Raw genomic sequence first — 72,089 nt, forward strand, 5'->3', positions numbered from 1 at the left:
GATTTACAAATGGTTGCAAAACACCACATGGTTACTGGTACCAAACCTGGGTCCTCTACAAGAGCAGTGGGTGCTCTTAACTTCTGAAGCACGTTAGCCCCCTAAGAATGCTTTTTAACAAGCTATCTCTAAGCGATTGTGATATATGTCATAGTCTGAGAACCTCTGCCCCATCCTACTCACATAGTAGTATAAAAAGCAACACTTCACTGTGTCATTTTCACATCTCTACATTTTATTTTTATCCACATTTCCATATGCATGCTTTGATTGTCTATCTACCTATTTAAAGAAAGCTTTCAAATATTCCTTCAAAATTCCATCCTAAACACTAAAGATGAGAACAGGTCATATCATGATTCACAACAGGCACAGAACAGACCATTTGGTCTTTTCATTTTCCTACATATTAATGGGAAAGAGAGTCTGGAATATCTACATGAAAAAGATTTATTCTATGCATTAATAAAGCTTCTAAAATTACTCTCATAAAGTTCTTTTGAGTCTACGTAACATAAAACATGCTACTTAAAAACATGTTATGTTCAACTTAATAAAAACTAATTATTTCTCAACTGGAAAAAATAAACCTAGATAGAGGAAAATGATGCTAGAAGATATTTCTATCTCTTTTTTTCTTACATTATTTCTTATTTTTTTCTGAGTCAATATCTTTTTACGTAACCTAAAGGCTTACATCATCACACCGAACACTGGAAGACATTTTATAGCATGAAGAACAGGAACAATGAGCTAAGTCTATGGGGTTTATGCATTCCCTAAGCATGTGCCTATGCTATGTGTTCTGTCATCATATCAGTGAAAACCAAAAACGTTAGAGGCTACAGCAATTCTAATTAATGTTTTATGGTCCATGACACTTGGGGTTACGGAATATATAAATAAAATAGTAACCGCTGCTGGACCTCAAAATTGTTAGTTTCATAAATCTTACTTTCCATCCAGATTTTATTCATTCATTCTCTAGTTGCTTCGTAGACTACTTTTAATCTTTTAACATTTCATTTATTCAGTGTGTCTCTCTGTGTATATGCTTATATATGTGAGCACATGTGTAAAGATCACAGGACAACCTGTAGAAAACAGTCTTCACATTCCACCATATAGTTTTTGGAAATCAACCTTTGCTTGTCTGGCCTGGTGGTGAGGGCTTTTACCACTGAGCCATCTCACCAGCACTGGAGATTTTCAATCCAGATCAGGCCTGGATTAGGCCCGGATTACTGATCTACCTTCTCCAACTGCAGTCAGTCCATGCACTATAGATAAATTAATTTTTAAACACTGAATTGACATATTTATCTTGTTCAGTGGATTCTTGTGTTTTTCTTTTTTTAATGTAAAATTCAGATATCATAGATATCAGACATTTAAAGTCTTCCCTGGAACTTGAGGCTAAAATCTGGCTCCATTCTTTAATAAACTTTATTTTATACTTTTCCCTAATAAGCAAATTATACTCTATTAGAATAAGTGAAACTTATTCTTAGTGCAAAGTTAAGATATAAGAAAAAGAAACACAGACACTGAAATCCCTAACAGCACAAGTTTATTTAAAATTGAAGTTTAGGAATATATATATATATATATATGTATATCTGGATATACATATATATATATTTTTTTTTTTTTGAGACAAGATCTTAACATATATCTCTGGCTGGCCTGGACCTCCCTATGCAGACAGGCTGACCTCAAACTTGCAGTAATCCTCTTGCCTCTGCTTCCCAAATGCTAGGACTACAGGCATGAGCCATCTTGTCTGGTTGAGTTACGGAATATTTTTAATTCATGCTGAGAAAACAGTAATACTTCAAACTTACATGTATATATTTGATAATGAATACAAGAGAGTGCTGGGAAGGACTTTGACATACACAACTATTAGAAGCAGGTTATCAGAGCACTTAAAACATCATTAGAGTAATGTTATCAGAACAGTTAACATATATCACCTACGTATACATTACACCAAATTCATGAACACCTCATTTCCTAACTTCTCAAGCTATTTCAATAAATAGCATTCAAAGTTAAACATTAGGACTGGGGAGCAGAGAAGAAAGACAGAAGTGGTAAGATCACATTATTTCAGAGCCTACATATATGACTACAACAATAAAATTAAGAAACAGTGTTTCAATTTTTTGTGTGAAACAATATTCTGCAATGTTTAGCGCATGAGAAGACACTGTTTTGGTCCATCCACTCTCTCCAGCTTTTCAAAGTGTTTTCTGGCATTGCGGATGTTGATCAGAGTAGCTGCAGAAGCTGAGGGTGGGGTAGAGAGACACCCAACAGAGTAAGAAGGGCAGTCAAAGGAATGTCTGTCTAGTAAAAGCAAATAAATTAAAAGATCCAAATCCTTCAATGTATGCCAGAATACAGAAGCAGGAAGCCTCACACTATCAAGGTTTAATATTTCTAAAGCAGATTTGCACATATCCTAAACATAAAATTTCACAATCTTTTGGTTTGAAACTAATAAAATAAACCTCAATATTTGATGTTACCTTCAAATATTAACCTAAAATAGATAAAACCAGAAGAGAGATACGTTAAACACATGGGAATATTCTGGAAATACTATGAGAACCTTTAGTATAAAGGTTGTAGCAGATATGGCTTCCATGATATGGCAATACAAACATTGCCCCTTAATGCCCACAACAGAAATATGCGGCTGTGGAACATGTAGTAATCTACAACATGGTTAAGCTTTTAATAACTTACAGGTTACATGGCTAGTCTTTTAAAAGTTCAGGGTTCTGGGTTCTCATTTCTTTAAAACTCAACAATTTAGTAATCTGCTTTCTTAAATTTTCCTGAAGAAAAATATTTTTCAGCCCCAAAATGTATGCCTATTAAATAAAATTCAACATCAATACTACAACCACTACTAATTTCTTTAACTGTAGCTTTATATGTATGTATGTATGTATGTATGTGTGTATGTTTATATATTATACATAAGTAATGTACTTATGTATAATATATGCTTTAACATGCCTACCATTTTTAAGTGTACAGTTCAGTAAGATTAAGTAACTTCGTGTTATTGTGCAAATAGCCCCACTATAAAATAATTTTAAAATATCTAATAAAGTACTACCTCTATGGCATTTAAAAAATATATATGAATTTGAAACTATGTCAGCCAAGTTCAAACTTACGAATGGATGGATCAGACATCACAACCATGACATAAGTGTTAGATGTAAATATGTCAATGAAGGCAGCAAAGTTAGAGTTTCTCACTTCCATGCTCTGCAAAGAGGCAGCCAGCTTGCTATGGGAGAAAGGAAATGATGGTTGAAGAAAAGACTAAAATAAGTTGTTCTTTATTATATTAGACATTTTTATAGTACTGTATTTCAATTCATCACATTTTAAATTTCCAAAGAAACCGTACTGATAACTTAACTTATTTAAAGAGTTACTAGGAAATAAGATATGGACTGATGTAGACTCAGAAGTGAAAATGGGCTTGAATCTAGACATATATTAAAAAATGTTACCAAAGATTTTCTAATAGTTCTTATAATTAACATATAAAGTAATAGGTTTTATTATGACATTTTACTCTCTGTGTCTCTCATTTTGTTCTCATTTATCCACACTCTCCCAGAATCTTCTTCCCTCACTACTGCTAGTACCCTTACGCCTGAAATAGTGCACCTATCTGTTTTCATGTCACGTGCATCACATTTCCCTGTCTTTTCCCTAATTAAACTTAAGATATCTTCCTACTCTCTCATGGTTCCATTTCTTAGTTATATAATCTGCACAGAAAGACACAAATTTTCCTGATGAGAACTGATAAGCTAGAGGCAGATGGAAGGGGAGGAGGTCCTCCCCTATTAGTGGACTGGGGTAGGGGCATAGGAGGAGAAGAGAGAGGGAGGGTGGGCTTGGGAGGGGACAAGGGAGAGGGCTACAGCTGGGATACAAAGTGAATAAACTGCAATTAATAAAAATAAATAAATAAGTTTGAAAAAAGAAAAAAACGACACAAATAAGAGAAAATATGGTATTTGTTTTAAGTAGCTTATTTAACTCAACATAGTATTTCCAGTTCCATTTATTTTCCTGCAAACTTTATAATTTTCCTTTTCCTAATGATAAATAATATTCTATACTGCATATGCATAAAGTCTTCATTATCCTTGAATCTGTTGATGGGCACCAAGAATGGATCTTTTATGAAGATACTATTAATAGATCAGCAATAACATGAATGTGTAAGTATGCCTGTAGATTAGTAGTTCTTAACCTTCCTACTTCTGTAACCCTTATGTGTAGTTACCACCAAATATAAAACTATTTCATTGTTACTTCATAACTAATTTTGCTACTGTTATAAATTGTAATGTAAATATCTGATAAGCAGATTACCTGACATGCAACCACCAAGTAGGTCATGACCCACAGGTTGAGAACCACTAGTCTATACTATTCAATTAATCAACATATCTGCTTGATGTTGGTATCACATAATTTTTGTCATTATGTCTCTGAGGTACCATTTGAGATTAGGAATTGTGATACCTGAAGCACTGATCATTTTGCTTGGGACTGCTTTGGATATTCAGGATTATGAGATTAGATATGAATTCTAGACTTGGTTTATAGTTCTGTGAAGACTGTAATTTGAATTTTGATGGAAACTGCAATAAATCTTTGTGTTGCTTACAATATTAATATTACCAATTTATGAGCATGAGAGGTCCTTACATCTACTAGAGTTTTCTTCAGTCTTCTATTTTTTTTTAATTTAAAAAACTAAAGTCCAAGTGGATCAAAGACCTCAACATAAAACCAGACACATTAAATCGGTTAGAAGAAAAAGTGGGGAAGAGCCTTGAACTCATTGGCACAGGAGACAACTTCCTGAACAGAACACCAACAGCACAGGCTCTAAGAGCAACAATCAATAAATGGGTCTTCATGAAACTGAAAAGCTTCTGTAAAGCAAAGGACACCATCATCAAAACAAAATGAATGCCTACAGATAGGGAAAGAATCTTCATCAACCCTCTTTCTGACAGAGGGCTAATATCCAGTATATATAAAGAACTAAAGAAACTGAAAAGCAACAAATCAAGTAATCCAATTTAAAAATGGGAACAGAGCTAAACAGAGAATTCTCTGCAGAGGAATATCGAATGGCAGAGAAACAGTTAAAGAAATGCTCACAATAATTAGCCATCAGGGAAATGCAAATCAAAACGAGTATGAGATTTCACCTTACACCCATGAGAATGGCCAACATGAAAAACTCAAGTAATAACACATGCTGGAGAGGTTGTGGAGAAAGGGAAACCCTCCTCCACTGCTGGTGGGAATGTAAACTTGTACAACCTCTCTGGAAATCAATCTGGTGTTTTCTCAGACAACTAGGAATAGCGCTTCCCCAAGATCTAGCCATACCACTCCTAGGCATATATTCAAAAGAGACTCAAGTACACAATAAGGACATTTGCTCAACCATGTTTGCAGCAGCCTTATTTGTAATAGCCAGAAGCTGGAAACAGCCCAGATGCCCCTCAACTGAAGAATGGATACAGAAATTGTGGTACATCTACACAGTGGAATATTACTCAGCAATGAAAAACAAGGAAATCATGAAATTTGCAGGTAAATGGTGGGACTTGGAAAGGATCATCCCGAGTGAGCTGTCCCAGAAGCTGAAAGACACACACGGTATATACTCACTCATGTAGACATATAATATAGGATAAACCTACTAAAATCTGTATACCTAGAAAAAGAAACTAATCAAGAGGGAGGACTCTGACTAAAATGCTCAATCTCCATCCTGAAAGGCAAAGAGGCTGGACATCAGAATAAGAAGAAAACAGGAAACAAGTTAGGAGCCTCCCACAGAGGGCCTCTGAAAGGCTCTGCCCTGCAGACTAGCAAAGCAGATGCTGAGACTTATGGCCAACTGTTGGGCAGAGTGCATGCAATCTTATGAAAGAAGTAGGAAATAGTATGATCTGTAGAGGACAGGAGCTCCACAAGGAGAGCAACAGAACCAAAAAATCTGAGCACAGGGGTCTTTCCTGAGACTCAGACTCCAACCAAGTATACATGCATGGAGATAACCTAGAACCCCTGCACAGAAGTAGTCCATGGCAGTTTAGTGTTCAAGTGGAATCCATAGTAATGGGAACAGGGACTGCCTCTGACATGAACTGATTGGCCTGCTCTTTGATCACCTCCCCCTGAGATGGGAGCAGCCTTACCAGGCCACAGAGGAAGACAATGCAGCCACTCCTAATGAGATCTGATAGACTAGGTTTAGAAGGAAGGAGAGGAAGTCCTCTCCTATCAGCGGACTTGGGGAGGAGTGTGGGTGGAGAAGGGGGCATTGGAGGGGAGGAGGGAGATGTTTTATGGGGGAATGCAAAGTGAGTAAAGTGGAATTAATAATGGCTTCAGCGCAGAATTCCACAAGACCTTCAAAGAAGTGCTAACTCCAATTCTCCTCAAGCTATTCCACAAAATAGAAACAGAAGGAACACTACCAAACTCATTCTATGAAGCCACAGTCACCTTAATACCTAAACCACACAAAGACCCAACAAAAAAAAGAGAACTTCAGGCCTATCTCTCTTATGAACATTGACGCAAAAATACTCAATAAAATACTTGCAAACTGAATCCAAGAACACATCAAAGATATCATCCACCATGACCAAGTAGGCTTCATCCCAGGCATGCAAGGGTGGTTCAACATACGGAAATCCATCAATGTAATCCACCATATAAACAAACTGAAGGAGAAAAACCACATGATCATCTCCTTAGATGCCAAAAAAGCATTTGACAAAGTCCAACACCCATTCATGTTTAAAGTCTTGGAGAGATCAGGGATACAAGGCACATACCTAAACATAGTAAAGGCAATATATAGCAAGCCTATAGCTAACATCAAACTCAATGGAGAGAAACTTAAATCAATCCCACTGAAATCAGGGACAAGACAAGGCTGTCCATTGTCCCCATATCTCTTCAACATAGTACTTGAAGTCCTAGCCAGAGCAATAAGACAACTAAAGGAGATCAAGGGGATACAAATCGGAAAGGAAGAGGTCAAAGTGTCACTATTTGCAGATGATATGATAGTATACATGAGCGACCCCAAAAATTCAACCAGAGAACTCCTTCAGCTGATAAACACCTTCAGCAAAGTGGCAGGATACAAAATCAACTCAAAAAAATCAGAAGCCCTCCTATATACCAAAGACAAAAAGGCTGAGAAAGAAATTAGGGAAACAACACCCTTCACAATAGCCACTAATAACATAAAGTACCTTGGGATGACTCTAACCAAGCAAGTGAAAGACCTGTTTGAGAAAAACTTCAAGTCTCTGAAGAAAGAAATCGAAGAAGATATCAGAAGATGGAAAGATCTCCCGTGCTCATGGATTGGTAGGATTAACATTGTGAAAATGGCCATACTGCCAAAAGCAATCTACAGATTCAATGCAATTCCCATCAAAATACCAACTCAATTCTTTACAGACCTTGAAAAAAAGATTCTCAGCTTCATATGGAGAAACAAAAAACCCAGAATCTCCAAAACGATCCTGTACAACAACAGATCATCTGGAGGTATCTCCATTCCTGATCTCAAGCTGTACTACAGGGCAACAGTAATAAAAACTGCATGGAAACAGAAAGGAGGATCAATGGAACCACATAGAAGACCCAGAAATAAATCCACACACCTATGAATACTCGATATTCGACAAAGAAGCCAATTCCATTCAATGGAAAAAAGACAGCATCTTCAACAAATGGTGCTGGACCAACTGGATGTCTACATGCAGAAAAATGAAAATAGATCCATATTTATCACCCTGCACAAAACTAAAGTCAAAGTGGATCAAGGACCTCAACATAAAACCAGATACCCTAAATCAATTGGAAAAAAAGTGGGGAACAGCCTAGAACTCAGGAGACAACTTCCTGAACAGAACACCAACAGCACAGGCTCTAAGAGCAACAATCAATAAATGGGACCTCATGAAACTGAAAAGTTTCTGTAAAGCAAAGGATACCGTCATCAAAACAAAACGACTGCCTACAGATTGGGAAAGAATCTTCACTAACCCTTTATCTGACAGAGGACTAATATCCAGTATATACAAAGAACTAAAGAAGCTGAAAAGCAGCAATCCATGTAATCCAATTAAAAAATGGGGAACAGAGCTAAACAGAGAATTCTCGACAGAGGAATATCGAATGGCAGAAAAACATTTAAAGAAATGCTCATCCTCATTAGCCATCAGGGAAATGCAAATCAAAACGACCCTGAGATATCACCTTACACCCATCAGAATGGCCAAGATGAAAAACTCAAGCGATAACACATGCTGGAGAGGTTGTGGAGAAAGGGGAACCCTCCTCCACTGCTGGTGGGAATGTAAACTGGTACAACCACTCTGGAAAGCTATCTGGCGCTTTCTAAGACAACTAGGAATAGTGCTTCCTCCAGACCCACTGCTAGGTATATACCCAAAGTTTGTTCAAGTACACAAAAAGGACACTTGCTCAACCATGTTTATAGCAGCTCTATTTGTAATAGCCAGAACCTGGAAACAACCCAGATGTCCATCAACGGTGGAATGGGTACAGAAATTGTGGTATTTTTATACAATGGATACTACTCAGCAATCAAAAAGGAGGAAATCATGAAATTTGCAGGCAAATGGTGGGATCTAGAAAAGATCATTCTGAGTGAAATATCCCAGAAGGAGAAAGACAAACATGGGATATACTCACTTATATAGACCTATAAGATATGATAAACATAATGAAATCTATACACCTAAAAAAGATAATCAATTGAGCGGACATGGGGTAAGATGATCAATCCTCGTTTAGAAAGACAGATGGGATGTGCATTGAACGTATGACAGGAGTCTACTGAGCGCATCTGAAAGACTCTAACTAGCAGTGTTTTCAAAGCAAAGACTCATGACCAAACCTTTGGCAGAGTACAGGCAATCATAAGAAAGAAGGGGAGTTAGTCTGATGGGGAAAGGATAGGAGCTTCACAAGGACCAAATATATCTGGGCACAGGGTCTTTTCTGAGACTGACATTCAACCAAGGACCATGTATGGATATAACCTAGAACCTCCACTCAGATGTAGCCTGTGGTAGCTCAGTAACCAATTGGTTTCCCAAAGTGAGGGGAACAGGGACTATTTCTAACAAGAACTCAATGACTGGCTCTTTGGTCTCCCCACCCCCGAAGGTAGGAGCAGTCCTGTTAGGCCACAGAGGAGGGCTTTGCAGCCAGTCCTGAAGATACCTGATAAAACAGGATCAGATGAATGGGGAGGAGGTCCCCCCCTATCAGTGGACTTGGAAAGGGGCACGGTGGAGATGAGGGAGGGAGGGAGGGACTGGGAGGGAATGAGGAATCGGGACACGGCTGGGATACAGAGTTAATAAAATGTAACTTATAAAAAAAAAAGACATGTCAATAGCAAAAATAAATGACTAAGAATTATAAAAAAAATTAAAAAAGGATCTCATTTATTTATTTATTTATTTATTTATTTATTTATTTATTTATTTATTTATTTATTATGTCTACAGTGTTGTCTGCATGTACACTTGCATGCCAGAAGAGGGCACCAGATCTCATTTTATATGGTTGTCAGAGACTATGTGGTTGTTGGGAATTGAACTCAGGACCTCTGGAAGAGCAGTCAGTGCTCTTAACCTCTGAGACATCTCTCCAGCCCCCTCTTCTATGATTTCAAAGTTTTTTATTTTAAATGTCTTCCACTTTCTTTATCTGGTGTAATTTTTGGTTACTTTATTTATTTTGAAGTAATTGTGAATGTAATGTTTTCCTGATTTCCTTCTCAGTAACTTCAATATTGTTGTATGGAGGTGACTACTTTTTAAAAGAAATATCTTTAAGATTATAATATAATTACACCGTTTTCTTCTTCTCTTTCCTTCCTCCAAACTCTACAATGTACCTCCTCCTTGATTGTGTGTGTGTCTGTGTGCATTCCTAAATATAAAAATACAGCCTGCTCAATTTATATAATGACTACTAATTTTTAATGTTCGTTTAGTATCCTGCTTCTTTGTTGAAGGTGTTGATTAAACAGTTATCCAGTTACATAAGTCATTTGTAAATACAGATAATTCTTTCCTATATCCTTTTTCTTTCTTTTTGATCAGTGTTCTGTCTCTGATTTTGATCATTATACTGAATAAAATAGAAGGAGTGGGCACGCTTTTCTAATTCTTGATTTTAGAGGAAATGCTTTCAGTTTTCCCCATTTGGTGTAATGCTGGCTGTAGCTTTGACATGCATGGCTTTTATTATTTTGAGATACATTATTTTTATTCTGAATTTTTTTCAGGTTTTTATCATTAGAGTTTGCTAAACTTTATCAAATGCCTTTCCTGCATCTACTATATAATTATGTGAACTCTATCCCTATGTTCATTTATGTACTATATTACACTTATTGATTATGTTGAACCAACTCTTGAATGTGTGTGATGAAATTAACTTGGTCATATAATTTTAGTGAGTTCTATAATTTAGTTTTCAATTATTTTTTTCTTGACAATTTTTGCATCTATGTTCATTAGGAAAACCGGTCTAGGTTATTTTTGGTGTGTTCTTACCTGGTTTTCATAACGGAATAATTCTTCTTTGATAGAATTATTTTGGTAGTATTCCTTCCTTCCCTTTATATCTTATGGGACAGGTTGAAAGATGTTAGATTTAGCACTTTCTTAATGTTTAGTAAAACCCATCAGTGAATCCACCTCGTTCTAGGCTTCTTTGTGGGAAGATGTTTAATTAGTGCTTCAGTCTAGCTACATGATATTATCTAAGATATTTTTATCCTTTTGATTTAATTTAGGTAGGTTAAAAATGTTTATTAGCCTATTTATGCCTTCCATAGTTTTCAGGGCTTTATTTTTAAATAGAATTAGTCAATGAATTCCCTAATAATCCTCTGGACTTTATTAGAATCTGCAGCAGGATCCCCATTTACATCTGGTTCTACTGATTTAATGCTTTATTTTTCTTTTGTTTAGTTAGCTATTGGTTTATCAATAGTGTTTAGCCTTATAAGGGAGCATTTTTTTGCCCTTACTCTCCATTTTATTAACTTCTGCCCTGATTTTTATTATTTCTTACACACTACTTCTTTTATGTCTGGCGAGTTCTTGTTTTTCTCAGACCTCAATGGTATATCATTATTATTTGAGATATCTCTGAGTTTTGATGTAAACATTCATAGCTTACAAACTTTTCTCTTGGAACTGCTTTGGCTATATAACAGAGACTGCAGTAAGTTGCACATCATTTTCATTTGATTTTGAGAACTTTTAAACTTCATCTTTGATTTAGTCTATTACCCATTGTTTATTTAAACATGTTATGTTCGGTACCATTTCTTTGTGTTTCCATTGTGCTCTGGTCCACTATAATCTGACAAAATACAAAAATTATTTTAATTATTTTGTTAAAGCTTATTTGGTAGCCTATAGTGTGATCAAATTCCGAGAGTGCTCCATGGACTGCTGAAAAGGATGTGCATTCCACAGACACCAGACGTTTGCAGGTATTTGCAAAGGCCATTTAATTTGTGGTATAGTATGTTTCTGACATTTCTTTGGTAATTTTCACTTTGGGCAACCTATCTGAAGATGAGTATTAATTATCACCAGTATCAGGACCCATCTGAGTTTTACTATCCCTGTGTATTTGTTTTATGAAATTAGGTGTCATAACACTTGGTGCATACAAATTTATAACTGTGGTAAATTCCTGATACTTCATTGCTTTTATTACTATGTAGTGTCCTAATTTATCTCCTCTGACTAATTTTCATTTGAAGCATACTCCGTCAAACATCAGAATAGCTGTGCCAGCTTGTTTTCTGCTTCCATTTGCTTGAGGATTTGACTTCCATTCTTTGGCTAAATGTCTATAGATTTCTTTGCCATTGAGGTGAGTTTATTGTAAGCAGCAGTTAAATGAGCAACTGCAGATATTGTGTTTAATGCTTACTATTTTCTATGGCACTAATTTATTGTTAGTTACAATGGGGTCCTTCCCAGCTCTCCTTTCTGCACAGTTTCCTCAATTTGTCTTTCCTGTGACCTTGTGATTGAGTGCATCTTCCTGTTATATAGTTTTCTTTCTTATAATTTTTAAAATGCTGGTTTGGTTGTCACGAATCCCATAGTTTTTGCTTATCTTGAAGTGGTCTTATTTTTCCATTAACTTTAAGAGATAGCTTTCCTGGATATGGCAATTTTAGTTGTCAGTTGTTTGGATTCAGGGCTTGAATATATCGTGACATGTTTTTCCAGCTTTTAAGCTTGGTAAAAAAAAGATAACGCATTTACTCTGATGCTTGCCTTCTTGGTGAGTTAGCATATTCTCCTTACAGCTTTTAGTATTGTTTCTTTGCTTTGTATTTTTGGCTGATTTGTCACAGAAAGGCTCTTTTTTGGTCATGGCTACTTGGGGTTGTAAATGCCTGCTGCTTGGAGTTGTAAATGCCTCTTGTTTCTGGTTGTCCATTTTTTTCCTTGGATTTTGGAATTTTTCTGTTATAATTTCATTGAATATTCTGCTTATACCTTTATGATTTTAAAAATTAGATTTATTTATTTTATGTGCATGTGTGTTTTGCTTAAATGTATGTCTGCACAATGTGAACCCATGTTCAGAGGAGGACGTCACATCTCCTGGAACTGAAGTTACAGATGGTTGTGCGACACCATGTGGATATTAGGAACTGAACTCAGTACTCCTAACCACAGAGCCTTCTATCTAATCTGAGGCCGTAACATTTTATCTTAGCTTTTCTCTCAGATTCTAAAGTTTGGGTTCTTGAATATATCCTAAGAATTCTTTTTTTAATTTATTTTTATTAATTACAGTTTATTCACTTTGTAGCTCCCCTATAGCTCCCTCCCTCCTCCTCTCCCAATCCCACCTTCCCTCCCTCTTCTCCACCCATGCACCTCCCCCAGTCCACTGATAGGGGAGGTCTTCCTCTCCTTCCTTCTGATCCTAGTCTATCAGGTCTCATTAGGACTTGGTCTTGGTTATGCTAATTTTTTCCATTATATATACTTGAGTGCATTTTGTCCTGTAATTTTAATATTTTTTCTGCTTCATTTTTTATGACAATGATTCTTCCCATTGTGCTTTTTGATAGATTCTTTTATTTCCTGGAGTCTAGTTTGGGTCTTTTTCAAAATCTCAATTTCCTTAATGAATATTTTCTATACATTTGTTTTTGTTTTATTTGTTTGGGTTTTTTTTGCACCTTGCATCCACAATGCTGACTTTTCCTCTTCTTTGATAGCTTTAGTGTCTATCTTTGATAGCTTTAGTGTCTAGGTCCTGAATTAATTGATTTCCTCACTTCAGCCACTTGGTTATTTGAGTCCTCTATTTGAACACTGTTATTTTTTTAAAGTAGGACTTTGAGATCTTTTTCTGGAATTTCAGGTATTTCACTATCTTTTGTTTCCAGTATGGAGGAATTGTGAACATATGTACACATGAGCTCAGTGTCACAGTGGCTCATTCTCTCTTTCTGGTGATACTTTGTTGTGTTTTGTGTATCTGCTGGGTTGCGGATTCTAGTTTTTCTGTTTCTTTTCTTTACTGATTTATTTTATGTGAGCCATTGTGGTGATCTTCTTTCACTTGTCTGTATTTCTCACAATTACTTAGTAAGTGAAGCCAACCCAGTAACAGATAGAAAGTTTTGACAGAAATTCTGGTGTTATCATGCTGTAAAATCCCCTTCTGCCTTTCACTTGTGTCTTTAAGGTTCAAGACAAAGGGACTAGGGTCCTATGGGGAAATGTATTTTAGGTGTTTACAGGTAAGGTTATTAGTAATTAAAAGTAAAAAAAGAGGAATGGGTGTAAAAAGGGGAAAGGAAGGAATCAAGTATAAGAAAAGGAAAAGTACAGAGTTACAGGTATGAGAAACAGAGAAAACAAAGAATAGATGCAAAAAAGGAAGGATAGTTATAAAGGTTTTTTCCTTGCAAGATATAAGTTGAAAACATATAAATTAATAAGTATATAACTAAAATGAGACAACAATTATTATAATGTTAGTATTTCTTCTTAAGGCATATATATAGTTCCTTCCCAGTTTGGTTATCTGTTATTTTCTTCTGTAGATAGACAGCTGCTAGTCTCTGCAGTTTAAACAAGTCATACAGCTATGTCTTCCCTGTTGTAAGAATTTGCTTTCTGAAGGAATTTCCCAGTCTGAAACAATACACATCAGCTACAGCCTTCCCTCTGGGTTATTCTTGATTGCAGTTTCCATCACGAGCTTTGTGAGTCTGAGACTCTGAGAGAATGTGGAAAGAGGGTCTATACTTGTATTTACTTCTGTCATAGCATGTCAGAACCTAGATCCCTGCTGTTTATTTGCTAATGTCCTATACATCTTGCCCAAAAAACCTTGTGTGCATCTATAACAGCACTAAAGGTTCAGCATAATTTTGCATTACCATGTTGTTGCTTATGCCAGCAATGCTAGCAGTAGTGCTTTCCATTTATCCTTCAGGTTAGTCACTCTGAGGCTCTTGAATTATACTCCCTTGTTGTATTTCTAACCTGGTATCCCTGGGAGTCTTGCTCATGGTGTATCCAGTTTTTAGTTGTGTCTTCAAAGCCTGTGTATCTCCAGATCACTGACACTCATGCTCAGGAGGGGACAGTTTCTCCCTGGTATTATTAGTGCCCTAGGCTCGAGTGGAGGCAGTTTGGTATATTCCTGTCTAGTTGCTCACTCTTTCTACTGATAATTTTTTTTCTCTCACCTAACCTTATTTCTATACCTTTCTCTTATCCCCCCATACTAACACTTTCAGCTCTTCTACTTGTATATTGTTGATAGTCTTGCACTCTTTCCCTCTTAGCAACAGTGCTTCCTTTTTTAAAATGCAGGGTTGTCTACTTTACCAAGTCATATATTCCCCCTTCCTTTTCCAAACTTTCTTGGATATTCTATTTTTATTTCCCAAACGGTATCAAACATTTTCAAAAAGATACTTGACTTGCTTATTTTTTATATACTTCTGTACCAGTTTAGTTCACATAGTCTGTGCATTTGGGTTCTTTTTTCTTTAAAACTCCTGAATTTAGTAACTTATTCCCTGAAGTCCTCATAAAGAACATAATATCCTTGCTCAATTACTTTTCATGTTCAAAATATGAGCCTATTATGCTTATACTAAAAGGACAACGGACTACACTTCAGTAGGCTCCCTAAGAACTCAATTTCTTATTTGATTAAACTAGTATAAACATAAATGTAGTCAACTACAGTTTCTTTAAGTTTCAAAAATGATAGATATTACCCAGAAATGAACAGTTCTCATGTAGAAAAGTCTCTTACCTACAGCTCAACTTGAACTGTTTAATAATGTTGCTGATTTTCTCAAATCTGTGGGCATCACGTTGTTCTTTACACTGATAATGAGAAATCACCTGTGAAAAGAGATATATTTTTTTAAATTCATGCAAATACTCATATCACTATTACTAATTAAAACAGACATGTAGAACAGGGTGGTCGTGGCATAGGCCTTTAATACCAGTACTAGGGAGGAAGAGGCAAGCAAATCTCTGAGTTCAAGACCAACCTGCTCTACAGAGTGACTTCCAGAACAGCTAGGGCTACACATCTATCTCGAAAACCAATAAACAAACAAATATATAAATCAGTCCTTTACTCATCCTACTTTTTTAATTAATAATTCACTTTACATCCCAATCGTAGGCATCTCCTCTCCTGGTTAAGAACTGAGTTGTTATCCTGTTTCTTGCCATTTATGCCATATCCTTGCCAAAAATTTCCATATTTATTTAGATAACCTACCCAGAGTCATTTACTCATAACTTTATTAGATCACTGTGTATTCTCTAGAGACGATTTTTGACTCATCATGACATGACTTTTAACTTACCGTGGTAAGTAAGCAGTACACATTCAGTACATGCCATATTTTGAATTTTTCCAGGCTTGGAATATATTGCACAATACTTTCTTGTGATGCTGAATAGCAACAAGGAGCCATAAGTCCCAGATTACAAAGGTCAGTTCCGAGATTACAAAAGTGAAGGTCTGATCATTCAGGGGATTTGCATTGCTAAGCTACATGCTTATCAGAACAGAAACCTAGGCTAAGTTAAGGGGCATTTGGTGTCTTCTCAATTATCTCAATCATTAAATCTTACCTTATTATCTTCTCATAAGATGACTTTAAAAAACAGTATACATAAAGTAGAAATAAATAAAAATATCCAGCTGCTCTTAAGCAGTACCTAACATTTAATTTTAAAGCAGTACCACTAGCTGTTGAAGTCATATTTAAAAACCTTTCCTAAATGACCCAAGTATTGACTTTCATTAAAGAATTGTACTCAGGACAGACATTTACACCAGCTAAAAATACTTGCCTAACACCTCCCAATTTTAACAAAGTACCCTAAAGGCTGATTATAATTTGTGCATTCCTAGCATAAGAAAATCTATATTACTTGCCAGCAGAGAGCTGGCTTGGAAATCCTGACATACTGTCAAGTATTTGAGACATCATTCTTCTCCCAATGATAGAACAGGTAGATGCACCTTGAGTTTATCTCCCTCAGTACATCACACATAAGCTTTTTTTTTTAAAGAGAGAAACAAAAGCTGTCTGTTAGGTACAGAGTCTGCATTGGATTATCATTATATGACCATGTGTGGTAGGTAATGGCAAGGGAATACTACTAAAGCAAGGTTTTGTGCCATATACATCCAAACAAACAGAACAGCTTACTTCCTTATTGATACAAACATTAGCCTGAAAACAATTAGGGTGAGTAGTAAGAGAGTAAGCCATACCAGTGGGAGGACACAGAGAAGTACTCTAGTTAGGATCTTTAGCCTGGCTCCACCAGGTAGCAAGAAGAGTATATTTTCATGAAAGAAGAGGGGAAACTACATGAATAGATTCTCTATCCTCTGTTGTTAATTACATAACAAGGTTTGTGCTGGCTGCTTACCATTACCCCGTTCCATTGTAATGCATACAATAAACCTATGATATAAACAGTATTACTGTTATTTTGCAGAAAAGGAAACAAGCACAGAATGATGAAGCCATTTGACTTCACCTCACACTGGTAAGGTTCAGAAACTTAGTTCTTCACTGGGAGCTGCTTTTAGCCTTATATTAAATGAGCTTATTAATTATTTATGCAGTGTGTTCTGACAAATTAGCTTTGTTACTATTTTGTTGTTGTTGGTTTCTTAAGACAGTGTTTTTCTGTTGTTATCCTGGAACTTGCTCTGTAGACCAGCTGCCCTAGAACTCAGACATTCACTACCTCTGCCTCCCAAAGGCCTACACCACCACCCAGAGGCTATTACTTCTATTTTTAAATGTATACACTGGGCTAGAGAGATGGCTCAGTGATTAGAGTACTTCTTGTGTTCCAGAGGACACAAGTTTGGTTACCAGCACTCATGCCAGGCAGATCATGAAACTGCCTGTATCTCCAGCTCCAAGAAATCTGAATACCTTCTTTTGGCCTTCATGGACACTCAGCACATAAGTGGCAACTTCCCTCACAAACAGACACACAAAATCAAAATAAATCTTTAAAATATATATATTTATAATACAAGGTTTTGCACCACCCACTCACAGCTCTACAGCAGACTCTGACATTGTGGCTACACTCAATTTAATAAAAGTGTAACTACCAATATGCCTCTTACCTGCTTGACTTCTCATCTGAACTCTTAAGTAAGTTACTGAGTATTTTACATGCTAGAAGTTTTCATAGTGTATCAATCTTTTTGAGAAATGGGTGGGAGGAAGACTTTTTTAAAAAAAGTCAGAAGGTAATAGGAACTCTTTATCTTAATTATATAGTTATTACTAGAACTAATCTGAAGTCTCTGAGAAGGCATACTGCAAAAATCTAAATTTTACAAATTACTACAAGGTTATTTACCAAAGCAGCTTTTCTATACCACTTGAGAAAAATATGGCTTTATATCTAAAAACATACCTGCTGATGTGAAGGGGGAATGATTATTCCTAAAAGTAGTAACATGTTGGTTTCTGACTGCAAGAAGACAGTTTGAAATATATCTGTAGAACAGAAAGTCCTTACCAAAAAAGTAGCTCTCTCAAACAGAAGTACTTCATCAGCCTCAATAATTTCAGCAAAATTCCGCAGGTTCATTTCCAGTTGCTGAACATTGGGAATCAGCTGATAAACAATGCTGGACCAAGCCTAACAGGACAGAAGCACAATCGGCTATTACTAACAGGTAGCCAGTTCGACACCTTTGAAATGAGTAAGTACCCTACAAGACACAGACAGCAAAATACATTGATAGTTGAATAAAAAATATAGACGTTAAATGTAACAAAAATGAAACAACGAAATTAACCTAAATACTTGATTTGTATCTTCGAGTTGAATTTCTAGAGTTCAAACACCTGAGAAATGCTGAAGAAATTTCTTTCCATGAGTAAACAGGTAATTTAATGTCATCATGTAGCCATAGGAAAAAAGTTGCAAAGTATGATCTAACACCCTTCTAATCCAGACATCTAACAAATATTTAAGTCCAACATTGTACACAGCTTTAAAAAGAAGAAATAATGGTATATTTAACATACATCCAGGAGTAAATTTTCTGAAAATATTGGAGTCACAATGATGAGTAGCCCCTCCCTTCAAAGATATAATATGCCATTATAAAAGGAACAACTGGGGTTATGATTTTCAAATGTTTGGTGACATCTGTAGTAATTCCTGGTTCAATTGAATTTTAAAAGCTCATGTGACTACCTGAAAGTAACTTCATCCAGGAGTATGACTAATGAATGCATGCAGATGGAATCAGTTTTACCCTCCTAGTATTTTCTTAAGGTGCTTGTATTCATATTTCCATTATATAAAATCTCCTTTTCGCTCACTCCCCATGTGTCTGGTTGGGTGTACTTTGTTCTTCTGTCTCTTACAAGATGTCAGGAACCTTACTTAGCCATTTGTGTATGTGACAGCATCCAGTAGATAGACAATGAATGCTTCTTGAATAAAACTTAATATAAAAATTTAAGTCAGTTCTATGCGACATTAATGTAAGAGATAGTAGTAGTGCCATGTTTCTGTTCCAATTGTTTTTATTACTTAGGCGTAGTGTTCCAAGTTCCCATGTTGGTGTTAATGTCACTGCTGAATTTACCTTGGAGAAGGCACCAAAGCTAACCACAGCAGAGACATTGTCACTCACAGCAGTGTTGTGATTAGCCAATTGTCTTTGGTCGTGTTATGTATTGCCATCCTTCACACCGCAGCTGGTTCTTATCAGTGCGTCATGTCCATCCTTATTCACGGTTACCTGTTCTATGGGAATAAGGCTTTGAGAGAAATTCGGCCCATATTAATCTAGAACAGTACTTCCTAGACAGGTATCTCAAAATGTTGTTATTATAGTGAGCCTGGGGCAACACAATACTGGGGGAAAAATGAATCAGTTGAAAAAATCAATTGCTATTTTGAAAAGCCCAATGGTTTTCCTCCTTGCAAGCCAGGTTTTTGTGCTTCTGGTCGTAGATACTGTCAGATGAGTTGATACTGAAGCTCTAGCTACCAGTGAGAAAGAAGGATCATTTGCTACCCAGAGTCACACTTGTCAATGAATACCAGAAGCAGTCTGAAGAAAAGGTCTGACCACATGAGGACACAAAAGTAATCTTTAAACCACTAGTAAGCAAGAAAAACAGAAGAAGCAGGAGCCTATGTGGTAACTTCAACGTCATCCACAGAACTACTGAGATAATAACCTCTAGACTGCAACCAGTATGATAATCATTCCAGCAATGCTAACAACAAGAGTTGAATGCTCCAATTTGGCATGAGAGCTGAAGTTACAATATAGAGTATACGTATCATATCTCATTCTAAGATTCACTGCTCTCATTTCTCCACTAATTCTTTTTTTCTATGGTTATCTAAATTTAGGCAGATTAGTTTATACCATTAGCCCCTGCACATTAGACACAACTACAATAATCACTGAGACCACCTGGGTCAAAATGGATGGTGGATGTTAAGCAACATTTTCTCTATGACAAAGAAGAGTAGCAGATTAATCATATCCAAACTGGCAAATCCAGTGTGACTTGGTGAAAATGTCGACCCAATCTAAAATTAAACCCAAAATCTTTTGATGTTGAGTTTGATTTTCTTCAATCGATTTGTTAGAGATTATTTTCTTTTTAGTACAACAAATCTAGATGGCTATGAAATAGTTTAAAATATTTTAGTTTTGTTAATATCTTTCTAACTTTTATTCATGCTCTTAGAGTAGAGAACTGAGGAAACACACACACCTTATACAGAGTTTCATCCCAAATAGAAGTTCGGAAACAAGAACATTCTAATGGACGTGATAAACGCCTTAAGTCTTCTTCTCGTTCTTTAAAAATCTGAATTTAAAAAAACACAACAAACTGATAAGCATATAATAGCTCTCCTCCTTCATTGCAAAATCTGAGATGTAATTATTTTATCATATTTTGATCAGGACCTCTTACTCTGTCGTCATAAGACTCTTGGGTGTTATTATTTCTCAAACAAGGCTATAAATGTGTTAATGACTATTCAAGTTGTTTGGACTTACCCCGCTTTTGCTAAATATTCAGAGTTCACTATGATAGAAAATAAACTTTATAATATAGATCTTAAAATATATGTACATTCCAATCTACCAAATCTTGGAAATTTTAATATGGTAATAACCATATTAAAGTTTTACAAATCAAAATATATTTAGTTCTCCAATATAAATAGAAATACTATTTGATAGCATATTACATGTATATATGCAATTATATATATTTATATGTTTAGTGTACTTAATTTGTAGCACATATATAACTCATACAAACAACTAAACTCTAGCCAGCTAGAATCTGTTTCTATGTATACATACCCACATATCCAGAAAAATATCTCTATAAAACATGTATACTCACTCAGTTGGGTATGGGAGCACACGCCTGTAATATCAGCACTCATGGATGAAGAGACAGGCAGATCTCTGTGAGTTTGCGGATAGCCTGGTATACAAAGCGAGCCCAGGACAGCCAAGCTTACACAGAGAAACCCTGTCTCGAAAAACTAGTTCTTGCCCCATCCCCCCAAAAAATGTACACACAGATGTTTCCCTGTGAGCGGATTGCTAGCATGTGTGTGCACACAGTGATGGCTAATTCTTCTTAATTTTTACATTTCATCTTAAATTAAAATGTACGTACACTACTTTTACTCTTCCCTTTCCTCACTCCAGCCACTCCAAAGTCCCCTCCCTCCAATTTCTTCCTTGTCCCTGTTCCTTCTTAAAATGAGTCTTTTCCTTTGGTTAGTATTGTCATACACACACACACACACACACACACACACACACACACACACACACGTATGCACAAATAAAGACAACCTGATGACTTCATTTTTGCTGTGTATTTGTATTTGGTTTAAGGGCTGATGACTTTGTACTTGGTAGCCAACTGCTGTCTAATAGGACTTAAGGCACAAAAAGAGGGAAATGCCTGATACTAGAAACCTACTCCTCCTCCAGGAACTAGTGAAGTCATGGATGCCACTATGCTAGGCCAGCATAATTCCCTACTATATTCTGAAACTTATTCTTATGCCTACAGATAAGTGTAACTACCACCCCTCATCAAAAAAGCCCTTCTTTAAAACAAATATAGACTATCACAGAAAACCACAACTGGATAAAATGCAGAGGTCAACAAAACCTGGGGAATGCAGCACCAATGGATAGGTGCACACCACAGCTCCTGCATCTATGGCTCAGAGAACACTGTAGAAGAGGGAGCAGAAAGAATATAAGTGCCAGAATACCAGGAAGTCTGCTGTGAAACACTCTTCCCTAGACATGTCTAAACTGCCTTTCTATTTCAAGTACAATATCAAAGTTTTATGGTTCTCTAGTATGTTGGCCTACTCTCCAAATTTCATACTTGCCAGCCTCCACAATCAGTAGAACTACTTACTTACAATAAATCTACCCTCCGTCCCCATCTCCAATTCTGTTGGTTCTGTTGCTCCAAAGAACCTTTAATAAAATATTTTAGTAGAGAGTGGGTTCTAGAGTAAAATCTTTATTATTCAAAAATATTTCATATAATATATTTTAATCAAATTCTTCCCCCAATTCCTCTCAGGGAATCTACTCAGAAGAAAAGGCAGAAAGATTTTAAGAGTTAGAGTAGAATCTTAAAGATGAGTTTTCTGAATTGGTTTTGGTATGACTGGGATTACTTCTCTAATCTGATTAGAATTAAAGATACAATTGTAAGAAGTAATGAGATCACTCAAGAGATTTTGGAGGTGATGTAAAACTCAGATACTGAATCATACTAATAAATAATTGTAACAGGCAATGTTCTGGCAAGCACATATGTGACTATTTTTGTCAAAATGAGTATAAATGAGTTTGCTTAACTATGTTCATAGCATCTTTATTTGTAATAGCCAGAAGCTAGAAACAACCTGGATGTCCCTCAACTGAAGAATGGATACAGAAATTGTGGCACATTTACACTATGGAATCATGAAATTTGCAGGCAAAAGATGGAACTAGAAAAGATCATCCTGAGTGAGGCAACCCAGACCCAGAAAGACACACATGGAATGTATTCACTTATAAGCGAATATTAGCCACATAGTAAAGGATAAGCATACTACAATCCACAGACTTAAAGAAGCTAAATAACAAGGAAGACCCTAGGAAGGATGCTTAATTCTCAGTCAGAAAGGCAAACAGAATAGACACCAGACGTAGTTGAAGAGCGGGAACAGGACAGGAGTCTACCATAAATATCTTTTGAAAGACTCCACCGATAGGGAATCAAAGCAGATGAGAGAATCACAGTCAAACTTTGGGCAAAGCACAGGGAGTCATAGGAAAGAATAGGAGAATAGAAGGACCTGGAGGGGACAATAACTCCACAAGACCAACAAGTCTGGGTCCAGGGGGTCTGCAGAGGCTGATACAACAATCAAGGACCATGCATGGAGAAGACCTAGAACCCCTGCTCAGATATAGCTGATAGGCAGCTCAGTCTCCAAGTGGGTTCCCTAGTATGGGAAGCAGGGGCTGTCTGTGACATGGACTCTGTTGCCACTCTTCAGTCACTTCCCCCTCGTGGGAAGTGCCAGGTCACAGAGGAAGAAGATGCAGGCAGTCCTAATGAGAATTGATAGGCTGGGGTCAGATGGTAGGGGAGGAGATATAGGAAAGGGGAATAGGGGCAAGACGGAGGGATGGTGGAATCGGGAGGAAACTAGGGGGGCTACAATCGGGATGTAAAGTGAATAAATTATAAAAATATGTTTACATTATTTTTAAAAAGAAAAAAAAGAGAAAGGATGCTGACACAATTCCATTCGGGTTCTATAGAAGACCTGGCTCTTGGAAAGTGGGATATCATATACACAAAAAGTTTCTGACTGCAGTTGCAAGTACTAGAACTGATGTGGTTAACATACTAAGTCTTCCATTGGTATAAGATTCAACTTTTCCTGTTGAGTATAAGAAGGCTACTAATTATTTGTGTTAACTTTGTATCCTGCTACTTTGCTGAATGTTTTTTATGGCTGTAGTTTTCTGATGGAGTTTTTAGGGTCTTTATGTATATATTCTTGTTTTCACTCCTTTAGTGCATCTTCCCTGCTCTCCAGATTCTTCAGACTTCTTCCAGAGTTGGCTTCTAGAATCAGCTGAGTTAATTCCTTAAATGAAATACCCTCCCGTGTCTTTCTGTCTTTATTTTTCTATACACAAACACATCTGATTGGGTTTCTTTCTCTGGAAAACTTAAGCATGCATAAACATGCGTAGAAATACTTATCTTAACTGAAATTGTTATTTTGAGAAACACATTTTTAAAAACTTTTTATTGTAGTAGTTAATAAATTAATGAGTTTCTCAATTAGGTTAAAAATCTCTTAAGACTATAATATATGAGGATATTTATATGAGCATTTAATAAGTATTTAAAACAGTAAAAAAAAATTAAAAGTGATTGAAACATTCAAAAGGAGCTCATCTGTTGGAACGCTCTAAGTTTTTATTACAATTTTAACTAAAAATATGTTTTTTAAAATGTGGCTGGGTACAGTAGAACACGCCTATAATCCCAGCAGAGGCAGGCAGATTTCTGTGAGCTCAGGGCCAGCCTGGTCTACAAAGCAGAAAGACTGAGAAAGCCTCTCTCAGAAAAAAGAAATGTAGTGCTGGGGATTTAATTCAAAGCATCAAATGGGCCAGGCAGCACTCTGACACTAAATTATATCCCTGGCTCTTGAAGTTTGTTTTTGTTTTTTTTTTTTTTTAAATCACAGAATAAGGAGTTGGAGAGAGGGTTCAGTAGTGGAGAGCATTTTCTGTTCCTACAGAGGACTCAGTCAGTATGTGGTTCCCAGCATGTATGTAATTCCAGCTCCAGGGGATCTGACAGTTTTTCTTACTGAAGCTAGTACCAAAAAATACTTTAGTATGAAGCCTTCCTTAAGACTCCAAGGGACTGGGTGGCGGTGGCTAATACTTTAATCCCAGCACTTGGGAGGCAGACACAGGTGGATCTCTATGAGTTCAAGGCTGCTCTACAGAGTTCTGGGACATCCAGGGCTACACAAAGAAACTTTGTCTCAAAAACAAAAATAAACAAACAAAAAAAAAAAGACTACAAGACTATGAAAAACTAAATTCCCTCTACAACTAATATAATCTAAAACTGCTTTCCTTAGTTCTTTCTTTTTTGTTTTGGTGTTTTTGGAGACAGGGATTTTCTGTGTTGCCTTGGCTGTCCTGGACTCACTTTGTAAACCAGGCTGGGTTCACACTCCATCTGCCTCTGCCTCCCTGAGTGCTGGGATTAAAGGCATGTGCCACCACATCCGGCTTTCTTAGTTCTTCTCTATGATATAGAGAAGAATTTTCATTTTTACCTTATACCTTAATATCTAGTGCTCTTATTTTACATCAAACAAACTGAAGGTAGACTATGTCTACATCTTACCAGAATCTCATAGCTATGTAAGAGTTTGCCTATTTCATTTTAAAAGATTGATTGGTTGATTGATTCTGCCTGCATGTGGGCCTGCATGCCAGAAGAGGGCACCAGATCTCATCACAGATGGTTACAAGCTACCATGTGGTTTCTGGGAATTGAACTCATGACCTTTGGAAGGGTAGCTAGTGTTCTTAACCTTTGAGCCATCTCTCCAGGCTCCTTGCCTATTTTACTACATCTCTTCTGTACTGAGCCTCTGAGTTCTCTCTGGGATATTTTGGGCTATAGGTAGTTAATTTTATGTGTTTTTGTTGAGGAAATGAAGGTTGATATTTCCTACTCTATCATCCTTGGTCATTTTTGAGTTATGCTCATGCATACTAACTCATTTATGACAGTGCAATTGTGAGGGATCATGAGTAGTGCTTGACATAGTGCAGTAGGCACTTGAACTGGTACATATCAGTTTCCTAAATTAATCTAGTGACAGCAGCAGCCTCTCCTCATCTTATTTCCAGTGGATCTATTAACTGTGACAACACAACAGGAGCAGCTAACTGCTTTTTAAAATGCTAAAGGTTGTTTAGTGAAAGCACATGCTCAGATTCTTACCTAGTTCTGAAATATAAAATGCTATGAACGGACCTATACTTTTTATAAAGGAAGTGTACAAAGCACACTTGGTACCATTTGGTACAGTACCTTATCAGTTTCTTACCAAGTCTCGCTGATCCTCCTGTACCAAATCCATTTTGTGTACCAAGCAAAAGATTTTGGCTTCTGGAGAATTCTGCAGAATAGCCTCGAGGCACGACTGATAATAGTGCATGTCCTTTTCTAGTTCACGGCTCTCCACATCAAAGACATAAATCAGAACCTCCACATTTCGAAAGATGTTGTCACGCTGGCTAGTGAAATAATTTTCCATGAAGGTCTCTTGTCTGAGAGGGAAAAAAAGTCTAGATAGTAAAGACATGCTCTGTTCAATCACTCCTGCTTGAAATTTTGTTGCTTAATCAAATAAAGTAAAAGCTTAAACTTTAGTTCAGACAGCAACTAGCAGCCAAAATGTCTTGAGTCTACCTCACTCTACTTCAATAACTTACAATCCTATAGAAGCCTCTGACTTTCTTCTTATGCTTTGTTGTTGCTGCTGCTGTTCTTCTTGAGACAGGGTCTCACTATGTAGCCCTGGCTGGCCTGGAATTCACTATTTAGACCAGATTGGCCTCAAACTCATATAGATCTACCCACCTCTGCATACTTACCATGCCTGGCCTCTCTCTTTTAGTTTTAAACATACTTACCTTCTGTTCATTTTTTGAGTGGTTAGTGGTTTAACTCACGAGTCTTTTATATATATTGATCACTCTTTTACATGTTACTTACCTACTTTTTCACCTAATTAACTCCACCTTGTTTCTTAGACTTTAAACCAATCCATATGTCCTCACAGAAACCATCCCTACCTTGGGCCAGCTCACTCACTATAAGCCCTTTACCAACACATCCCTCTCATTTACAACACTTATCATAGGTGCAATGCTATACTTTTTTGTACGAGTTTTTGATTAATAGTGTTCAATTTTGGAGGGAGGGGGACAAATGAGAGTGAGACTGGGAGAAGAGGAGGGAGGAGGCTAGGATAAAGCAGTAAAGAGATTAAATAAATAAATGAAAAAAAAGTGTTCAATTCTCTACACAACCTGACAAGGATCATCCATATTACTTCCCGCTGTGTCACAGATGAGTGTAGTAGTTTAATTCCTGACTTGGGAGGCAGATGCAGGCAGATCTTTGTGAGTTTGAGGCCAGTCTGGTCTACAAAGCAAGTCCAGGACTGCCAGGGCTACACAGAGAAACACTGTCTCAGAAAAAAAAAAAACCACACCAAAAAAAGGGCTGGCAAATGCTTAATGAACATTTGCTGAATAACTTTCATTTCATTTAATAGTCTAAATATATGAAAATGACTCCGATGATGACTTTTCAGCAGAATGTTACTCTTTGCTCCTAGCTGGGGTACCACTTCCCAAAAAGATCTCAGCAGCTGGACAGCAACAAAACAGCAGAATCATTTAGTGGTGTATATTGGCTGGTGTCTACAAATTTCCAATCCTGAACCTTGCTAATTATAGCTGTGTGACCTTGAAAGAATCATAATTTCCCCTGAATTACAGATACTTGATCTACAATACTGAATTTCTTATTTTGGTACCTAAAGCAAGGAACTTGGATAAGTCTATTGACAGATTAGAGAAGTGAAAGTGATTACAATAAGGGGAGATTTATATCCCAGTGTGTTAGTCCAGCTGCTAGCAAGAAAAAGTTATTTCCTTAATATTATATAGTTATTACATTACTCTTTCAAAACTACTCCCTGAAAGTCTTTTGTGTATTAAGAGGTAGGAAATACCCAACAGCCAATAATAATTATTTTGTATAAGTCACTACAGCATATATTTTAGGTTATCATCATAATAAACCTATGAGTTGGTGATTTTGCTCTATTGTACAAGTGAAGCTACAGCACAGACAGTTTGAATAATATACTCCAGACAAATAACCTATGCTCTTAATCACTACTTGCTACACACTGCTGCTTCAGCCCAGTGGCACAGTAAGTGTACATTTGTGCTGTGATTTTTGAGGATTGCGTTGGTTATGAAAGGAAATTCTCTCACCTTCTAACAATAGGTAACTTGGTCAGATAACATATGCTCAGAATCCAATCTACAACGATAAGACTACCCTAGAAGTAATTACTAAATGACTAAGAACAGTCTGGTATAATAAATAATAACTAAGAACTCTGTACCAGTGTCAGTCAATCTGAAAGAGAGATCTAATTTATGCTACTGCAAAAGAGGCATCATCTATTCCACAGTATACATACTTAGATGAAGTCTATGTTGGAGCTATTTAAAATGTCTTCTGTAGAGGAAAATTTCAAAGCTGTACAAAACACAGATCTTTATTAATCAAATGACAATTCTGAAACAGTTTTTAGCCAGTACATCTATGCAAATGATAGTTTCTCTAGGTGTATTTGCTATGCTGGTTATACTAGCTGACATCATTACTGACATCAGCTTCACAAACAAGTAGGCACATAGTACTTACCCACCACAGTCCCACAGGTTCAAAACCAAGTTTCCCAGAAATCGAACATGAGAATGTTCTACATCAACTGGAAGATAAATGTTACAAATCTAGTACTTGTAGTAAAATAACAGGAAATTTAAGATAAACAAACCACTAACCCATGGTGTTTAGAAGGACCAAAGTGAAGTGAAATGCTCAAAGCCATAACAAGAAGGTGATTTTCAGTTTAGTTATGTGGTTTAGTGGCAAGGTAGGCACTTATACTACCATAAACTAAGGAATTGCTCTTGTGTAAGTAATTTTTAAATTTCAGTAGTTTAGTACACAAAGCAGAAACAATCTCCAAATATAATATTAATATTAAGATTTAACACACAAGACAATGACATACACAATTTAACTGAGATTCCCAAACCCACAAAAATTAAAGACAGAAAGCAAACACAGAACAAACATAAAACATAAGGAAACTGCTATAATGACTTCCTCTTCAGTTAATAAGTCTACTAGATTTTCTTCTTTCTGACTCTCCTGACCACATTCAATTCACTTTGAGTCCTTTGTAGTATCTCTTAATTCTATTCTTTATTTTATAATCCATCACCCAACATCAAGGAGGGCCCTTATCACCTCATGCCTACACTATGAGAAAGCTTTACTTACTTTACATCACCCATTAGGCTACTGCAAGGTTCACCTTCTTAACACTACTTTAAACATACCACTCCCCACTCAAAACCCTCTTGATGGTACCTCCATATTTAATGGGGGTCTCTCAAGGTCCTTCACACTTAAGCTTTTAATCTACTTTTATAATCCCCACTAATTCACATTAAGAAATCCTTTCACTTCAGCCCAATACGTTTTTATTCATAGTCCTCCAAACCCTATTACCTCCCCATCTCCCAAATTATTTTATATTCAGGGGTCGCAAACTTGCTAAATCAGGCCATGTGATCAAACCTATACCATTAAAGCTGGTTAAATATGAGGATAAATATCTACCATGAACTCAGAGAGGTGACAGTTACTCAACTATTCATTTTCCATGCAAAATTGTTGGCTCAGGTTTACTAGATCTTTAACATTTTAAATAGTAGCTTAAATTCTACATTTTTTAATAAAAACTTTGACAGGAGATTACCACTTTCAATTTTTCTAAAACAATGTACAGACAAAAGAGAACACATCTACAGGCCTTATCAAGTGGGGGGCTGTCTGTTTGCGACCTCTGTTTTATTGTTCTGTCCCACTAGCCATGGCTTTTTTCATACTTTGTTGCAAAGCCTGCTTCTTCCTTTAAAAGTTAATCCTAAAACTGATACTAATTCCCACCTCCTCCAAAAGTTCTCGTTGCCTGACAAAAATCCCACTTCTATTATCACTCTCTCTGAACTCAAACATTTATTAAGCAACTACTCTCTGCCAGGCACGAAAAACCCCAAGAAAGAATAATGAAAGATTTTATCATGAATTTTTCTCAAAGTGTAGCAAATTTATTCCATATAATTTATGTGATAGTTTAACTCAATCCACTAATATTTCCACTATCTCCAAGCTGTTACCTAAACTAATTGTTATCTACTTTTGTACAATTTCATCTTCTCATAATGTATAGAGATAAACCATCATGATAAAGTAAATCATAAAGACTTTCAAGTCAAACAGACTTTAGTTTATATAACAGTTCTACCTGTGTATGACTTTGGATAAGTCATGAAAGCTTATGAAATTAGCATTCAATTCTGTGGAAAAAAAATGGAAAGAACATAGTATTGGCCTCACAGGATTGCTGTGAGGATTCAAAGAGCTATATACATAAAGTGCCTGGCACATAGTAGGTGCTCAAACTACTTCCTTTTACCCCTCTACTTCCCCCTCCTTGGAAAAGGAATCATATCTTACATGTCTTTGTATTTCCAACAGAGTCTACGAGAGAGTAGGTGCTCAAACTGCTATTAATTTGAAGACTATGTATACGGTCTAGTACTAAAAAAAAAAATGAAAAGAAGTGCTACTGAGAAAGGGAAAGACAATAACAAAAGAAATGACAGGATTCAGTGACTTTTTAGATATAAGGCATATGGGATAGAAATTTGGTTTCTACTCCCATATCACAGAAACAGTTCTCATTAAGTGACCAATGGCCCCATTGTCAAATCCAATGGACTTTTTAGTCCTTGTCTTTCTGCAGCATGACACTGTTGAGTACTCTCTTCTTAAAAGAATTCTCTTCTCTTGGTCTCTGGTGTCACATCTACAAAATCTGGAAGATCCTCCCTCATGGGCGCCTATTCTTCTTTCTGTTCCTTAAATGTTAGGGCTCTTCAGGATTCCAACTGGCCGCCTTCTCAACAAAATATTCTTCCCCAAGGCAACTTAACTGTCATAATACTACATTTAGAATTCAGCTACTAACTAGGCAACACTAGTGTGGATTTCTCTATTTTTCTGACTCATACACTGTATACTATACTGTCTAAGCTCAATGCAGCCAATATAACTTATCTCTTTCCATCCAAACCAATCTGCCCCTTTCAGTTTTCTCCATCTTGATGAATTTAACCAGCTGACTAATCTAAAACTTCTCATACTTTCAGTCTTCTTTTTTCCCTCACAATTCTCTCCAGGTTTCCCAGAAATCCTGCTGACTCTGCCACTTAATCATAAACCCCAACCCAGTAACCTTGCACCATAACTACCACCATCTTAGTCCCCTGCCAGCTCTTAAAGTTTTCAAAAACTATAGAGATTTACTTCTCACAATTCCAAAATCGTGAAAATTCTGAGATCCAGCCACCAGCAGAGTGGGAGTCTAGTGAAAACCAGTTGTCTGGCTTATAGGTTATAGCTGTTTCTACCTTGCATCACTCCAATCTGTCATCTACATTACAGGTATATTGATGTCTCCAAACTGCTGAATTTTATACCATTTTCTAAAATGAACATGTCTGTGCATATGTAATTGTATGCATTGAGAAGAAAGCCAGATTAGTAACCTTAGAAGTACAAATAGTGGTTGTCTCTAGAAAGTTGGCTTGACAACTAGGAACAAAATGGATTTTTATACTTAAATAATGTTCGGAGATTTTACAAGTGTTATTATGAATTAAAACTGTAATTCTTCCATGCTATTTTTTTGTTTAACATTCTCTCATGAGTTGAATACCTTTCTTAACTTATAGGACACTTTATATATAAACTTCATTTCCTGTTTCCTTGTTAAATTTTAGAACCCTCTATGTAGCTCTTGTTCTCCTATAACCTTCCTACTCTGTTATCATGAAAGCAACTAAAATGAGTGAAAAACAGAGCTTTAGGGATTCATATACACTTATGGACCAGAAAGAAAAAAACATTATAATTAAGATTAACTTTTCTTTTTAAAGCAGGGAGGGGCTGTTGAAGTCAAAGGAAGAATATTGATGTGATAAAGCATTAAATAAAAAGCCAAGAGAACAGAATTTTGAGAAGATGGAAAATCCTTGAGCCATCAACAGTGTTTAAGACTAAAATATTTCATAATCATTTTAGTGACAAATTTACACTTTAACATTTAATTATAAATTAATAATATCATTTTTTACTTCAAATTTCAAAATGCAGAAGTCTATAAATTTAACAAAATAAAACTCGAGTTTTTTTCAGGAATGACAAACCATGAAAACACTAACACATTAAAGTCAAACAACATTTTAAAAGTAGTATTCTTTTTACTACCTTTAAATAAAATCAGTAACTACATCAAAAGGGATAACAAATAAAAAGCAATGTGCTACATGTATTCTGAACAAACACAGACCTTTCTTCATTAGTGACAAACTTGTTAATGATGATATGCTAAAACATTCAGACCAGTATTTTTCATTATATTCTTTATTATCTTTAAGGAAATTCAGGAAATACTAACCTATTACCAGTCAACTTAATACATGAGATATCCTTAGGGGTAGGAGCCCCATCCTACTGACATTATCTGAGAAAAGATACTTCCAGATATATGCTTTCTGAATGAATGGCCTATTTTAATTAATAGGATTATAAAATTTGCACCATTATGCTCATAATAATGCTGCCGGATTATGTCAAAACTATTTTCAGCAGTTTCAGTAATTTTGAAATTCTTGCTGTGAGACTATCCATTGGATTCATGGTAATTAACCACCTCTGCTGAGAAGTTAGAAACACAGTGAGAAAAGATGTTTCAAATAAGTACACAGAATTTAAAATATGAATGAAAAAAAGACAGCATCTTCAACAAATGGTGCTGGTCTAACTGGATTTCTACATGTAGAAAAATGCAAATAGATCCATTCTTATCACAAAACTAAAGTCCAAGTGGATCAAAGACCTCAACATAAAAACAGACACACTAAACCTGTTAGAAGAAAAAGTGGAGAAAAGCCTTGAACTCATTGGCACAAGAGACAACTTCCTGAACAGAACACCAACAACACAGGCTCTAAGATTAACAATTAATAAATGGGACCTCATGAAACTGAAAAGCTTCTGTAAAGCCAAGGACACTGTCAACAGAACAAAACGACAGCCTACAGACTGGGAAAGGATCTTCACCAACCCTATATCTGACAGAGGGCTAATATCCAGAATATATAAAGAACTCAAGAAGTTAAACAGCAACAAATTAAGTAATCCAATTAAAAAATGGGGTACAGAGCTAAACAGAGAATTATCAATGGAGGAATATCGAATGGAAGAGAAACACTTAAAGAAATGGACCATGCACGGATAAAACCTAGAACCCCTGCCCGGATGTAGCCCATGGCAGCTCAGCATCCAAGTGGGTGCCCTCATAAGGGGAAGAGGGACTGTCTCTGACATGAACTCACTGGCTGGCTCTTTGACTACCCCCCCTCACTGACTGAGGGAAGAGCAGCCTTGCTAGGCCACAGAGGAGGACAATGCAGCCAGTCCTGAAGAGATCTGATAAGCTAGGGTCAGATGGAAGGAGAGGAGGACCACCCCTATCAGTGGACTTAGAGAGGGGCATGAGAGGGGATGAATGAGGGAGGGTGAAATTGGGAGGGAATGAGGGAGAGGGCTACAGCTGGGATCCAAAGTGAATAAACTGCAACTAATATAAAAAAATTAAAAAATTTAATTAAAAAATATTCAACATGCATAGTCATTTGGGAAAGTCATTTGGGAAATGCAAATCAAAACAACCCTGAGATTTCACCTTACAGCCATCAGAATGGCTAAGATCAAAAACTCAAGTGACAACACATGCTGGAGAGGATGTGGAGCTTTCCTCTTCTTACTTTTCCTTTCCAACCTTGTACAAACACTTTGGAAATCAATATGACGCTTTCTCAGAAAATTAGGAATAGTGCTTCCACAAGATTCAGTCATACCACTCCTAGGCATATATCCAAAATATGCTCAAGTATACAACAAGGACATTTGCTCAACCATGTTCACAGCAGCTTTATTTGTAATAGCCAGAATCTAGAAACAACCTAGATATCCCTCCATGGAGGAATGAATACAGAAAAGGTGGTACATTTACATAATGGAATGCTACTCACCAATTAAAAACAAGGAAATCATAAAATTTGGAGGCAAATGGTGGTAACTAGAAAAGATCGTCCTCAGTAAGGTAACCCAGCAGAAAGATACATATGATATATATTCACATATAAGTGGATATTAGCCACATAATATAGAATAAGCATACTAAAATCTATAGTCTTGAAGAAGCTAAACAACAAGGAGGACCCTAGAAAAGAGGCTTAATCCTCATTCAGTACAGCAAACAGGATAGATAGTAGAAGTAGGAGAAGACAAGGAACAGGACAGGAGCCTTCCACAGAGGACCTCTGAAAGATTCTACCCACTAAGGTATCGAAGGAGATACTGAGACTCATAGCTAAATCTTGGGCAGAGTGCCAGATTCATTATGGAAGAAGGATATAGAAAAACCTGGAGGGGACAGGAACTTCACAAGGAGAACAACATAGCCAAAATAACTGGGCCCAGGGGGCCCTGCAGAGACTGATACTCCAACCAAGGACCATGCGTGGAAAAGACCTAGATCCTCTATTTAAAGGAAGCCCACTGGCTCCTCAGTTTCCAAATATGTTCCCTAGTAAAGGGTACAGGGGCTGTCTCTGACTTGAACTCAGTGGCTGACTCTTAGATTACTTCCCCCTGAGGCGGTGCAGCCTTGCCAGGCCACAGAGGAAGATGATGCAGCCAGTCTTGATGAGACCTGATAAGCTAGGGTCAGATAGAAGGGGAGGAGGTCCTCCCCAATCAGGGGACAAGGGGAAGGGCATAGGGGGAGAAGACAGAGGAGGCTGTAGCCACAATATAAAGTGAATAAATTGTAAAAAATAAATATTTAAATAAAATTAAACTTAAAAAAAGAGTAAATACTTAGGATGTAAAATCAAAGAATTGAAAGTATGAAGAAAAGGCCTTCCAGGAATTGATGAGTAGTATAATATAGAATAATATAGACAGTGTAATATAGACAATATAGTATAGTATAGATAAATTATTATCTGTCATAATAAACAGAAGAGGGCAAATTGTTATCCTAACTCTGACACTTACTAGCTGAATGTGATTAAGTTTTAAGTTATCCTTTCATCATTATTAGAATACAGGCAATATGAAAACTAGAGTAAATGAAGAGAGGGCATAAAAGTTACAGTCGTTCAATAAGCATCTTTACTGAAAACATATAGATACTAGGCCTGCATATTCAATCTGAAAAACAAAAATATTAAATATATCAAATCAAGACACAAGACAGAAAAACATTTGGACAAGTACACTTTCTGGAGGCTAGATGTCAACAAACCATAGGAAACTATCTTGACCAACATTTTTGATAATAACTTAGATACTTATCAAATATAAAACTGCATACCCTGTGAAGGATACCTAACATATCAAGTGAGATAATAATTAGTCAAAATGAAAATGGGAATTTCTGCCAAGTACAATGACACCACTTGTAATCCCAGCACTCAGAGAGGCAGAGGAAGAAGGATCTCTGTGAGCTCGAGGCCAGCCTGGTCTACAAAGCAAGTCTAGGTCAGCCAGGGTTACACAAAGAAATCTTGTCTTGGGGGGAAAAAAACACAAAAAAACAGAAACTAGGAACTCCTTTGTATTATGCATAAAAAAACTGCAATCCAGCAGCTTAGATTTCAAAATTATGAAACATGAGCCATTTAATGTAAGAATTAATCATGAAGCTCAAAATATGAGCTGTACAAAAACCAGAGGATGGCTATGCTTTAATATATGTAAAGATGAACTGAGACTTTTATTATGATTCAGTAAAATAAAGGTTGCTCCAAAACAAAAAGGTAGGGTTTCATTATACTAATAGCAAGGTAATGACCAGAATAAGAGAGGTAGTAGGCCCACCCTGCCTTGATTAGACCACATCTGCATTCAAGTCTTATAGGAAAAAATAGACAAATTTGAAGAAGTCCTTAAAATATTTCAAAATTACGTCAAATAAGGAACCAGGGATGTTTAAAAGGTAAGGATAACAAAATTTGGGAGGTAGAGAATGAGTAAGATAAATTGAGATTTTGAGCATTCTCAAATATTTGTAGAGAATAGAAGAGCACCATAATAAAAAAAAAAAAAGAAAGAAAAAGAAGAAAGATAGCTAGATAAACAATTAGACAGACTTGGTACTTTATCTAGGAAACAGTTTTCTAATCATCAAAACTGCTCCCTTTATTGAAGTCTACATTATACTACAAGCCCCTAACAGAAATAAAGTTCCTTCTCCTTTGAATCCCAGAGTCTGGAGCATAATGTGCTTTGAAACCAGATTGGGGCAAGTTACAGAACAGTGCTAACTTGTTGCTAAAAATACTGAAGATGCTAGAAACCCAGATTGGAATCTCAAGGCCAGGCAAAGGAGTGCCTTCCTCACCCAGAAGCCAAGAACAAAGGCAGAATTCAGAAATGCTTAGATGCTTCAGAATGAAATGGCAATCTGTATCAGAGCAGGGCACTCCCAGGATCCTTGACTCATTGTTCTGGTAGCCATGTTAGCCAAGAAAGTCTATACTAACAGTCTAGCCATAAACGTCAATTAGATATTTCCCAAGTCAGAGTAGATGCTCCAAAGAGAAGATCTAGGTGCATAAAGAGAGCCAACAAAGTGCAGAGCAGGTATATCTTTTCCGAGTTTATCTTTTAATAAAGACAAGGATTAACTCCTGCATTGAAAACATTTTAGATTTTATTGTACACTAGTTAATGTCTATGATTTTCTCCTTTGCATAAAAAGTTATAAACAAGCATTCTCCCCACAAAATAAGCAGGCAAAGGGTCCCTATGCTTGCCTAAGAAACAGCAGGATAAACAAGAAGTTAGCTAGGAACATCCCACTTTGCAAGCACCCTAGAAAGGAAAGCAGCTCCCCAGGATAGTGAGCTATAACAACCAGAATTAGGCCACACATTCTGAGAAATGCAAAAAGGGAAAGCATGCTCCAAAGCAAATTCATCAACCTGTGCATTCTCAAGCTGCTGCAATCAAGTGTGTTATGCAGATTAATAGCCAAGGTCACCTCACTTTACAATAAGATGAAACATCTTACTTGTTGCACCAAGGCGACGTGTGTCTCTGGCAATATAATTTGCAAAGATAATAGACCTCATGCTGGTCTTACCAGATCCACTTTTACCCATCAACAGCACCTAAAGACAAAGTATGGAGAAAAGTTAGCATATCTAGTGTAAAGAGAGCCATTTTCCCTCTGTAGTTGACATATTACAGAAGTGCAAGTACCAATGACCAGTATGGACACCTGTAATTTAACTATCCCCTAGCCAATGATGATAACAGTCCATGAGCCAAATACTTACCTGCTATGAATTACACATCATTTTAGCAATACAACTGTGGTGAGTTTGTTATTAAATGTAATATTTATTTAGAACTATGTTAATAAAATACCACCAGAATGGAAAACTAACTCTATTCTCCTATTATCAAAGGTTATATATATATATATATATATATATATATATATATATAAAACACCAACAAGCAGATTTCAGTATAACTGAAAAGCTCTTCCTACTTCTCTGTTCAAGGTCAGTTTTTGTCCCTTTAGCCCATAATTTTATCCTTTCCATGTACTTCTATAATTTTCTTTCATCAGTTTCTGTCTCTTCTTTTTAAGTTTCTTATAACCTAAGAAAACTGGGCAAGTAACCTACACATAACACCATTCTTGATTTAGCTTATCTACTTCTGTCTTTACCCCTTGACTTTCCCAGTCTACAACTTTTAGCACCCAGACAATTTAATAGAATAGATTGTAGTTTCTTTGCTTTCAGCCGTCTAGGGAGTCGAGACTCTATGTCTGTGTTCACAGTGTATTCTCTACCATCATTTATTCTTCTTTACTAAGTCCCACTTATCCTTCAAGGATTGATGCAACAATCAGCTCAAGAATTTTCTCTGGAGCTAGTGATGGAGCTCAGTACTAGGGAACTTACTTAATACAAGTGAAACCCTGTGTTCAATCCCCAGTATCCTCCCCATAAAGTTTCTCTGACCCAAATACCTTAGGCCAACAATTCTTAATCTGTGGGTAGAAACCCCTTGGGGTGGGGGTGGGATGAAACAACCTTTTCACAAGGGTCACCTAAGACCATTGGAAAACACAGATATTTACATTACAATTTGTAACAGCAGCAAAATTCCAGTTAGGAAATAACAACTAAATTAATTTTACACTTTTTTTTGGGGGGGGGGTTGTCACCACAACATAAGGAACCTTGTTAAAGGGCTGCAGCATTAGTAATGTCTAGAACCACTGCCTTAGGCTGACAGTTAGCTTGCCTACCCCCTACTGGTACTACTATGTTATCTTAGACCACAAAGCTCTGCAGTCCCTCCTTTTTGGGAATTTTCTTCTGGGACTCTAAACCCTTCAAGGACAGAGGGAGCATCTTTGTATCCTTTGTATCTCCAAGGCCTGATGCATGCTAAAACCTTGAAAAACACTCACTAAATGAATAAACAAGCTATTAAAACAAAGATACAAGACCGTAAAGACATCTTTCTTGTGTTAGTATTTAACACAAGAAAAACACCTGTGAAATAATGCCACATGTTCTTACACTAGAAGGAAACAGAGTAAAATGACTTTCAAAGAGTCCTTTTAAACATTAAGTTTATGAAATACAGTTCTGTTGTTAACGTTCCTTTTCAAATGAAAGGGATACTTATTCTACCTTCAATCCTAATATAGTTTATTGAACTGTCTGATTACAAATATATGGAACATTAAATTATAAGGAACAATTAAATTAACTGGAAATTAATTAAACAAATATATATATATATATTCCTGGGATAAAAACTGATTCTTTAATGCATGTACATTGTAGAATGATTAAATCAGATGACTTTTCCCTTTTTCTCTTCTTATAGTTCTTTAAGCTTTACTGTATCTAAGTTTTACTCCTAATTATGCAGAGATCTCTGGCATTTTTAGGCATCTTTGTTGATAGCAACTTCAGGAAATCATCAAAAACATCCTTCCAGAAAACCTGAGGTCCATAATTAAATTTTAGATGGAGTCAGGCTAAAAATATTAGACCTTCCCATGAAAGGGCAAAGATAATTATGTTTGTGCTCTACAGGGAGTTTACTCATATAAACTTCCTAATAGCCCTGTGAGGGTTATTACAGTACTTTACAAATGATATCAAATCCAAAAAGACCAAGAAATTTGCTTCAGAGCTACATTCTTTGGGATACTGTCTAAGTGCCAATAAAAGTGCAAAGTAAACAACATCCAATTCCAGCTAGGAAAAAAAAATGCATGTAAACATTTGATATGGGTTAAAAAATAAACATGCACAAAGGAGGCTGTGTAATATTTCTATATGGCTTGACTGTGAGATTAATTATAGACAAAGTAAATCTACAGTAAATAACGGGATGAGAGTCTGAAAGACCACATAGGTTATTTATTGCCGTAGTCCAGAAAAAGACAAATTTCCTGAGCTGCAGCTTCTTACCTTCTTCTTCATGTTTTTGATGTACCTAACACATCTTACCTTTTTCTTCATTGCTGCATTTGGCATTGCCCACCTGTAGATATAAACCAAAAGATAGTGTTTCTATGATCTAATTGCCTTAGAAATAATAATTTAAAAAAGTACACGGAGAGATTCAGAAGAATACTCTTTAAAAGAGCTAAATATGTATGAAACCTCGGTTCAGATGTCTTCATTTTCCTAAATCATAAAACTGGGTTTATGGCTTATATTCCCTGTTTCCTTCCTAAGGCCGGGAGATGCTTCCTAGGAAGACATATTTAGGAATACAAACCATTTAAATTCAAGATTTTATATTTTCTTATAAAACTAAAGCAATACTGTGGGTACTTTCATAAATCAAACAGTATTTTAAAATACTATTTTGAATACTATTTTTTAAATTCAGCTTCTTATTTTTCAAATCTGGAAGCATCTTTGGATCTTCAATCGTCCTTCTAAGCTGTGTTTCATTCATTAAAGGCACAAAATACATATAACGCAGCTCTCAAATAGGCATATTGCACTATACGTCACTGGTCAGCAAATGTCTGTCCTCTTCGTCTTTTTATCACCAACAAGGTGATATCATCAAATCACCTTTAAGAAAACGCAAAACTCAGAACTGTCTCCATTAGAACACTACGCATAAGGCAGGAATCTAAGCTCTAGGCAAAAGGCTTTTTCTGTTCTGTTTTCCATCATCAAGGGCATGATACCAATCAACCATACTGGTAAATTAAAGCAATTTATCACTGGAGGTTAGTGGCTGTTGCATTTCTCAATACTCTTTACAATTAGCACACCCTCCCTCCCAGGTACAACATAATACCCTTCACCCACCCAAGCGATCCTTCCGGTTCCCCTAGTGGAGGTTCCACTTCTGGGCCCAGATTCTCATTCTCCGTCTTTTTCTCGGAGTCAGATTCTTCCATCGCGCAACAAGTTCTTCACAGTTCCTTCTAGATCCGCAGTACTCTTTGCTTCTTGCTCACCTCCCTTACTGCCTATCTTTGCCCAGTGCCTGCGGCCTCCTCTATCCCTGCCTCCTCCTTTGTCCACTGGGGGGCCGCTTTTCCCACAGTTACCTTTAAGGACCCAACTTAGTCTCAAGGCACAGCCAAGCAGGCCAGCCAAAAGGAGCCAGCGATTCGGTGCATGCAAAGGAAGAGATGGAGGAGAAGGGAGGGCAAGATGGATAAGGAATTGGTCCTCACTCCCCAAGGTCTCAAGACCGGGAGGTAACTTGGTCCCCTTCAGTGCAGAATGCAAAGGCTGAGGTAATGGAATGAGCTGGACCTAAGCTGCAAGAAGCAAAGCGGTCACCGCCTGGTAGCTCCTCCCGACCTCGCTGCCAGTAAGAATCCGCCTGAGGACGCCTTTACTTCCGTGCCCGCCCTTCAGGAGAGCCTGAGTCTCACCGCAACCACGCTACTGCAGCCTGGGATCACGTGGGAACCTGCCGTAGTCCCAGGCCTGTCACGTGCCGCACCCCTTTGGGGGTGGCAAGGGAGGGGAGCTTGGAAGAATACCATAGAGATGGCTCTAGAAAAGCCAGAGTGCCACCCGCTGTCACGTGGCCCGGGCTCTCATTTCCCCGCTGTGGGCCCTTAGGGTGACCCGCAGGCGCTGTGAAAGTGATGGACGTGGCCACGCCCACGCGCTGCTCAGAATTAAAGGAGAAGGTTGCGATTTCAGCACCTGCCACCTGTTTCCACTGCACCTTACGCTTAGGCTTCCGTTCATCCTTACGACAGTTCTACTAATTAAAAAATGTAATACATCTAAAGTGCTTTAAACTGCCTTTCACGTAGAAAACTCAGTAAGTTGTTATTGCCAGGACCAGAAACACACACAGGGTTTTAACACATTCACCATTTAACTTTAAACATATGCAAATGTATTTTTAAATTTTCTGATTAACATGTAATACTTGCTCATACAGAATTTAGTGTGGAAAATAAGTTCGCATAAGAGAATATATTTTCATAAGAGGTTAGGAAACTATAAAACTGATCACAGACGATGCTTATTATATTCGGGTATAGAGACTGCCAGAAACAGACACCAATTACGAATTCAAAATAATTGCTTCTGGAGAGCAGGACATGGAGCAAGATGTGACACAAAGGAATTGCTAATTTTCATTTTAAACCCTTATATATTATATACAAATTATATAGACACACATTTTGTATATACACACATTAGTTTGGTAAGAAAAGGTAGCAAAAAAAAAAAAAGCCAGCTATTAAAGTACTCCTTTAATCCCAGCATTCAGGAGGCAGAGGCAGGTGGATATCTGAGTTTGAGGACAGCCTGCTCTACAGCATGAATTCCAGGACAGTCAGAGCTACAAAAAAAACAAAACAAAACAACAACAACAACAACAAAACACCTTGTCTTAAGAAAAAAGAGGGAAAAAAAGAAAGAAAAGGTAGCAAAAACTAGTGTCAATTCCCACCAACCCTCGTTGAGGTCCTGTATGATCCTTCCTCTTCACAACTTCCATGTTTCATGAAAAGAAATACTCTATTGTGATTACCATTTTGTGGCCCTAGCACTAGCAAATTTTTCTGCTTCCTCCAATCAAATATTAACTGTCCAAAGGGGGTAGAGGGACCCAGCAATGACCAAAACAAACTAAAAAGAATTAGGATATACCTATATGTCATCTAAAACTTGTAGAATACATGGGGCTGGAGAGATGGTTTGGTGGTTAAGAGAACTGTCTGTCCTTCGAGAGGACCTAGTTTCAATTCCTACCACCCACCACCTAGCAGCTCACAACTGTATATAACTACAGTTACAGGGCATCCAACACCCTCACATAGACATGAATATACACAGAGCACCAATGTACATTTAATAAAGTAAATACACATTTTTAAAAAGTGATGTTTAAAAGCCTGATGGTGGTGGCACATGCCTTGGATCCCAGCACTTGGGAGGCAGAGCAGGTGGATATTTGTGAGTTCAAGACCAAGCTGATCTACAGAGCAAGTTTTAGGACAGCCAGGGTTCCTCAAAGAAACCCTGTCTGGAAAAACCAATAAATAAATAAATAAACAAATAAATAAGATAAAAAGTAAAAAAGTGAAATACACAGGAATTCACGTAGCTCAAAGAATAGATAGTAAAAATATATTCCCCAAAACTCAAGTGATAACACATGCTGGAGAGGATGGGGAGAAAGGGGAATCCTCCTCCATTGCTGGTGGGAATATAAACTTGTACAACCACTTTGGAAATCAATCTGGCACTTTCTCAAAAAATTGGGAATAGCACTACCTCAAGATCCAGTGACACCACTCCTGGTTATATACCCCCAAAAATGCCCCACCACTCAACAAGGGCATTTGCTCAACCATGTTCATAGGAGCTTTATTCATAATAGCCAGAATCTGGAAACAAACCAGATTCCCTCGGTTGAGGAATGGATACAAAAATTGTGGTATATTTACACAATGGAATACTACTTGGCAATTAAAAACAAGGAAATCATGAAATGTTCAGGCAAATGGTGGGAACTAGAAAAGATCATGCTGAGTGAGGTATCCCAGGAGCAGGAAGACACACATAGTATATACTCACATATAAGTGGATAATATAGGATAAACATACTAAAATCTATACTCCTAAAGAAGCTAAACAAGGAGGACCCTAGGGTAGTTGCTCAATCTTCACTAAGAAAGCAAATGGGATAGACATCAGAAGCAGCAGAATACAGGGAACAGGACAGGAGCCTACCACAGAGGACCTCTGAAAGACTCTACCCAGCAGGATATCAAGCAGATGCTGAAACTCATAAGCCAAACTTCGGGCAGAGTGTAGGGCATCTTTTGAAAGAAGGGGGAGAGAGAAAGACCAGGGAGGGGGCGAGGTAGCAGCTCCACAAGAAGACCAACAGAACCAAAAAATCTGGGTCCAGGGGTCTTTGCAAAGACCAATACGGCAAACAAGGACTATGCATGGAGATAACCTATGCCCCTTGCTCAGATGTAGCCCATGGCAGCTCAGTCTCCAAGTGGGTTCCCTAGTAAGGGAAATAGGGGCTGTCTCTGACATGAACTCAGTGACTTACCATCCCCTGAGGGGAGGCAGCTTTACCAGGCCACAGAGGAAGACAATGCAGCCAGTCCTGATGAGACCTGATAGGCTAGGGTCAGATGGAAGGTGAGGAGGACCTCCCCCATCAGTGGACTGGAAGAGGGGCATGGGAATAGAAGAGGTAGGTAGGGTGGGATTGGGAGGGGATGAGGGAGGGAACTACAGTTAGGATACAAAGTGAATAAATTGTAATAATAAAAAAATAAAATTAAAATTAAAAATGTAATAGGCCACCAAGTTAACTAGATATCTAGGGCAGCCACGGAGACACAATAGACACCAGAATAGAGAGTCAAGCACAAACCAAACCAAAGTGAAGAACAGTTATACAGAGAAGATTCCTACTGGAGAGGAGTCAACAACAAATGTTAAAAATTAAAAAAAAATTAGAGGGAAATGACCAAGATAATAAAAATTACTTCCCGCGTTCACATATTCAACCAAATCCTCAGGCAACAAGGATAAAATAATAAAGGTTAGGCATATGTAAGCTGTCTCAAACGTTTTCACCTACTCTACACCTATCCTCAGTTGAACAGAACCTGAGTCTTAGCAGGCAAATCACGCCAAGAAATAAAAGGGGTAAATACAGTGGAAGGTATGACACAGAAGAGAGGCAAAGATAGTCCTGAGACATGAGGGCAGGTCCACCACCTGGACAGACAGAATTAATCCAAAGCAGACTCCATGACAAGGACATTTATGGACAGAATCTGTGATGCTTTGCCCAAGTTTAGAAGATTCTTCTAGTTTGTCTGTTCAGTGACCAGCAGCAATGTTTTTGACGTGAAATATTAAGAAGTAAAAATCACAGATGAGGATAAATTCAAAGGAGAAGAAGATACTGAGGGAAATCTATCAAGGCTGAAGATTTTCAAACTGGAATCCCAAAGCAATGGAGCCCTGAGAAATATTTTTTCTCAAGAGTCTCCTGCTGGGGGAGAAAAGCTATAAATAAAACTCTGGCTAAACAGGACAAACTCACCTGGCAGGAAGAGAGTCCATGCCTTTCTGAAAGTGTATCTAGCTCTCATGTAAGCTGACTCACGTGTGCTTCCTGACTTCCCTTCATTCATTCTACAAGATGCAAGACAGCTGCAGGAAAAGAGAAAAAACCTGAGAGACTTTCAACTCCTGCTTTGCCAAAGTATACATAAATTCGTTTTCTCTACCAACTCCATCTCCTAATTTCTTTTGAAAAATGGGACAACTAAGGTGGCAGGTGTGGTAGATTTAAGCATCCAGCAACAATGTTAGTAGTGATTTCAACCGTAAAAATGTAAACTCTAAAAATCAACACAAAGAGCAGCACTGAACAACTCTATCCAATGAACACTGGCTACACATAGTACAGGGATTCCATAAGCTAAACCATGTCTTCCTATGGTGACATTTTTTTTTAAAAGGCTGATACCCAAACTGTAAATAAAGCAGAAAAAAAAAACCACCATATTCCATGCAAATAGGCAAAACAAAGCTGGGATTACCATACTCATAGCTGATCAAATGGCATTCAATCAAACCTAAATCTCAAACTTTGAATACAAGTTATGAAAGAGACATTATTCAATGATAAACAAGTTAATCTATCAAGAACATATAAGAAATATATGTGTATATGCACCAAACATTCCCTAAATAAATGAGGTAAATTTCTACAGAATGGAAGAAAGACAAGTCCAAATCAATAGCAGTTATAGACATATATCCTTAATTTAAAAGCAATTAAACAATCAGGGAAAGGATGTATAAGGAAATGAACTTGAGAGAAACCATAGACCACCTGGGTCTACTAGAAATATATAGAATATTCCACCCAAGAAAGTAAAAAAAAAAATGTTCATTTTTTTTTAATTTGATGAGAATATGTGATCAAAGTTAGACCATATATTTGGCTATGTCATACAAAAATGCCTAAAAAACTGGCACTGGAATCATAAAAAAACTTTTCTGACAACAATGTAATAAAATTAGAAATAAATGCCAGGGGAAACCCTGGCACATATCCAAATTTATGGAAAGTAAATAACATATTCTTAAGAACAAACACTGATCCAATGAGAACTTCTTATGCTCATTTGCATTTCCTTGGTAGTTTCTTCTGCTCTTTAGTTTTCAGCATTACTCAGTTAGTAGTTAAGAGTCAGTATGTATCTTCTTAGTCTCTATAATGTTCCAGGCAGCAGGTTTAATTCATTTGATTAATCCATTTAATCCTATGTTTTACTTTAGTATCATATTTTATTTTTTTTGCCTTTGTTAGTGTCCGTTAAAAAAAAAAATCTGTGGTGTGCCTCTTCCTTTTCTTGTTTGTATGGTTTCTATATGTGGATTTATTTTTCCCCTTTGATAATCTTGACACTTTTTTTTTCAGTTGTCCCTTTAATGGTATCTTTATAACATTTTACACTTAAACCTGTTTATTCAATTATTAGTATTGAGAAAATACCTTTTAACTTTGACTTGAAAGGTGGTGAAATATATTTCCTATCACCTGTTCTTCCACTTGTACTCTATTGTTTTTTGTTTTCCTAGTGTCCAAATTTACACATTTAAATTAACTGGGTTGCTTTTGTTTTTGAGAAAGGGTATCACTGTGTGGTCTAGGCTGATTTTGAAGCCATCTTCCTGCTCCAGCCCTCCAAGTAGCTGGAACTAGATGAATGTGTCACTGTGCCCAACTAAGAATACACGTTTAAATAATGTATCTCATTGGTACTTGATTTAGTTTCTCTCCTTACCTTTGTAGAGTGTTGGGACTAGGCTATATGTCTCAGTCTAAGTTACTCCGTTTTACATAAAATAGTGGTTTTCCAAGCAGCTGTCTCTATGGAGATCTATCATCTACACCATCTGTTACTCACCATTCAACTAACTCAGACTAATAAATGACTTATTGCTGGCACTAGAAAGGGAGGTATTCTATAAGTTTATTGGGGTAAACTGAGACTGTAGGGGCACATGTGCTTAATAAAATCGTATCAGACAGATTACACCCATGAACTTATCAGACATTTGAGACCGTGTGGATGTGACTTACTCTCATGGACAACATAAAGGGATGGACACCTGACACTGTGATGACATGGCCACACACCAACAATATCTGGTGTCTGTGAGTGTATCTAGGCTCAGCAAGTAGAGAACTCCACAACTCTATGTGGAGCTTTGACTCCTTTTGGAATCCTGCTGTTGATATGACCTGTTCAACTGTCTACTTGTCCAGCTGATTGCCTGATCCTCTGGACTGGAGCTCACTATTTCCTGTTTTTAGAACCTGGCTTGGGCTTTTACTTCACAAGAGGTATCTGCACCAATTTCATTTGCTCTTTCTGTTTCATGCTTGTGGCTCAAGATGTGAGCTCTCAGCATCCTGATCCAGCTACAATGCCTGTTGTTTGCTGCCATACTTCCCTGCCATGATGGAGTCTGATCCCGCTGGAACCATAAGCTAAATAACAGAAGGTGTTCTGGATATGGAAATCTTGGTAAAAGAGCAGGTCTTGAACAAATTGTTTGAATGCTCTGAACCTCAGTTTCCTGTACTATAAAAAATTTTAATAGCAACTTTCTTAGATATTTTAAAGATTGGGTTTGACCATGAAAGAAAATTGCCATGTGTAGTGGCTTATCTATAACTGCTACTCAATAAGTGGTAATTAAAAATTTTATAATCCTCTACTCATATTTTATATATTTTTAATAAAAGCAACTCATAAGTGAAGGGATAGAAATGGAAGTTCCATGAAAACAGAATAATGGCTATACTAGTAATTGATAAACTAGACTTGAAGTCTGAAACAAAAGGGTCATTATATCATAATAGAGGCATCAACTCCTCAAGAATACACAATGGTTGTAAGATCATATGTATCCAACATAATATTACCCAGATATAGGAAACACATATTATGGCTTTGAAATGAGAGCCTGTATCACATCAGCATGTAATTTTAACATCATACTTTACAAAACAAACATATCATCCAGACAAAATCATTAAGACTTGAAATACACTTTCTACCCAATGGTCTTGATAGACATATTTAGACTAGTTCACAAAACAGCATAATAGACAGGTTTCTCAGTTCCACTTGGTAAATGCTCCAGGATAGTTATATCACAAAGACATCTAAAGAAGATTGTAATCATATTAAATTTCATTTCTGACCACTATGATATGACACCATAAATAAGTAACAAAAGGAAACTGGTAAAACATAAATATGTGAAAATTAAACAATGTACTCATGTATACCCTGTGAACAAAGAGAAAACTACAGTAGAAAACCAAAATGATGCTTATAGAAAGAATGCCTAAAAAGTGTTAAAAAGAAAGTGTTCAAATTAACAAAACAAAATAACACAATGTTCCTTCTCAAGTAACTACAAAAAAAATAAAGTCCTAAGTTAGAGGCATATTCTTATGTAGTAGAGATCAGAGCAAAATACTGAAATAGAAATAAGCAAAAATAATACAAAGTTCAACAAACCTGAATTGTTTTAAAAGATAAATAGAAATAACAATCCTATGGTCAGATGGAAGGGGAGGAGGACCTCCCCTATCAGCGGACTGGAGGAGGGGCATAGGAGAAGAAGAGGGAATGAGGATGGGATTGGTAGGGAACAAGGGAGGGAGCTATAGCTGAGATGCAAAATGAATAAACTGTAATTAATAAAAAATAAATAAATTTTAAAAAATGGCCCCTCTCCCCAAACCCCTCAAATTGTGAAGGAAACAGGAGTGATCATACCTGACACTGCAGAAATACAAAGGATTATAAGAGATTACTATGAACAATTTTAGGATAATAAACTGAATAACCTGGACAAAATGGGTAGATTCTTTTACTTTTTTCTTTTTATTTATTCTTCTTTCATACAATACAACCCCTACCACAGCCTCCCTTCCCTCCACTCATCCCAATTTCCCCTACCACAATCTCTGTTCTGCCTGCTCCTTTGTTTCCATCAGAAAAGAACCAAATGCAACTGAAAAAAAAAAAAAAACCACATAAATTCTTAGAAATAAACAACCTACCAAAACCGAAGCATGAGGAAATAGACCAAATGAGCCGCTCTCAGAAAGTAAGGCGAGTGAAGATTCAAGTATGTCCTACAAAGGAGAACTACCATGACCTGATAGCTTCAGGGCTACATTCTTTCAAACACTTAAAGAAACAAATATTACTTTTCTTTCCCAAGCTATTCCTGAAAATTAAAAAGAGAGGACTACTTCTAAACTCCCTTTGGGAAGAACAGAAAATCTTCATAATTTTCTATTTATTGAAATATATGTGTAAGTTTGTGTGTTTGTGTATGTGTGAAATTTAGAGAACAAAAGTATCCATTCACCCTACAGGGCCCTTGAACATAAGAATTTTCAAATATATTTGGAGTTTTTACATCTTCCTCTCCAGGTGTAATCACTATCCTGGGTTTTGGTAAATCTTGATTCACTTTTGTTTTTATCATATATAAATCTAATCCTAAGTGATGTGAGGTTTGGTTTTTTTTAATGGTTTTACCATGTACAGTCTGTCTTGAATTGATTGAACCTAATCTAAAGATATATAGTCTTCAAACAATCATCATAACTCCATCACATTGTAAACTTCCTAAATATATACAATATCATGATTTAATTGTTAACTTAAAAAATGTAGAATCAGCTGGGAGAGGGACCTCTAAGTATATCTGTGAGATTATGCTAATTACCTTAATCAAGATGAGAAGACTGGTGCCTAAGTGAATGGCACCACTCCTTAGGCAGCATATCCTGGATTATAAGAGTGGAGAAAGTGAGCCAAGTTCTAGCATGTATGCATTCATCATTCTTTGTTATAGTGGTCAAACTCTTGCCACCATGACTTCCCTGCCACGACAGACTGTAAGATAGAACTATGAGCCAAATAAAACAGAACAAATCCTTTTTCCCTTAAGTTGCTTTTGTTAGAGTATTTTATCACAGGTACAGAAAACAAACCAAGGCAAACATGTTTCAAAGAAAAACAGGTTAGTTAACTGTAAATAAGACAACTTTAGAGTACATATATTAAAACTTTGGGGCCTCTTTTTCTTACTATGACACCACCTTGTTACAAAGGAAAAAAATATGACATAAGGCCCAAAAAACCCAATGTACTCTTACTTCTGAATGTCTGAGAACCCTGAGACATAAAATTGTAAGGACCTGAAAGAATTCATAAGAAGAAACATTCTACTGATGCATATTATGAAACCTCACCTATATAAAAGTATTCTGATGATGTGAAGAAAAGAAAGATACTGTACTGAGAAAAACATAGGTGTTGCTGATACCCCATACTAGTGGAAAAGAACCCAACCTGTATTTATGCTTTTCATGTGAGAAAACACCTCATAGAAATTGGTACTCCCACAAAAGATTCAGAAATTCATTTTCTTTACCATTTCTGACACAGACAATATACTCACCTAAAAAGTTATTCTAGCTGTTGGGATAAGCCTGTCATTCCAGCTGCTCTGGAGGCTGATGCAGAAGGCGCTTACCTTGGGTATCTTAGTATGATTTTTCCTCTGGGAAGGTGCTGAAGTCCCTTGACTCAGTGTATACCGAAGAGCAGGAAGAGAGCTGAAATCAGGCACAGCTTCTTTGGCCTTGTGCTGTTGGCTGTTACTGTGATGGCTAGAACCACGAGATTGCTCAAAGCCCCCATTAGCATGCTTCTCTGGGCAAGGCAGCAGTGGGAACCATGATATAGCATAACACCTAAGCACAGTATAGTGGAGAGGGATGGTGTAAATCTCATGGACACCTGCATTTAGTCCTGTCAATTGCATAGGTCTGCAATGAAGCTGGCCATGCCCCTGGTGTTACAGGGAAATTCTAATCTCCTGGTTTAGGAAGGTGGTATTTGCCATACCTGCTGTGTTACATCACCTAAGTGGGCTTGGTTCACAGTCACTCTTACTGATCCAGATTGGGTTTAGGCAACTAATCCCTTAGCTAGTGCAATAGGGTCTATGGGTTCCCACAGAGGTGGAGAATGTAACAATTTCTAACCCATAAAAACCCCAAGTCATACAATAGCTCTTTGTTGAGATAATTTCTGGTTTCAGCACCCTGGTGGCTCACTGGGAGCTGATATACGGTCCTTTCCCAAAGCAAGGTTACTCTGTCTATTTCACATTATCTACTTCACATTATCTATAGAGGTGGCCTATATTATGTGAGGAATGTGGCATGTTCTAGTAGCTTGAATCACAAGCATCCACACTGGAAGAGCTTACTGGCCTCCTGACTTTCCCCTGCAAAGAGAAGACTCCTCCCTCCTGTAGCTGTGAAGCTCGAGTAGGATATATTGGGATGTTTCACTTCTCTCTCTAAGATATCCTAGGTCTATGTATATTACAAAGTTATACCACCCTCTTGTTGGCTTTCCCCACACTCATTAATCTTGAAATGCAGCCATAGAAATTTGCTCTCTTTGTAGAAGAAAAAAGTCAGTGCTGCCTACTTTCATTCATCCATCTTGATCTACAAAATTAAAATAGTTAAATTTGTCGTCTCTTTGTCGGACTCCTCCAGAATTTGGAAACTCCTACTGAATATGATTATGTAATGGGATAAGAGTCTTGTGAGACTCTCTCTACATTGTTACTTTGCTAGAACTGAACAATTCTTATGTTGTCAAGGTTTCAACTACTATGTTATATTTGAGAACTAAACTCATTTAATTTGATAAGACGAGACAGTTTTAAAGACTCAAGGTTGCCCTGCTGGGATCAATATTTCTAGAGCTCTTCTGAGAAAGCCAGGATGGCAACACTTTTCCAGGGTCCCCCAAATTTCAAGTATAAATAAAGTCATTCCAATTCCGGCCCAGACAACTGAAAGTATTTTGGAGACTTTGAAAAGAGAATTTTCTCAAATTTGTAACTATTACAAGTAAAATCTGAAATCTGACAGTGAGTCATTGATTGTTATCTAGCATCTAGAAATGTTTAAAGTTCCACATAAGAGTCCTAATAAAAACTTCTAGAAAAGCAACAATTATTAGGCTGAATCTAATGAGATCACTGTTGTGATTTTGTGAGCAAGAATAATCTTTCTTTGAAAGTATTTTTGTAGCCCAGCACTTTGTTGTAGGCCTATAATCCCAGCACTTAGGGAGACAGAAACAGAGGCAGAGGCAGAGGCAGGTGGCAGGAGCAGGACAGTCAGGAGGCAGGAGGTAGGAGGAGGGAGGAGGAGGCAGGAAGAGGCAGGAGGAGGCAGGAGGAGACAGGAGGAGGCAGAGGCAGAAGGCATATATCTGTGAGTTCAAGGCCAACCTGGTCTACAAAGTGAGTCTAGAACAGCCAAAGCTTCACAGAGAAACCCTGTCCTGAAAAAACAAAAACAAAGTATTTTTGCTTTAAAGTGGAGGGAAGACTAAGGAGATATTTTGTATTTCAATGGGAATTATTTTATTGATTATGTCATTTCAATTGTCAAAATCAAGCATTGTTTTATCGTCTTTGAATTACCTTGAAACTCTTGGTCAATTGTAGGTAATTGGAATGCACACACACATGCCCTTTAGGTTTGGCTATATTGTGATCTCATCCCTAGTTGAAAAATCACTTTTCCAATTAACCTCCATGTTTTTTTTTAAATACATATAAAGCTGAGGTTTGACTTTGCCTTTGAAATGGTTGTTAACATGTAATGTTTTCTTAATGTAAGAGGAAAAAAATGTGTGTGCACGAGTGTGGCCAGAAGACAACCTCAGCTGTTGTTCCTCAGAAGACTCCCACCTTGCTTTATGAAATTGGGTCTTTCCCTGGGAACTGATGCTCAGTGGCTAGCACCCCAGGAATCTACTTGTTACTACCCCCTCAGTGCTGGGAGAATAAGAAAGCATGACTGTTTTTAAAAGATGGGTATTGGGAATTGAACTCATGTTGTCTTGCTTGCATGATAAATACTTGATTGAATGAACTATCTCCCTAGCCCCAGTTGCATAATTTTAAAAACTTTTTTTTTTCAGGTAGAATTCTGTGTATTCCAGGCTGACCCTGAACTCACCACATAGCCAAAGAAGAGACTGAACTTCTAATCTTTCTGCCTCCAACTCAGTAAAATATAGACATGTGCCACCACACCAGTTTTATGATGGCTAAGGATTGAATCCAGTGTATAGTAGGATGCACTGGATTTCCTAACTGAAGGATATTCTTATCCACACTTGTTCATTTTGTTTGTATTATTCGTGTTTTACCTATTCTGAAGCTCACATTTTAATAGATTGAATATTTTAAAATTATTATGAAATGGTTCAGAATTTACTTTCTACTCTCATACTTTTTCAGGCCGTTTGCATTTTGCCTGCTGATATTGAGATCTAAAGAAATTAAAGGTGGAGATTTGGTAAATTTAACAGAAATCCTTATACTGTTTTTATAGATGATGAAGACAAAAGCTCTTCTTTTGTGTGGTAAGCATGGGTTGGGGGAGGGTGGCTCAGTGGTTAAGAACACATGCTGCACTTCCAGAGGACCTAAATTCAATTCTCAATAACCATATGGCAGCTCACAACTGCCTGTTATTCCAGTTCCAGGGATCCTAGGCCTCTGCCCTCCCAGGGCACTGCACTCATGCACACAGCCCCTTCCTCTGTCCTCCCCCTATATACATAATTAAAAATAATAAAAGTAAATAAATCTTTTATGCATAAAATGACTAGTATAAATGTACCACTTAACTGATTCTTAGGAAAGGCAGTTCTCAGAGATGAAGTGATTGCTAAGTGGTTAAAGCACTTGCTGATAAAGTGCAAAGCCCAGAGTACGTATCCCCAGAAACGCACAAAAATGCTAGATGGGTGTAACAACCTGCCTGTAATTGTAATGTGTTAGGCAAGGCTGGCTAGGTTTGTGACCTCTGTATTTGACTAAGAAACAATCTAAGGATGATTTCTAATATCAACCTTGGCCATCCATATGCATGGTCATGTGTGCACATGGGCACATGTGTGCTTGACCTCGCGTGCACATACACACATATACACACACAGAAGTAGTTCTTAAATTGAGACAAAAGAAAGCACAGATAACAATTGTTTAGAAGAATATAATCCTATGAGAAAAGTGAATCTTTTTTCCATTGCTTAACTTCAAAGAGCTTGAGTAAGTAACACAAACTCAGTGATACCTGGATCACCAGAGATGAGTGAAGAAGTGCTGTGACTACTTACTGCTTCATTCCTGAAACCCAGAGCAGGAAGAAGAACAGAACTCCAGAAATGAAAAATAAAAAAAAAAAAAAAATGTAAGGTTGCACACACAAAACATGGTTAAGTTCTGAAAACAACAGTTTCCCTTGTTAGGAAATGTGCAGAGTGTGAATGAAGAATGCCATTTTTGAAAACTATAGAGCGGATACATTAGTAATCAAATTTATCTGCAAAAAAGAATAGTCTTCTGAGTTTCACAGAAGTATATTTCACTTGGTGTCAATTTTGAGAAAACCAAGAAATAAACATCAACTCTATTAGGTAGAAAATTTTATTAATTCCAGAATGTTCTGTCAGCATTTCCAAAGTAACTGTAATACAGAAGTAACATTTACAATTACTTTTGGAAATCATTTTGTTTGATTACGCAGCCTTTGTAATTAAACCTAAAGAATATTGTATCTGCTGTAGTAAGCCATCAAAAGAAAAAGTCTCCTTATTTTAATCATACTAAATTAGCTGCTTTTGTATGGTACAGACATTTTTAAACTCTTGTTGAATGCTTGGCAACAAAATTTTCTAGATATTGGTATACATTTAAAAATGTATTAACACAAAAGGCAAAAACTATATTTAAATTTCATGAACTTAGTGTTTACAAAAAACAAATTTTGAAATTAGAAAGCCAAAGGCTAAAACTTTTGTTATGTTGGTATCTTGTTTATGCTTTCTAGCACTGCACAAATTATAACTTGTAGTTCTCTTTACAGAACTTAAACATGTAAGTACAATGTAAAAACTGTTTGGTTACCTTTCTTATAGTGGCTCATGACCCTAGTGGAACTGTCTTCCTAGAAGTCACCAAACACCTGATTAATGTTATTCACACTGTTGCCACTATGTTTCTTCTCCAGTTTATGTATTTAGCATGTTTCCATTTATCCTGCAAAACTAGCTCAAAAGGCACTTCATTTTTAATGTTTTCCTGTTTCCAGGAAGGGTATCTTCCATGGCAACTTCACACCTCTGTTTTATCACACGTAAATTATCTATGTCTCACAAATATATATTTGCTTTCTATATTTAATATCTAAGATGGACCTTACATTTTCTCAAACAAAATTTGATGAAAAAGCACAAACGATCACAAATGCATTGTCATAAAAAAAACTTAAAGTTAACACAGAATCAATTTGAGGACTTTCAATAGTCAAACAAATAACAGCTGCTTGCATTTATTACTACTGGAACTGGATAGCAAGAGAACAAAGCTCTTAAGTCTAGGACGAGAGAAAAAAGCAAGGCTCTGAAGGACAAAATAGGTCATTCCAAAAGAAGATGAAATTGATGAATGGTAATGGGATATTTGAGTCTCCATACTTTAAGCACGAAGCCTAGTTCTCTTTATACACATCTACCTTCAGATGGCACTGGAGGTTGCCCATAATCTGGGTTTATTTCGTATTTGTCCTTTATATATATTTCACAGTTTGCTCCAGTAAACACAACATTCTCTTCTATCCTTAGATTGCTTGTTCCTAAGACTTTCTGCTTATGCTCAAAGTAAAGTTTGGACCAGCTGCAGCTGTTGTATAACTTTCTTTCATTATACATCTGTATTTAATCCCTGCTTCCTCTGTAGTCACCTCTGACTGCTTAACAGTGGGTAAAGATGGGCTTGTCACCAATCAAACATAGTAGGATTGCAGATGAGTACAGGTTAGTTCAGCACAGTAAGCAGGTCAGTGTTCCAGAAAGTGAGCAATTGTACTTCAAAGCATAAGAGGAGGCTGGAGAGATGGCTCTGAAGTTAAAATGTTTGCCATGCAAGCAAGAGACCTGCGTTCAGATCCCCAGAACCAAATTGGATGGGTATGAGGACCTGGCTACTATCTCAGCAGTGGGATGCAGAGACAGGTGGCTAGTGACACTAACAGTATCTATGAGCTCTGGGGTTTGATTGAAAGAATAAGGTGAAAGAGCAATGGAAGGAAATTCTTGATGTCAACTTTAGCCTCCACACACGTACACATATATGTCCACACACATTCAACACATTCAAGCATGCATACACACACACATAACACACACACATATATACACACTCACACACACATAAAAGAAAACTATTAAAGATGAAAGAGGAGGTCTATCAGCTCTGGTTGGCGCATGCATTGTTTGATGTTCTCCTTTCGAGTATAAGCCAAAACACGGGTGTCCTCCTGAAAGAAGCGGTTTCCCTCTTCAGTGAGCTTCCAGAAGAAAGAGCGAGGTTTTCCATCCAGCTCCTCTTCAAGGGGGACCGGCACCTTTTCAAAACAGGTCAACGAGCAGAGGTTGTGGCGGATGGTGTTTTTCCAGCCTTCTGGTGCTGTCCGGAAGTAGGGGAAATGTTGTCGAGTAAAATTGTAGATCTGTTGCACATTGAGGCCACAGGAAGGGCTGTTTTTTAATGCTAAAGCAACCAGATGGCTGTAATTGAGAGGAGGGCGTGGCCAGGACACCCTGTCCTGGTGGGAGCCATGACCCTGTGTGTGCTTCTTAGAGTGTTTCCTAGAGGGTGGACACTCAAGTTGCCCAGCCTCCTCTTCTACGGTATCAGGGTCAGTGGAGAAAATGGACAGCTCTTGTGGGTTAATACGCTCAGTACGGAGAACAGACAGGGACTCCGCCACTTTCTGAGTCCCTAAGCATGCAGCTTCCTTAGTGTTTGGTAATGGTGCACTTGGTGGAACATTATGACAGGGATTTGGAGTCTCATTGCTGGTGATGGGACACACAATGTTGGGATTTACCCACATCCACAGGCTGGAGTCAGTGGGAGGACCATCCTCGTCAGAATTGGGTTTCCTTTCCTGAGGCAGTGTTGGTGGTTTTATCAGTTGGATTTTGTATTTGGCAAGACACTGCTCAGTGAAAGTGCACTGATCTGTAGTACAAGGCAGGAAACATTCATTTCCCATGTCCCAATCCAGCATCCCTGGGACTTGGCCATGAAGACTGTACCAGAAGGCCCTATCTTTTAGGTTAACATCCATCTTTTCAGGAGATATAGCTGTAGGGAAACTTCCAAACAGAGAAAAGTCTCTCAAGTCCTTTGAAAGGCTTTTGCTGGGACACTATTTAAAGCAAAAGGTGTCTTCTACAGTGCATTCTATCAGTCAGCCTGCTGGAAGTACTGACACAAGGACACTGATACTTCACTGATCCAATGTCTGGCTCTGTGAAAGCTCAGCTTTCTGAAACAGCTCAAAGAGGAACTAAGAAGATCATTTTAACAGGAAAAGCTGCTTTCAGATTTTTCCCCAAGTCTCTTCTCACTGTTGGTCACAAATGTTGTTTTGATAGCTCTGTAAGGTAACATGGTGCGTATCATTAACTCGATGTCACAGATCTTGGAACTGACATTTACAGTCTTTGGAACTATATAACTAAGTAAGTATAGGACAGACATATATATATATATATATATATATATATATATATATATATATCCTTTTCATAGCCTTTATCAATACCCATGGTCTGCTGATTTCATTCAATATGCTAGATAAAGTAGGCACAAACCTGAGTTGTAGAATATAACTGTACCTGTGAGAAGACTGCACCTGTTAAACTCACACCCATGCAATTTTTCAATCCTTTTCTGAGACTCAGCTGGCTTCTACTTCTCTAGCTTATCTTCTTAGGCTATGGCTTCTAAGTTATACTCTAAATACTGCGCCACCAAAGGTTTGCTACATTATGTGAGAACTTACCTTTCATATAGGGTCATGTTATAGAAATTTGCAAGAACAAATAGGAAGGTGCCATTTGGCCAGTCTCAAAAAACACCCATAAAGTATATGATTTCACTAAAACCATTTTAGAGGGCTACATCACAAAGATTCCAACAGATGCCCATGAAAACTACTGAAGGACACTGATTCTCTGCGTTCCCATTTTCTTATACTAATTTGTTCAAAAATATTGTTCATACAAGCTTCTAGAATGACTTTTTATTGCATCACTATAATAATTAATAATGATTGTATGAATATTTATTGAATTCTCTAAGTATGTTGCATGATTTAACTCTATGCCAAAAATTACTCTATGAAATAAACAATCATGCTCACCTTATGTAGTAAAAATTATAAAAGTAAATCACACAGCTAGATGAAGGTAAAGCTGACTTTCAAAGCTATACAGAGCATATGCCTTTACTAACTATTTTAATTTGTACAGTTTCTATATCATAATACAGAATCCTACAAGAAGTTATCATTTTAGTATCATTTATTTATAATTCATATGTCAGAAATACAGACCTGCTAGGATTTTCACTATATACTCTGCCTATCTTTTTCCTATGTTCCTTTGATTAAGAACTTCTGCCTAAGCCGGGAGAAGTCGTGCACACCTGTAACCCCAGCACTCAGAGAGGAGGCAGAGGCAGGCGGCTCTCTGTGAGTTCGAGGCCAGACTGGTGTACAAAGTGTGCCCAGGAAAGTCAAGGCTACACAGAGAAACCCTGTCTTGAAAAACAAAACAAAAAACAGACAAAAAAATCTGCCTAAAATGGCCTACACCCAAGTATCTTGGTTTAGCACCTATTCATCTTTTTACATTTAAATTTTTTAAAAATTTTTTATTTGTATTAGTGTGAAGGTGTCAGATCCCTTGGAATTAGGGTTACAGACAGTTGTGAGCTGCCATGTGGGTGCTGAGAATTGAACCCGGGTCCTTGGGAAGAAGAGACAATGCTCTTAACCACTGAGCCATCTCTCCAGCCCCCTACATTTAAATTTTTAGTGTGTGTGTGTGTGTGTGTGTGTGTGTGTTTCTCAAACACACACACATGCACAGACAGAGACAGAGACAGAGAGAGAGAGATGGGAATGGGGCATGTATTCCATAGTGTGCCTGCAGAAGTCAGAGAATAACCTTGTGGAGTTGATTATCTTTTTCCACCCTTACATGCATTCCAGGGATATAACTCAAGTCATGAAGTTTGCACAGAAAACACCTTTATCCACTGAATTGTCTTCCTAGACTCCTACTCATCTTTTAAAACTGAAGAAATGCTGCTTTCACTTTCACATAGATAGATCCCTTTCGCAGTGGGGTACTGGCCTGGAGAAAGCAAGAGATGGAACCTGAAATATTGAGATTGTGTCAATACCAGGCATCCTGGCAACACTTGAGATTTCAGCAGTCCATTATTCCTTAAAGGCAGGCTCTACTGTTATAGAATGTCTCTTTCATCTTTATAGAGTCCAATTGTGTTTAGTAAAACAAGTTCATCACTGTGTATTCACTTTCAGACCTGCACAGCTGTGTGTGTGTGTGTGTGTGTGTGTGTATGTTGTGTGTGCGAGAGAGAGGAGAATGGAAGTCAGAAGACAATTCAAAGGAGTTAGTTCTCTCCCACTCAAACTCAGTTCATCAGGCTTGGCACCAAGTGACTTTTATTCACTGAGCTTCTCACTAGCTTGCCTCTTCTGGGATTAATAGCATGAGCCACCACACCCAGCTCCTTTAATTTTCAAAAGCACTCCTGTGTCCTGATATTGCTTCTCACCCAAAGAACTGTTAAAGGAGTTAGCTGATATAATTTAGGTAATGAAAAAAAATCCAAGTAATTCCTTATGTTGTTGCAAAGCTCTTGAATTTGTTTCAATCATGTCAGCATTTAAAGAATGAAAAACCACCTTCAAGGGCCTTCCATAAATAAAATTTAACTTTTCACCCCATACACATTGCAATTAATTGAAACTATTTGGGTCAGTAAAAGGCTGTGTGAATGACTTCTAAAACTTCTGAAAAGAACAAATAATTCAGGGTATTTAAGGTTTGCTATTTTTATATAGCAAAATGCATGAATGTTTATCTTAAGAATATGCAAATGTAGATACTTGTTTCTATCCGTGGCCAAGCAGGGGGAAAAAAGCCCACAAGAAAAGCAATGAGTTAATAAGAAATTATTTCAGAAAAACAAGTACCATACCAATGACTGTTATGCATGATTACATAGATTGGTAAAGTTCAAGGATCCCCAAGAACAAAACATGAAAATCTGTCTACTCTGTTTTCAAAAGCAGGTGCCCCAGTTCTGAGGCTGTGCCAATCTGCAGGAGGTGCCTCTTTCCAATTAATACAGAAGAGTCATTTTTCATCATGCACCACAAATCACATACTTGTTTCTAATTTATTCATAAAGTGCCACCCACATAACTAAGAACTTGTAAGAATGATAAACATTGATGGACATTGATAAACATTGATGGACACACGTAGTAATCAGGTAGAAAAAGTCCAATAAATGAAAACGTTTTTAGAGAGAATAATAAAAAAGATCCAATTCCTTATCCTCAAAATTGTGCAAATCATAATGAAATGAAAATAATGAATATATAAATCTGAACAGTGCTAAAAGACTAGGTACATAGTAGGAAGGTGAGGATAATGGAGAATTATTAAATATTCAAAAATTAAAGGATGTTTCAGTGTTTATATAAACAAGTTACAAAGGCTGGGTGTGTTGGCACACACCTTTGATCCCAGCACTCCGGAGGCAGAGTCAGATGGATCGCTGTAAGTTTGAAGTCAGCCTGCTCTACAAAGTGAGCCCAAGATAGCCAGGGCTCTTGTTACATGGAGAAACACTGTCTCAAAACAACAAATAAACAAACAAAAAAGTCACAAAGAAGGAGCTCCAAGAAATGGCAAGTGAAATGCTGTTATTAAAAGGCTCCCAACCCACCACTCAGTTCAGTATCTGTGAGTCCCAATAACCACTTTTATTCTTTTACCTTGGCAAGTCTGAGTTGTGTTTTCTAGGTAGCTGGGTAGAGTTAATAAAATTCAAAAGTAGTAAAATCCTGAAAAGACATCAAAAGAAAACAAATATAACATTAAACGAAGAAGCAAAAGTACAATGGCAAGGATAAAGAGCAGGGATAAATTAATTCCACTGTGTTTATACTTTATAAAAGGCTAAAAAGTCAGGGGTCTTTTCAGAGACTCATACTCCAACCAACTACCATGCATGGAGATAACCTAGAACCCCTGCATAGATGTAGCCCATGGCAGTTCAGTGTCCAAGTGGGTTCCATAGTAATGGGAACAGGGACTGTCTGACATGAACTGATTGGCCTGCTCTTTAATTACCTCCCGCTGAGGGGGGAGCAGCCTTACTAGGCCATAGAAGAAGACAATGCAGCCACTCCTGATATGATCTGATAGACTAAGATCAGAAGGAAGGAGAAGAGGACCTGCCCTATCAGTGGACTTGGAGAGGGGCATGCATGGAGAAGGGGAACGGAAGGTGGGATTAGGAGGGGAGGAGGGAGGGGTTTATGGGGGGATACAAAGTGAATAAAGTGTAATCAATAAAAATTAAAATAAAAAAAATTTAAAAAGGCTAAAAAGGAACTATATGAAATATTTTTAATTGCTGTATTTGTGTGGACTTAATATGCTACTCAAGCCATTTGACTTGTTTCCAAAAAGCCACATTAAATTTGTAATTACAGTTTATAGCTTTTAGGAAATTCAATTCATCAAATTGATAACCAATGCTTAGATGGTCAAAAGAGTGATTTAAAAATAATTTAAACATCTAGTTTCTGAGCTCCTTGAATTTAATAAGTTGAGCAGTAAACAAAACACAAATAGTAATGAGCTGCCCTCAATGTACAAAAGCCACTTGACATTAAAAAGCATGCACAAAAATGTATTATTTTTATTAGTTTTTCTTTCTAGCAATCTGACTGAAGTTCAAGTTTCTATATCCTTTTTCTCTGCCTGTATACAAAGACTGGCAGTGTTTGGGAGTGGTGAGATTGCTCAGTGGTGCTAGCTATGAAGTTTGATGACCTGAGTCTCAACCTTGAGAGTTACATGATGGAATGAGAGAACTGACTCTAGAAAATTGCCCTATGGCTTCCACACATGAATGTGCTGTGGCACTCTGAACATCCACCCTAACAGCATAAACACATAAGTAAATAAATAAATAGATATAGATAGATAAATAAATGCAAGAAAACCACAACAGAATCTACTTTTAAACACATTATAGGTATGTTTGAAGTTGTGCAGGTTGGAAAGTATAGAGGCATTGAGACTAAATTGTCATTTTACTCATCATCTTATTTCTGCCATGCCATACTAAGTTTCCTCATGTATAAAACATAAAAAATTACCGTTTAGTCATTGATATTAAATGAAATAATGTAAATTATTTAATTAATAATGTTAATTAATTAGGGATATCAATACCTAATTTCAATGTTTGACATATGAATTTTCATAAATGTGAGATTTTTTTCTTTTTAAAAAAGATTTATTTACCATTTATACAGTATTCTGGATGCATGTGTGTCTGCATACCAGAAGAAGGCACCAGATCTTATTACAGACAGTTGTGAGCCACCATGTGGTTGCTGGGAATTGAACTCAGGACCTTCGAAAGAGCAGCCAGTGCTCTTAATCTCTGAGCCATCTCTCCAGCCCCTAAATATACAAGATCTTATTTATGTTACTCTATTGAGGAGAAATATAGGCTCTTTAAAAACATTTTAAAATATCATTTTATTATTTATTTCTCTGTGCACATGAGTGCGCAGAGAAATAATATCATTTTATTATTTATTTATAAAAATATCATTTTATTATTTATTTATTTATTATTTATTTCTCTGTGCACATGAGTGCGCTCGTGTGCATGCACATGTGTGTGCATGTATTTGCACATGTGTATAGGAGCCTCTTCCAGGCTGTCGGAGGCTCTGGAATTATAGTTGCAGGTGGTTATGATGCTGGGAACTAAACCTGGGTCCTCTGAAAAAGTGGCAAGCATTTGTAACCATTTAGCCATCTCTCAAGACTGAAATATAGGTTCAGAATCATGAATGTCTCATACATTACTCTTACTGGAAAATAAGGAGAACTGATTTAACGATATGTGAGAAAATCTCGACAGTCCTGAGGAACCTATTTTAATTTTGAAAGCTCTTTGAACTCTGCAATATGAGTTCAAAAGCCTCAGGTGAAATTTTGTTTTATTTTATTCCAACACTTCAAATGTCCTGAATTGATGGGGAGACTCACCAACTTATTTGCTGAAGGCTAATAACTCCTTTGTCTCTTAATGCATGTTTTCCAAAGGACCTCACCTTCTTGGGTAAGCAAAGGAGATTCTATGAAACAAAACCAAAATTAAGACAAATAAAAAAACTTATCAAGACCATAACCAACAGGGGCAAATTTCGCGTAGCCAGTACAAAAGGTTTTATTACAGTAAGTACTAAAAGGATTTGTAAAAATATACTGTGTGCATAGAGAAGTGGTAGGGCTTTTAGGTCTAGTACATATTTCACACCACATCATTTGCTTTTGTCATTCTCAAGCAGACAATTCACAACAGCATGCATATATTAAAAGTATACTTATATAGTAGCCAATTAAATTTGGCAGAGCGATTTCACATATTTTGGTAAGCCTCTCCTATTTGCTTCAAACATATAAGGAATAACAAATAAAATTACACTAAAAAAGAGATACATCACACAAGATAATAAATCTCAAATATAAGAAAACAACCTCATGATACCAGAAACTTTATAAAAATGATAGGTAGACCTGAATACATTGGCTTGCTGACCTTTTGAATACCAAGAAGGAATTAGAAATCCAGAGTGCTGAGGCAGTCACCCAGAATCCTCATCCTGACCTCTAGTAGTGTGCTGGAGTGCCAGCAGGGAGCAAACAAAAATATTTTAGAAAAGGATGGAGTATATGTTAGACATTGGTCTCTGTGATAGAACACACATGCAAAACAACTTGGAGAAAGACTTATTTTGGCCCCAAAATCTTCTAAAATAAATCTTTGTGCACAAGTAGCTGAACTCTGGAAATACATCCAGAGGTGAGCCCTATCCCACCAATTATCTTCTTAAAACAGTATTTTCAGTGAACTATTTAAAAAAAAAAAAAAACCCTTTGTACCCTTGACATGGATATGAATGGGGTCTGGCCATTTTTTCAGATTCCTTCAAGATATCTTTGCTATTGCTGTGATGAAAAGCACTTGAGTTCATTTTAATGGCCCAAATCTTTAAAGCAGCCACCATTTCTTTAGCTCCAATTCTACACACACCTCTCTTTTCTAGGCAAATTGTCTTTCCAAAGCCCCAAATGCTGGGATGCCATAAGATTTCTTCTACCATATTAGCCCACAGAATCTTAGGATAGAGATAAAATGCAGATCAATTCTTTGCCAGACTGAGGTACCCTCTAGTCTAATTACCAACACAGTGCTTACTGCTACCTAAAGCCTTTTCATAGTCTTCACTGACTGTTTATATAAGATCTGATCTTCTGGGACCCCACTTTTCTTACTTACTATACTCTTATTACAGTGTTTTATGCTTTCTTTAGCTCATATCATCAACTTATAAAGGTTCCTCTCAAAAACTGATGCCAAAAGTGAGGAAGGAGAAAAGCAGGGTTGGGGGTGGGGCAAGCAACTGTTTGACAGAAACACTAAGAGCCTGATCTCGGGCTCCACTGCTTTTTCTCTCCCCTCCCCCAATGCCCACCTATAAGATGGGATGGTACCACTCACATTTAGAGAATGTCTTTGTCCTCTTACTTAATCCTTTCTGAAAATGCTTTCATAGACATTTCACAGTTGTGTACTTTACTAATCCCTTAGATGTTTCTGAATCCAATGAAGTTAATGATCAATATTAATAATCATAATGAGCATACTAATGAGTAAAAATATATAATATAAAATCAAGTTTTAATTAAAATTAGACTAAGAACTCAAATTTCAAAATGCGCAAAAGTTATTAATAAGAGAACAACTATAACATGAATACATTCACAAAATCATAATACTATAAAGCCATCTTTATAGGATATTTGAATAACTGGATATGATATATTAAAATATACATAAAGAAAAGAACATATAGACAAATGAGATGGAAGACACTAAAAATATGAGAAATGGCTCAGTGAGATGGCTCGAGGGGTAAGGTGCTGATGCCGACCAAGTATGATGAGCCAGGTTCAATCCCCAGAATCCACAAGGTTGAAGGAGTTACTTTCTCCCCCGCCACACACAAGATTTTTGCCACTATTGCCCTAGCATATCTTATGGGCAGGTCACCACTGTAGATCAAAGGATTTATATCTGGGCTTGGTGTTTACATTTCTCATTTGATAGCTTTCAGAGTACCTTCCTATTGCAAAGATGCTGGAACACAGAAAGGAAGGCTCTATATAGGTACCAGCTTGACTTCTCCATGTTTAATGAGTTGTGCAGGTGTTGTATTCAGCAACGGGGCCTTGCTGTCAGTTTGAGAACAACATACAATCTTGATAAGCTTCATTTGGTGACAAGATGGCCAGCTGGGACTCTGTTTTCCTCATTATTTGTTATTTCATTTAGATCACCTTTATATATTTCTATATTATAGGAAGCTTCCATTTTATAAGGTTTCCGTACTACCTCTCCATACTTGATCCTCCCATTACAGCCCACTCCTATCCATCCATAACTATCCTATTTTCCTTTCTTAAAGAGATCCATCTGATCCTTACAGTCCCTTACTTGATACCTTACTCAAACCCTCCATGGTTCTACAGATTGTAGCTTGGTTATCATTGACTTCACAGTAAGTATCCACATACAAGTGTCCACATACCACATTTCTTTTTCTGGGTCTGGATGATAATCCTCACTCAGGATGATTTTTTTTCTAGTTCCACCCATTTACCTGTTAATGTCATAGTGTCAGTTTTAAAAACGTCTGAGTAGTACTCATTGTGTAATATACCACATTCATCCATTCTTTTATTGAGGGACGTCTAACTTGTTTCCAATTTCTGATTATGAATAAAGCAGTAATGAACAAATGGTTGAACAAATGTCTCTGTAGCAGGATGAATCTCTTTTAGGTATATGTTCAAGAGTGGTATAGCTGGATTTTAAGGTAGATCAATTCCCACCTTTCTGAGGCACTGCTACCCTGATTTCCACAGTGGCTGTACAAGTTTGCACTCCCACCAGCAATGCATGAGTTTTCCTCTTTTTCCACATCTTCACCAGCAGGAGATTTCAATTGTTTTGTTGATCTTAGCCATTCTGACTGGTGAAATCTCATAGTTTTGACTTGCATTTCTCTTGATAGCTAAGGATGTTGAACTTTTCTTTAGGTGTTTTTCAGCCACTTGATTTTCATCTTTTGAGAATTCTGTTTAGAACTTTTTACCCTGTTTTGGTCATTAGCTTTCTTTAAATTCAGTTCTTTAAGTTCTTTATACACTTTAGATATTGGCCCTCTATAAAATGTGCAGTTGGTAAAAATTCTTTTCGAATCTGTAGGCTGGTGCTTTGTACTAATGGTACTGCCCTTGGCTGTGCAGAAGCCTTTTCAGTTTCATGAGGTTCCATTTGTGAATTGTTAATCTTGCTGCCTGTGCTATCAGTGTTCTGTTCAGAAAGTCTTCTCCTGTGCCAGTCATTCAAGGCTCTTCCCCACCTTCTCTATCAGGTTCAATGTATCTGGTTTTATATTGAGGTCTTTTAACTACTTGGAGTTAAGGTTTTTGCAGGGTGGTATGAATCTATTTGGATTCTTCTAAGCACAGCTACCCATTTTGACTAAAACCCTTTATTAAAGATGCTATCTTTTTATTTTCCAGTGTGTGTTTCTGGCCTCTTTTTTTTTTTTTCAATGCAGTTTATTCAGGAACCTTGAACAATCATCTGACCCTGGGGAAAGCCAGCCCAAAGCTTAAATAGTCTCTGGGTAGCCAACCCCAGTGTGCCACGTGGGCAATGCAGATAGGTCCACATACATGGAAGCAAGCCAGATCCTCAGCCTTAGCCAAATGTGGAGTTGTTCCTGACAGAGAGCACTCACCATCGGGAAGGTGGAAGGCGGAAACCAGCTCCATCTTTAAGGCGTGGCATTACGCAGCTCTCTACAGTTTCTCGCTTCTTTATAAAATCTCAGGTTTCTTCCTTAGGTGTGTGCCTTCAATTCAGTTTTACTGATCAATATGTCTGTTTTTTTGTTTGTTTGTTTGTTTGTTTTTTAAATGCTGTAGTACAACTTGAAATCAGGGAGGGTGATACATCCAGCAGTTCTTTTATTTTTCAGAATTGTTTTAGCCATCCTTTGTGTTTGTGTGTGTGTTTGTGTGTGTGTTTATATGAAGCTGAAGACTGTCCTCTTGAGGTTTGTGAAGAATGTGTTAGATTATTGATGGTGATTGCATTGAATTTGTAGATTGCTTTTGGTAGGATGACCATTTTTACTGTTTTAATCCTACTGATCCATAAGCACTGGCAATATTTCCATCTTTTAATATTTTCTTCAATTTCTTTCTCCAAAGAATTTAAGTTTTCATTATACTATTATACTAGTCTTTCACTTGCTTGGTTAGAGTTATCCCAAAATATTTTATATTATTTGAGGCTATTGTGAAAGGCATTATTTCTCTGATTTCTTTCTTATTCCTTTGTTATTTATATAAAGGATTACTGATTTTTGTGACTTAATTTTGTACTCAGCTACTTTGCTGAAAGTGTTTGTCAGCTGTAGGAATTTCCTGAAGGAATTTTAAGGGTCACTTATGTATACTTACCATATCAGCTACAAATAAAGATATTTTGATTTCTTCCCTTCCAATTTGTATTCCCTTTATCATCTTTAGTTGTCTAGCTAAGACTTCTTGCTTTTAGAGTCTCTATTGAAAAGTCAAATTAATTCTAACAAGTCTGCCTTCTTATGTTACTTGGTATGTTACTTGGTCTTTCCCCCTTGCAGCTTTAAATAGTTTTTGTTTTGTACATCTAGTGCTTTGAGTACAAGGGACTATCTTTTCGAGTCCAGTGTATTTGGTGTTTTGTATGCTTCTTGTACTTTAATAAGCATGTCCTCTATTAGGATAGGGAAATTTTCTCCTATGATTTTGCTGAAAGTAATTTCTGTGCCTTTCACCTTCCTCTATTCCTATTTTTCTTGGATTTGGTCTTTTCATAGTCTCCCAGATTTCTAAGATGTTTTTGCCATGAGTTTTTGAAGTCATTAATTTTCTTTGATCTATTTGTACATTCTTTTTTTCTACCCTGTCTTCAATGCCTGAGATTCACGCTTTCATTTCTTGTATTCTGTTAGTGAGGCTTGTCTCAGGTTCCTATTCAAGTTCCTCAATTTTCAGTTTTCAGATTTCCCTCTGTTTGGATTTTCTTTATTGATTCTTTTTCTGCTTTTAGGTCTTGAAGTGTTGTTTTAGTATTTTTCTTCCACTCTGTTTTCATAGATTTAAGGGATTTATTAATTTCCTCTTTAAAGAACACTATCAATTTCATAAAGGCTGCTTCAAGGTCTTTTTTCTTGGGCTTCAGCTATGCTGGACTATTCAGGGCCTGCTGTTGTAGAGTTGCTGGGCTCTCTTATGGAGACATGTTGTCCTGACCGTTTTGATTGTGTTTTTGTGCTACATCTAGGAATCTGGAATTGGGAAGATCTTAATTCTAGGTGCCGATATCTGGTCTTGTCTTAGTTCCCCCCCCCTTTCTTTCTGTGGTCTCTCTGGTTCTTAAAAGAGTTCTGTGGCTGCGTGTTTCCAGGTAGAAAATTTTACTGGAATCCTAATAGATTTGGTCACTGGGGGTTCCAATTAAAATATGTTTCTGGGTATTGGAATGGAAATAGGCTAGGGGAGGTTAGGGGCTCCACAGGAGGGAGGAAAGCAGGGTGTTCTGCCATTATCTGCTTACATTCCTGGGGCAGAGAGTAAGGAGAGGCCACAGCAGAAGGTCTGCTACAGAGCTGGGGATGGGACTAAGGGATTGGACTTGGAGGAATGGAGGGAGAGGTGAAGGTCTGCAGTCAGCTTATTTGTTTCCCGAGGCATAGTGGCCTGTGAGTTCCCAGGGAGTGGCTGCAGGTGTTGGGGGCTGGGACAAGGCAATGAGTGGATGGAGAAAGGTTAAGGAGGGGAAGATCTGAGTGATCCACTGGAGTTGGGAATAGAGGGGGAAGGGAGACTGCAGCAGATGTTCTGCTGCAGAGCTGGGAATTGCAACCAGGGAATTGGGTTTGGAGGAAGAGAAGGAGAAGTGAAAATTTGTAGTCAGCCTACCTGTTTCCCTGGCCAGAGTGGCCTGAGTGATCCCAGGGAGTGCCTGCTGGAGTTAGATGCTGGAATAAAGCAGAGTAGGGAGAGAGAATAGGAGGAAAATATCTGGGGGATCTACTGGGGATGGAAGCAGAGGGGGGGGAGGGAGGCTTCAGTTCTATTGTAGGATTAGGGTGAGGCAGTCTTTCCTGGCAGGAGTGGCCTTTGGGTTCCCAAGGAATACTTGTTGGAGTTGGGTTCTGCAATAAAGCAATGAATGGGGCAGGGAGGTTAGGAGGGGGAAGATCTGTGTCATTCAGTGAATGTGGGATAGGGGAGGGAAGAGAGACCTGCTAGGTGTTCTGCTGCAGAGTTAGAAATGGGCCTGGGAGACTGGATGTGGAAGAGAGCAGGAAAGGTGAAGATCTGCATTAAGCTTACCTGTTTCCCTGGCAGGAGTGGCCTGTAGGTTCTCAGGGAGTGTCTGTTGCAGTTGGGGGTTGGGATAAGCTCAGGCTGGGGGAAGGGAGGCTAGCAGCAGGTGTTCTGCTGCATGGCTGGGAATGAGGGGAGATTTGAATTTGGAGGAGCAGAGAGAGAGATGAAGATCTGCATTTAACCTACCTGCTTTTCTTCCGGTTCCCAGGGAATGCTTGAAGGAATTGTTTTCTGACCCCCACATTTACAATGTGGTACATGCATGTACACAAAAATGTGTTTGTATATGCACAAACAATAAATGTAGTGTTTTTTCCAACTGGTAAATGATAATACCATAATCAAAGAAGAGATCAACGAACTGGAATTACAAGTAGTCAAGGACTCAGTCAACATATAGCAAGAGTCATAACAATGTAAAAGCACAATCAGGAGAACTGGAGGCTATAAGGAGATTATGTAACATTCATCGACTAAAACTTTCAAAGGATTATAAGGTGAATAATGAAGAACTAATAACTTAAAAGAAATTCCTGATAATCTCTAGATTTGCATAATGGTATACGTTTTTCATACCAAAAATAACAGCAGAAAACGTCAGCTTACTCCTAGACACCGGGAACAACAACAACAACAACAAAAAAAACCCAACAAAACAAAACAAAACAAAAAAACTCATAACATCAAGGAAAAAACCATAGGGAAGGTCTGATGGAGGCATGTTGGCCTTCAGAATTTCTGAGAGACTAGATAGGTTCTACTCCTGACATGTTATTTATCTAAAATAATCTCTCAATATTTACAGGATTGTTTGAAATGCATCACATCACAATGATGGAAAAGTTTTGTTCCACTACCATTAGAATCCAGATTTCAGAAGAGTGTATCTAACTAAAGAGACCATAATTAAAGCTATTCTTCTGCAGCAGTAAAACAGATAATACTTAAGCTGAAGCTGTGTCAGAAGTAGGCTAATCAATGGTTTTAAGACTTTACTTGATAAAGCCAGAGTTCAGGCATAAAGCCACTGGTTTACTTTACCATGTAATGACGGCTGTAGAGGTTGTAGCTTTGTGTGATACAAACTTGAAGAACATGCAGGTTCCAATGCTTCTTTCCTTTAAAGAATTTTCTCAATCATTCACATGGACTCAGTAAGACCTTTCTACACTATAATGGCTGAATACTTCACTCTACCCCAGAAGGTACTGAGACCTCTGAGCAAGATGCTTACTACAAAGTAGTATTGTCTTCTTACACATTGAAAATTAGAAATAATACATATATAATGCCTGTAATGGACATATTCAGTTTGATCAATTTTGACAAATGGATGCATATATGTTAATGACATCCGGAATAACTTTTAGAACATATATATAACTATAGAGGATATTCTTATCCTCTTTGTAGCTTCTGTTCACTCACTCTTGCAGGTTATTTCTAGCTTCTAGCTTCTATCTCTGTAGATTACTTGTCTTATGTATAAATAATTATAACAAACAATAAAAATAATCTTATGAACCAGCTGAGGATTAAAAAAAAAAGCCTTTCTTTTAAAGGACCATCAGTTAGACTGAGGAAGGTAACAATAGATGCTTTAGACCTTTGTACTTTCTAAATTAGTCAAGTGTGAGGAAAAATAATAAAGACCTTGTCAGAAGTTCATTAGTGACACCACTACATGCAAAGATATACAACAATTTTTAGGCATAAGAAAATGAAGACACAGGATTCCTTGCACTCTGCCCAAAGTATGGTTATGAGTCTCAACATCTGCTTTGATACACTGCTAGGTAGAGTCTTTCAGAGGCCCTCTGTGATAGGCTCTTTGTCCTGTTTCCTGTTTTCTCCCATTTGTCTTTCTGAGTGAGGACTGATCATCTAACCCAGGGTCCTTCTTCTTGTTAGCTTCTTTAGGTGTACAGATTTTAGTATATTTATCTTATAAGTCTAGTATCCACTTATAAATGAGTATATAGCATGTGTGTCTTTCTGCTTCTGGGATACCCACTCACAAAGGGGAGATAGTGGGAGCTGGAGAGGACAGGAGATCCACAAGGAGAACAACAGAACCAAAATATCTGGGCTCTACAGGTGTCTTTTCTGAGACTGATACTCCAACCAAGGACCATTCATGGATATAATCTAGAGCCCCTGCTCAGATGTAGCGCATAACAGCTCAGTATCCAAGTAGGTGTCCTAGTAAGGGGAACAGGGACTGTCTCTGACATGAACTCAGTGGCAGGCTCTTTGACACCCCCCCCCCAAGGTGGATGCAGTTTTGTCAGGCCACACAGGAGGACAATGCAGCCAGTCCTGATGAGACCTGATAAGCTAGGGTCAGATGGAAGGGGAGGAGGACCTCCCCTATCAATGGACTTGGAGAGGGGAATAGGAGGAGATGAGGGAGGGAGGGTGGGATTGAGAGGGAATGAAGGAGGGGGCTACAGCTGGGATACAAAACGAATGAACAGTAATTAATATAAAAAATAAAAATTTAATTTAAAAAATGAAGACAGATGAAATAGTTAAAAAGAGACAACCAGAAAATTATGTTCAAAATGGAAAAATATAAAAATATCCAAAAATAACGAAGAATTATATGGTGGATTCAGGCATACTAAGGACTCTTCCATAGTAAATAGGACAGAATTACCTAGGAAGCCTTTGGTAGAAATTTTTGTAGTTTGGTATGTTTACTTATATATCTATATATACTAAGTTCAAAATAGGATGAATATAAATGTCATTTATAACATCCAAAGCAGAAGAGAGAGGCTAAGAAGCCGAGAGAAGACGCTAACCAGAAAACAAGTAATATAATAGAAATGAGTGAAAATGTCATTAAACAAAATAATC

The 72,089-nt window shown here is 37.3% G+C and overlaps 2 protein-coding genes across 3 annotated transcripts; both read right to left on the minus strand.

The window, feature by feature from the left end:
• Positions 1-214: 214 nt before the first annotated feature.
• Rragb (Ras related GTP binding B) lies at positions 215-40,953 on the minus strand. 2 transcript variants are annotated; one of them, XM_060375515.1, is made up of 11 exons: positions 40,195-40,953; positions 39,373-39,406; positions 36,894-36,993; positions 30,200-30,283; positions 28,313-28,379; positions 25,908-26,130; positions 20,474-20,569; positions 18,240-18,362; positions 15,469-15,560; positions 3,195-3,310; positions 215-2,292 (listed from the first exon to the last, which is right to left on the minus strand). In XM_060375515.1, the coding sequence occupies exons 1-11, from the start codon at positions 40,284-40,286 to the stop codon at positions 2,195-2,197; spliced, it is 1,125 nt and encodes a 374-aa protein (XP_060231498.1). In that variant the 5' UTR covers positions 40,287-40,953; the 3' UTR covers positions 215-2,194. The 2 variants fall into 2 exon arrangements, with proteins under 2 accessions (XP_060231498.1, XP_060231499.1); XM_060375516.1 differs by lacking the exon at positions 30,200-30,283.
• Positions 40,954-55,372: 14,419 nt separating this feature from the next.
• Foxr2 (forkhead box R2) lies at positions 55,373-56,698 on the minus strand. Its single transcript, XM_021627971.2, has one exon. The coding sequence runs from the start codon at positions 56,696-56,698 to the stop codon at positions 55,790-55,792; it is 909 nt and encodes a 302-aa protein (XP_021483646.1). The 3' UTR covers positions 55,373-55,789.
• Positions 56,699-72,089: the final 15,391 nt, after the last annotated feature.

This window comes from Meriones unguiculatus, chromosome X (genome assembly GCF_030254825.1).
Source record: "Meriones unguiculatus strain TT.TT164.6M chromosome X, Bangor_MerUng_6.1, whole genome shotgun sequence".
NCBI classification, from domain to species: Eukaryota; Metazoa; Chordata; class Mammalia; order Rodentia; family Muridae; genus Meriones; species Meriones unguiculatus.

Bases quoted from the DNA above. Each gene is read 5' to 3' on its own strand.
- Rragb (XM_060375515.1), bottom strand. From the start codon at position 40,286: ATGGAAGAATCTGACTCCGAGAAAAAGACGGAGAATGAGAATCTGGGC. The intron at 39,407-40,194 runs GTGGGTGAAGGG...TTATATCTACAG, and splicing joins GAACCGGAAGGATCGCTTGG to GTGGGCAATGCCAAATGCAG. The intron at 2,293-3,194 runs GTAAGTTTGAAC...CCCCACCCTCAG, and splicing joins GATGTCTGATCCATCCATTC to CTTCTGCAGCTACTCTGATC.
- Foxr2 (XM_021627971.2), bottom strand. From the start codon at position 56,698: ATGGATGTTAACCTAAAAGATAGGGCCTTCTGGTACAGTCTTCATGGC.